Genomic DNA, 72,089 nt, shown 5'->3' on the forward strand with positions numbered 1-72,089 from the left:
TGTGTTTTAGGCTTTCCCCTTGGTGCCCAGGTAGGTGCACCCACACATGTGAGGTACTGTTTTCATCGGAACACCGGTGGGAACGCGGGACGGTAGGCCATGTGTTGTTGGCGGTGTGTTCCGATGGGTGAGCCGAGTGAAATGTGCGGAAAATGCGTTTTTCCCCCATTTTCCGGACTTTGTGGGGGTGTCTGGGTAATAAATTCTGCGCCGATTTGCACAAATCATACCTCTGCGGATTCCCATGGGTGTCCTCTTTTCGGAAATGCATGAGGTTCCCTGTTTTCCTTGATGGCTTGGACACCCCGAGGCCCATATCTGTATGGTGTGCCCGTCTGCAGAGATTATGAAATTCAGGTGTGAAAACAGACTTGGGGTTACTTGTTTTTTAGGCTTTCCCCTTGGCGCCCAGGTAGGTGCACCCACACACGTGAGGTACCGTTTTCATTGGGACACGTATGGGAATGCGGGACGGTAGGCCATGTGTTGTTGGCCGCGTGTTTCTATGGGTGAGCCAAGTGAGATGTGCGGAAAATGCTTTTTTTTCACCCATATTTCAGACTTTGTGGGGGTGTCTGGGTAATATATTCTGGGTCGATTTGCACAAATCATACCTCTATGGATTCCCATGGGTGTCCTTTTTTCGGAAATGCATGGGGTTTCCTTTTTCCTTGGTAGCTTAGACACCCGAGGCCCATATCTGTATGATGTGCCCGTCTGCAGAGAGTGTGAAATTCAGGTGTGAAAACAGACTTGGGGTTACTTGTGTTTTAGGCTTTCCCCTTGGTGCCCAGGTAGGTGCACCCATACATGTGAGGTACCGTTTTCATTGGGACACCTGTGGGAATGTGGGACGGTAGGCCATGTGTTGTTGGCCGTGTGTTTCGATGGGTGAGCCAAGTGAAATGTGTGGAAAATGCTTCTTTTCCCCCACATTTCAGACTTGGAGGGGGTGTCTGGGTAATAAATTCTCGGCCAATTTGCGCAAATCATACCTCTGCGAATTCCCATGGGTGTCCTCTTTTCAGAAATGCAAGTGGTTCCCTGTTTTCCTTACTGGCTTGGACACCCGAGGCCCATATCTGTATGATGTGTCCGTCTGCAGAGAGTGTGAAATTCAGGTGTGAAAACAGACTTGGGGTTACTTGTGTTTTAGGCTTTCCCCTTGGTGCCCAGGTAGGTGCACCCACACATGTGAGGTACCGTTTTCATTGGGGCACCTGTGGGAACGTGGGACGGTAGGCCATGTGTTGTTGATGGTGTGTTTCGATGGGTGAGGTGAGTGAGATGTGCGGAAAATGCTTTTTTTCCCCCCATATTTCAGATTTTTCGGGGATGTCTGGGTAATATATTCTGGGCCAATTTGCGCAAATCATACCTCTCTGGATTCCCAAGGGTGTCCTCTTTTCGGAAATGCATGGGGTGCCCTTTTTTCCTTGGTGGCTTGGGCACCCCGAGGCCCATATCTGTATGGTGTGCCCGTCTGCAGAGAGTGTGAAATTCAGGTGTGAAAACAGATTTGGGGTTACTTCTTTTTTAGGCTTTCCCCTTGGCGCCCAGGTAGGTGCACCCACACATGTGAGGTACCTTTTTCATCGGGACACGTATGGGAATGCGGGACGGTAGGCCATGTGCTGTTGGCCACGTGTTAATGGGTGAGCCAAGTGAAATGTGTGGAAAATGCTTTTTTTCCCCCACATTTCGGACTTTGCGGGGGTGTCTGGGTAATAAATTCCCAGCCAATTTGTGCAAATCATACCTCTGTGGATTCCCACGGGTGTCCTCTTTTCAGAAATGCATGGGTTCTCTGTTTTCCTTACTGGCTTGGACACCCGAGGCCCATAATTGTATCATGTGTCCGTCTGCAGAGAGTGTGAAATTCAGGTGTGAAAACAGACTTGGGGTCACTTGTGTTTTATGCTTTCCCCTTGGCACCCAGGTAGGTGCACCCACACATGTGAGGTACCATTTTCATTGGGACACCTGTGGGAACGCGGGACAATAGGCCATGTGTTGTTGGCCGCGTGTTTCTATGGGTGAGCCAAGTGAGATTTGCGGAAAATGCTTTTTTTTCACCCATATTTCAGACTTTGTGGGGGTGTCTGGGTAATATATTCTGGGACGATTTGCACAAATCATACCTCTATGGATTCCCATGGGTGTCCTTTTTTCGGAAATGCATGGGGTTTCCTTTTTCCTTGGTGGCTTAGACACCCGAGGCCCATATCTGTATGATGTGCCCGTCTGCAGAGAGTGTGAAATTCAGGTGTGAAAACAGACTTGGGGTTACTTGTGTTTTAGGCTTTCCCCTTGGTGCCCAGGTAGGTGCATCCACACATGTGAGGTACTGTTTTCATCGGAACACCGGTGGCAACGCGGGACGGTAGGCCATGTGTTGTTGGCGGTGTGTTCCGATGGGTGAGACGAGTGAAATGTGCAGAAAATGCCTTTTTTTCCCACATATTCCGGACTTTGTGGGGGTGTCTGGGTAACAAATTCTGCACCGATTTGCACAAATCATACCTCTGCGGATTCCCATGGGTGTCCTCTTTTCGGAAATGCATGGGGTTCCCTGTTTTCCTTGGTGGCTTGGACACCCCGAGGCCCATATCTGTATCGTGTGCCCGTCTGCAGAGATTGTGAAATTCAGGTGTGAAAACAGACTGGGGGTTACTTGTGTTTTACGCTTTCCCCTTGGCGCCCAGGTAGGTGCACCCCCACACACGTGAGGTACATTTTTCATTGGCACACCTGTGGGACTGTGGGATGGTAGGCCATGTGTTGTTGGCAGCGTGTTTCGATGTGTGAGCCAAGTGAAATGTGCGGAAAATGCAATTTTTCCCCACATTTCGGACTTTGCGGGGGTGTCTGGGTAATATATTCTGGGCCGATTTGAGCAAATCATACCTCTGCCTATTCCCACAGCTGTCCTCTTTTCGGAAATGCATGGGGATTTCCTGTTTCCATTGGTGGCTTGGACACCCGAGACCCATATCTGTATGATGTGCCCGTCTGCAGAGAGTGTGAAATTCAGGTGTGAAAACAGACTTGGGGTTACTTGTGTTCTAGGCTTTCCCCTTGGTGCCCAGGTAGGTGCACCCACACATGTGAGGTACCGTTTTCATTGGAACACCGGTGGGAACGCGGGACGGTAGGCCATGTGTTGTTGGCGGTGTGTTCCGATGGGTGAGCCGAGTGAAATGTGCGGAAAATGCGTGTTTCCCCCATATTCCGGACTTTGTAGGGGTGTCTGGGTAATAAATTCTGCGCCGATTTGCACAAATCATACCTCTGCGGATTCCCATGGGTGTCCTCTTTTCGGAAATGCCTGGGGTTCCCTGTTTTCCTTGGTGGCTTGGACACCCCGAGGCCCATATCTGTATGGTGTGCCCGTCTGCAGAGATTATGAAATTCAGGTGTGAAAACAGACTTGGGGTTACTTGTTTTTTAGGCTTTCCCCTTGGCGCCCAGGTAGGTGCGCCCACACACGTGAGGTACTGTGTTCATTGGGACACGTATGGGAATGCGGGACGGTAGGCCATGTGTTGTTGGCCGCGTGTTTCGATGGGTGAGCCAAGTGAAATGTGTGAAAAATGCTTTTTTCCCCCCACATTTCGGACTCTGCAAGGGAGTCTGGGTAATAAATTCTTGGCCGATTTGCGCAAATCATACCACTTTGGATTCCCATGGGTGTCCTCTTTTCGGAAATGCATGGGGTTCCCTGTTTTCCTTGGTGGCTTGGACACCCCGAGGCCCATATCTGTATGGTGTGCCCGTCTGCAGAGATTATGAAATTCAGGTGTGAAAACAGACTTGGGGTTACTTGTTTTTTAGGCTTTGCCCTTGGCGCCCAGGTAGGTGCACCCACACACGTGAGGTACTGTTTTCATTGGGACACGTATGGGAATGCGGGACGGTAGGCCATGTGTTGTTGGCCGCGTGTTTCGATGGGTGTGCCAATTGAAATGTGTGAAAAATGCTTTTTCCCCCCACATTTCGGACTCTGCGGGGGTGTCTGGGTAATAAATTCTTGGCCGATTTGCGCAAATCATAACTCTGTGGATTCCCATGGGTGTCCTCTTTTTGGAAATGCATGGGGTTCCCTGTTTTCCTTACTGGCTTGGACACCCGAGGCCCATATCTGTATGATGTGCCCGTCTGCAGAGAGTGTGAAATTCAGGTGTGAAAACAGACTTAGAGTTACTTGTGTTTTAGGCTTTCCCCTTGGCGCCCAGGTAGGTGCACCAACACATGTGAGGTACCGGTTTCATCGGGACACCTGTGGGAATGCGGGGCGGTAGGCCATGTGTTGTTGGCGGCTTGTTTCGATGGGTGAGCCAAGTGAAATGTGTGGAAAATGCTTTTTTTCCCACATTTCGGACTTTGCAGGGGTGTCTGGGTAATAAATCCTGGGCCGATTTGCATAAATCATACCTATGCGGATTCCCATGGGTGTCCTCATTTCGGAAATGCATGGGGTTCCCTTTTTTCCTTGGTGGCTTGGACACCCGAGGCCCATATCTGTATGATGTGTCCGTCAGCAGAGAGTGTTAAATTCAGGTGTGAAAACAGATTTGGGGTCACCTGTGTTTTAGGCTTTCCCCTTGGCGCCCAGGTAGGTGCACCCACACATGTGAGGTACCGTTTTCATTGGGACACCTGTGGGAACGTGGGACGGTAGGCCATGTGTTGTTGATGGAGTGTTTCGATGGGTGAGCTGAGTGAGATGTGTGGAAAATGCTTTTTTCCTCCCCATATTTCAGACTTTGCGGGGGTGTCTGGGTAATATATTCTGGGCCGATTTGCGCAAATCATACCTCTATGGATTCCCATGGGTGTCCTCTTTTTGGAAATGCATGGGGTCCCTTTTTTCCTTGGTGGCTTGGACACCCAAAGCCCATATCTCTATGATGTGCCCGTCTGCAGAGAGTGTGAAATTCAGGTGTGAAAACAGACTTGGGGCTACTTGTGTTTTAGGCTTTCCTTTTGGCGCCCAGGTAGGTGCACCCACACATGCGATGTACCGTTTTCATTGGTACACCTGTGGGAACATGGGACGGTAGGCCATGTGTTGTTGGCAGCGTGTTTCGAAGGGTGAGCCGAGTGAGATGTGCGGAAAATTCTTTTTTTTACCCATATTTCGGACTTTGCATGGGTGTCTGGGTAATATATTCTGGGCCGATTTGCGCAAATCATACCTCTGCGGATTCCCACGGGTGTCCTCTTTACGGAAATGCATGGGATTCCCTGTTTTCCTTGGTGGCTTGGACACCCTGAGGCCCATATCTGTATGATGTGCTCGTCTGCAGAGAGTGTGAAATTCAGGTTTGAAAACAGACTTGGGGTTTCTTGTGTTTTAGGCTTTCCCCTTGGTGCCCAGGTAGGTGCACCCACACGTGTGAGGTACCGTTTTCATCGGGACACGTGTGGGAATGCAGGACGGTAGGCCATGTGTTGTTGGCCGCGTATTTCGATGGTTGACCCAAGTGATATATGCGGAAAATACAATTTTTCCCCACAATTCGGAATTTGCGGGGGTGTCTTGGTAATATATTCTGGGCCGATTTACGCAAATCATACCTCTATGGATTCCCATGGGTGTCCTCTTTTCGGAAATGCATGGGGTTCCCATTTTCCTTTGCGGCTTTGACACCCGAGGCCCATATCTGTATGATGTGCCCGTCTGCAGACAGTGTGAAATTCAGGTGTGAAAACAGACCTGGGGTTACTTGTGTTTTAGGCTTTCCCCTTGGTGCCCAGGTAGGTGCACCCATACATGTGAGGTACCGTTTTCATTGGGACACCTGTGGGAATGTGGGACGGTAGGCCATGTGTTGTTGGCCGCGTGTTTCGATGGGTGAGCCAAGTGAAATGTTTGGAAAATGCTTCTTTTCCCCCACATTTCAGACTTTGCGGGGGTGTCTGGGTAATAAATTCTCGGCCAATTTGCGCAAATCATACCTCTGCAAATTCCCATGGGTATCCTCTTTCCGGAAATGCATGGGGTTCCCTGTTTTCCTTACTGACTTGGACACCCGAGGCCCATATCTGTATGATGTGTCCGTCTGCAGAGAGTGTGAAATTCAGGTGTGAAAACAGACTTGGGGTTACTTGTGTTTTAGGCTTTCCCCTTGGCGCCCAGGTAGGTGCACCCACACATGTGAGGTACCGTTGTCATTGGGACACCTGTGGGAACGTGGGACGGTAGGCCATGTGTTGTTGATGGTGTGTTTCGATGGGTGAGGTGAGTGAGATGTGTGGAAAATGCTTCCCCCCCCCACATTTCAGATTTTGCCGGGATGTCTGGGTAATATATTCTGGGCCGATTTGCGCAAATCATACCTCTCTGGATTCCCAAGGGTGTCCTCTTTTCGGACATGCATGGGGTTCCCTTATTTCCTTGGTGGCTTGGACACCCCGAGGCCCATATCTGTATGGTGTGCCCGTTCGAGAGAGTGTGAAATTCAGGTGTGAAAACAGATTTGGGGTTACTTCTTTTTTAGGCTTTCCCCTTGGCGCCCAGGTAGGTGCACCCACACATGTGAGGTACCGTTTTCATCGGGACACGTATGGGAATGCGGGACGGTAGGCCATGTGCTGTTGGCCGCGTGTTAATGGGTGAGCCAAGTGAAATGTGTGGAAAATGCTTTTTTTCCCCCACATTTCGGACTTTGCGGGGGTGTCTGGGTAATAAATTCTCGGCCAATTTGTGCAAATCATACCTCTGTGGATTCCCACGGGTGTCCTCTTTTCAGAAATGCATGGGTTCCCTGTTGTCCTTGGTGGCTTAGACACCCGAGGCCCATAATTGTATCATGTGTCCGTCTGCAGAGAGTGTGAAATTCAGGTGTGAAAACAGACTTGGGGTCACTTGTGTTTTAGGCTTTCCCCTTGGCACCCAGGTAGGTGCACCCACACATGTGAGGTACCATTTTCATTGGGACACCTGTGGGAACGCGGGACGGTAGGCCATGTGTTGTTGGCCGCGTGTTTCTATGGGTGAGCCAAGTGAGATGTGCGGAAAATGCTTTTTTTTCACCCATATTTCAGACTTTGTGGGGGTGTCTGGGTAATATATTCTGGGACGATTTGCACAAATCATACCTCTATGGATTCCCATGGGTGTCCTGTTTTCGGAAATGCATGGGGTTTCCTTTTTCCTTGGTGGCTTAGACACCCGAGGCCCATATCAGTATGATGTGCCCTTCTGCAGAGAATGTGAAATTCAGGTTTGAAAACAGACTTGGGGTTACTTGTGTTTTAGGCTTTCCCCTTGGCGCCCAGGTAGGTGCACCCACACATGTGAGGTACCGTTTTCATTGGGACACATGTGGGACTGTGGGATGGTAGGCCATGTGTTGTTGGCAGCGTGTTTCGATAAGTGAGCCAAGTGAAATGTGCGGAAAATGCAATTTTTCCCCACATTTCGGACTTTGCGGGGGTGTCTGGGTAATATATTCTGGGCTGATTTGAGCAAATCATACCTCTGCGGATTCCCACAGCTGTCCTCTTTTCGGAAATGCATGGGGATTTCCTGTTTCCATTGGTGGCTTGGACACCCGAGACCCATATCTGTATGATGTGCCCGTCTGCAGAGAGTGTGAAATTCAGGTGTGGAAACAGACTTGGGGTTACTTGTGTTTTAGGCTTTCCCCTTGGCGCCCAGGTAGGTGCACCCACACATGTGATGTACCGTTTTCATTGGGACACATGTGGGACTGTGGGATGGTAGGCCATATGTTGTTGGCAGCGTGTTTCGATGTGTGAGCCAAGTGAAATGTGCGGAAAATGCAATTTTTCCCTACATTTCGGACTTTGCGGGGGTGTCTGGGTAATATATTCTGGGCTGATTTGAGCAAATCATACCTCTGCGGATTCCCACAGCTGTCCTCTTTTCGGAAATGCATGGGGATTTCCTGTTTCCATTGGTGGCTTGGACACCCGAGACCCATATCTGTATGATGTGCTAGTCTGCAGAGAGTGTGAAATTCAGATGTGAAAACAGACTTGGTGTTACTTGTGTTTTAGGCTTTCCCCTTGGTGCCCAGGTAGGTGCACCCACACATGTGAGGTACCGTTTTCATTGGGACACATGTGGGACTGTGGGATGGTAGGCCATGTGTTGTTGGCAGCGTGTTTCGATGTGTGAGCCAAGTGAAATGTGCGGAAAATGCAATTTTTCCCCACATTTCGGACTTTGCGGGGGTGTCTGGGTAATATATTCTGGGCTGATTTGAGCAAATCATACCTCTGTGGATTCCCACAGCTGTCCTCTTTTCGGAAATGCATGGGGATTTCCTGTTTCCATTGGTGGCTTGGACACCCGAGACCCATATCTGTATGATGTGCCCGTCTGCAGAGAGTGTGAAATTCAGGTGTGAAAACAGACTTGGGTTTACTTGTGTTTTAGGCTTTCTCCTTGGTGCCCAAGTAGGTGCACCCACACATGCGAGGTACCGTTTTCATTGGTACACCTCTGGGAACGTGGGACGGTAGGCCATGTGTTGTTGGCCGCGTTTTTCAAAGTGTGAGCCAAGTGAGATGTGCGGAAAATGCTTTTTTTCCCCCACATTTCGGACTTTGCGGGGGTGTCTGGGTAATAAATGCTTGGCCGATTTGCGCAAATCATACCTCTGTGGATTCCCATGGTTGTCCTCTTTTCAGAAATGCATGGGGCTCCCTGTTTTCCTTACTGGCTTGGACACCCGAGGCCCATATCTGTATGATGTGTCCGTCTGCAGAGAGTGTGAAATTCAGGTGTGAAAACAGACTTGGGGTCACTTGTGTTTTAGGCTTTCTCCTTGGTGCCCAGGTAGGTGCACCCACACACGTGAGGTACCATTTTTATTGGGACACCTGAGGGAATGTGGGACGGTAGGCCATGTGTTGTTGATGGCGTGTTTTAATGGGTGAGCTGAGTGAGATGTGCGGAAAATGCTTTTTTCCCCCCATATTTCAGAATTTGCGGGGGTGTCTGGGTAATATATTCTCTGCCGATTTGCGCAAATCATACCTCTCTGGATTCCCATGGGTGTCCTCTTTTGGGAAATGCATGGGGTTCCCTTTTTTCCCTGGTGGCTTGGACACCCAAAGCCCATATCTGTATGATGTGCCCGTCTGCAGAGTGTGTGAAATTCAGGTGTGAAAACAGACTTGGGGTTACTTGTGTTTTAGGCTTTCCCCTTGGCGCCCAGGTAGGTGCACCCACAAACGTGAGGTACTGTTTTCATTGGGACACGTATGGGAATGCGGGATGGTAGGCATGTGTTGTTGGCCGCGTGTTTCGATGGGTGAGCCAAGTGAAATGTGTGGAAAATGCGTTTTTTCCCCCACATTTCGGACTTTGCAGGGGTGTCTGGGTAATAAATTATTGGCCGATTTGCGCAAATCATACCTCTGTGGATTCCCATGGGTGTCCTCTTTTCGGAAATGCATGGGGTTCCCTGTTTTCCTTACTGGCTTGGACACCCGAGGCCCATATCTGTATGATGTGTCCGTCTGCAGCGAGTGTGAAATTCAGGTGTGAAAACAGACTTGTAGCTACTTGTGTTTTAGTCTTTCCTTTTGGCACCCAGGTAGGTGCACCCACACATGCGAGGTACCGTTTTCATTGGTACACCTGTGGGAACGTGGGACGGTAGGCCATGTGTTGTTGGCAGCGTGTTTCGAAGGGTGAGACGAGTGAGATGTGCGGAAAATTCTTTTTTTTACCCATATTTCAGACTTTGCATGGGTGTCTGGGTAATATATTCTGGGCCGATTTGCGCAAATCATACCTCTGCGGATTCCCACGGGTGTCCTCTTTTCGGAAATGCATGGGATTCCCTGTTTTCCTTGGTGGCTTGGACACCCCGAGGCCCATATCTGTATGATGTGCCCGTCTGCAGAGAGTGTGAAATTCAGGGGTGAAAACAGACTTGGGGTTACTTGTGTTTTAGGCTTTCCCCTTGGCGCCCAGGTAGGTGCACCCATACATGTGAGGTACCGTTTTCATTGGGACACCTGTGGGAATGTGGGACGGTAGGCCATGTGTTGTTGGCCGCGTATTTCCATGTTTGAGCCAAGTGATATATGCGGAAAATACAATTTTTCCCCACATTTCGGAATTTGCGGGGGTGTCTGGGTAATATATTCGGGGCCGATTTGCGCAAATCATACCTCTGTGGATTCCCATGGGTGTCCTCTTTTCGGAAATGCATGGGGTTCCCTGTTTTCCTTGGTGGCTTGGACACCCCGAGGCCCATATCTTTATGGTGTGCCCGTCTGCAGAGATTATGAAATTCAGGTGTGAAAACAGACTTGGGGTTACTTGTTTTTTAGGCTTTCCCCTTGGCGCCCAGGTAGGTGCACCCACACACGTGAGGTACTGTTTTCATTGGGACACGTATGGGAATGCGGGACGGTAGGCCATGTGTTGTTGGCCGCGTGTTTCGATGGGTGAGCCAATTGAAATGTGTGAAAAATGCTTTTTCCCCCCACATTTCGGACTCTGCGGTGGTGTCTGGGTAATAAATTCTTGGCCGATTTGCGCAAATCATACCTCTGTGGATTCCCATGGGTGTCCTCTTTTTGGAAATGCATGGGGTTCCCTGTTTTCCTTACTGGCTTGGACACCTGAGGCCCATATCTGTATGATGTGCCCGTCTGCAGAGAGTGTGAAATTCAGGTGTGAAAACAGACTTGGAGTTACTTGTGTTTTAGGCTTTCCCCTTGGCGCCCAGGTAGGTGCACCAACACATGTGAGGTACCGGTTTCATCGGGACACCTGTGGGAATGCGGGGCGGTAGGCCATGTGTTGTTGGCGGCGTGTTTCGATGGGTGAGCCAAGTGAAATGTGTGGAAAATGTTTTTTTTCCCACATTTCGGACTTTGCAGGGGTGTCTGGGTAATAAATCCTGGGCCGATTTGCATAAATCATACCTATGCGGATTCCCATGGGTGTCCTCATTTCGGAAATGCATGGGGTTCCCTTTTTTCCTTGGTGGCTTGGACACCCGAGGCCCATATCTGTATGATGTGTCCGTCAGCAGAGAGTGTTAAATTCAGGTGTGAAAACAGATTTGGGGTCACCTGTGTTTTAGGCTTTCCCCTTGGCGCCCAGGTAGGTGCACCCACACATGTGAGGTACCGTTTTCATTGGGACACCTGTGGGAACGTGGGACGGTAGGCCATGTGTTGTTGATGGAGTGTTTCGATGGGTGAGCTGAGTGAGATGTGTGGAAAATGCTTTTTTCCTCCCCATATTTCAGACTTTGCGGGGGTGTCTGGGTAATATATTCTGGGCCGATTTGCGCAAATCATACCTCTATGGATTCCCATGGGTGTCCTCTTTTCGGAAATGCATGGGATTCCCTGTTTTCCTTGGTGGCTTGGACACCCCGAGGCCCATATCTGTATGATGTGCCCGTCTGCAGAGAGTGTGAAATTCAGGGGTGAAAACAGACTTGGGGTTACTTGTGTTTTAGGCTTTCCCCTTGGCGCCCAGGTAGGTGAACCCATACATGTGAGGTACCGTTTTCATTGGGACACCTGTGGGAATGTGGGACGGTAGGCCATGTGTTGTTGGCCGCGTATTTCCATGTTTGAGCCAAGTGATATATGCGGAAAATAGAATTTTTCCCCACATTTCGGAATTTGCGGGGGTGTCTGGGTAATATATTCGGGGCCGATTTGCGCAAATCATACCTCTGTGGATTCCCATGGGTGTCCTCTTTTCGGAAATGCATGGGGTTCCCTGTTTTCCTTGGTGGCTTGGACACCCCGAGGCCCATATCTGTATGGTGTGCCCGTCTGCAGAGATTATGAAATTCAGGTGTGAAAACAGACTTGGGGTTACTTGTTTTTTAGGCTTTCCCCTTGGCGCCCAGGTAGGTGCACCCACACACGTGAGGTACTGTTTTCATTGGGACACGTATGGGAATGCGGGACGGTAGGCCATGTGTTGTTGGCCGCGTGTTTCGATGGGTGAGCCAATTGAAATGTGTGAAAAATGCTTTTTCCCCCCACATTTCGGACTCTGCGGGGGTGTCTGGGTAATAAATTCTTGGCCGATTTGCGCAAATCATACCTCTGTGGATTCCCATGGGTGTCCTCTTTTTGGAAATGCATGGGGTTCCCTGTTTTCCTTACTGGCTTGGACACCTGAGGCCCATATCTGTATGATGTGCCCGTCTGCAGAGAGTGTGAAATTCAGGTGTGAAAACAGACTTGGAGTTACTTGTGTTTTAGGCTTTCCCCTTGGCGCCCAGGTAGGTGCACCAACACATGTGAGGTACCGGTTTCATCGGGACACCTGTGGGAATGCGGGGCGGTAGGCCATGTGTTCTTGGCGGCGTGTTTCGATGGGTGAGCCAAGTGAAATGTGTGGAAAATGCTTTTTTTCCCACATTTCGGACTTTGCAGGGGTGTCTGGGTAATAAATCCTGGGCCGATTTGCATAAATCATACCTATGCGGATTCCCATGGGTGTCCTCATTTCGGAAATGCATGGGGTTCCCTTTTTTCCTTGGTGGCTTGGACACCCGAGGCCCATATCTGTATGATGTGTCCGTCAGCAGAGAGTGTTAAATTCAGGTGTGAAAACAGATTTGGGGTCACCTGTGTTTTAGGCTTTCCCCTTGGCGCCCAGGTAGGTGCACCCACACATGTGAGGTACCGTTTTCATTGGGACACCTGTGGGAACGTGGGACGGTAGGCCATGTGTTGTTGATGGAGTGTTTCGATGGGTGAGCTGAGTGAGATGTGTGGAAAATGCTTTTTTCCTCCCCATATTTCAGACTTTGCGGGGGTGTCTGGGTAATATATTCTGGGCCGATTTGCGCAAATCATACCTCTCTGGATTCCCATGGGTGTCCTCTTTTCGGAAATGCATGGGGTCCCTTTTTTCCTTGGTGGCTTGGACACCCAAAGCCCATATCTCTATGATGTGCCCGTCTGCAGAGAGTGTGAAATTCAGGTGTGAAAACAGACTTGGGGCTACTTGTGTTTTAGGCTTTCCTTTTGGCGCCCAGGTAGGTGCACCCACACATGCGAGGTACCGTTTTCATTGGTACACCTGTGGGAACATGGGACGGTAGGCCATGTGTTGTTGGCAGCGTGTTTCGAAGGGTGAGCCGAGAGAGATGTGCGGAAAATTCTTTTTTTTACCCATATTTCGGACTTTGCATGGGTGTCTGGGTAATATATTCTGGGCCGATTTGCGCAAATCATACCTCTGCAGATTCCCACGGGTGTCCTCTTTACGGAAATGCATGGGATTCCCTGTTTTCCTTGGTGGCTTGGACACCCTGAAGCCCATATCTGTATGATGTGCTCGTCTGCAGAGAGTGTGAAATTCAGGTTTGAAAACAGACTTGGGGTTTCTTGTGTTTTAGGCTTTCCCCTTTGTGCCCAGGTAGGTGCACCCACACGTGTGAGGTACCGTTTTCATCGGGACACGTGTGGCAATGCAGGACGGTAGGCCATGTGTTGTTGGCCGCGTATTTCGATGGTTGACCCAAGTGATATATGCGGAAAATACAATTTTTCCCCACAATTCGGAATTTGCGGGGGTGTCTGGGTAATATATTCTGGGCCGATTTGCGCAAATCATACCTCTATGGATTCCCATGGGTGTCCTCTTTTCGGAAATGCATGGGGTTCCCATTTTCCTTTGCGGCTTTGACACCCGAGGCCCATATCTGTATGATGTGCCCGTCTGCAGACAGTGTGAAATTCATGTGTGAAAACAGACTTGGGGTTACTTGTGTTTTAGGCTTTCCCCTTGGTGCCCAGGTAGGTGCACCCATACATGTGAGGTACCGTTTTCATTGGGACACCTGTGGGAATGTGGGACGGTAGGCCATGTGTTGTTGGCCGCGTGTTTCGATGGGTGAGCCAAGTGAAATGTTTGGAAAATGCTTCTTTTCCCCCACATTTCAGACTTTGCGGGGGTGTCTGGGTAATAAATTCTCGGCCAATTTGCGCAAATCATACCTCTGCAAATTCCCATGGGTATCCTCTTTTCGGAAATGCATGGGGTTCCCTGTTTTCCTTACTGACTTGGACACCCGAGGCCCATATCTGTATGATGTGTCCGTCTGCAGAGAGTGTGAAATTCAGGTGTGAAAACAGACTTGGGGTTACTTGTGTTTTAGGCTTTCCCCTTGGCGCCCAGGTAGGTGCACCCACACATGTGAGGTACCGTTGTCATTGGGACACCTGTGGGAACGTGGGACGGTAGGCCATGTGTTGTTGATGGTGTGTTTCGATGGGTGAGGTGAGTGAGATGTGCGGAAAATGCTTCCCCCCCCCACATTTCAGATTTTGCCGGGATGTCTGGGTAATATATTCTGGGCCGATTTGCGCAAATCATACCTCTCTGGATTCCCAAGGGTGTCCTCTTTTCGGACATGCATGGGGTTCCCTTATTTCCTTGGTGGCTTGGACACCCCGAGGCCCATATCTGTATGGTGTGCCCGTTCGAGAGAGTGTGAAATTCAGGTGTGAAAACAGATTTGGGGTTACTTCTTTTTTAGGCTTTCCCCTTGGCGCCCAGGTAGGTGCACCCACACATGTGAGCTACCGTTTTCATCGGGACACGTATGGGAATGCGGGACGGTAGGCCATGTGCTGTTGGCCGCGTGTTAATGGGTGAGCCAAGTGAAATGTGTGGAAAATGCTTTTTTTCCCCCACATTTCGGACTTTGCGGGGGTGTCTGGGTAATAAATTCTCGGCCAATTTGTGCAAATCATACCTCTGTGGATTCCCACGGGTGTCCTCTTTTCAGAAATGCATGGGTTCCCTGGTGTCCTTGGTGGCTTGGACACCCGAGGCCCATAATTGTATCATGTGTCCGTCTGCAGAGAGTGTGAAATTCAGGTGTGAAAAAAGACTTGGGGTCACTTGTGTTTTAGGCTTTCCCCTTGGCACCCAGGTAGGTGCACCCACACATGTGAGGTACCATTTTCATTGGGACACCTGTGGGAACGCGGGACGGTAGGCCATGTGTTGTTGGCCGCGTGTTTCTATGGGTGAGCCAAGTGAGATGTGCGGAAAATGCTTTTTTTTCACCCATATTTCAGACTTTGTGGGGGTCTCTGGGTAATATATTCTGGGACGATTTGCACAAATCATACCTCTATGGATTCCCATGGGTGTCCTGTTTTCGGAAATGCATGGGGTTTCCTTTTTCCTTGGTGGCTTAGACACCCGAGGCCCATATCAGTATGATGTGCCCGTCTGCAGAGAATGTGAAATTCAGGTTTGAAAACAGACTTGGGGTTACTTGTGTTTTAGGCTTTCCCCTTGGCGCCCAGGTAGGTGCACCCACACATGTGAGGTACCGTTTTCATTGGGACACATGTGGGACTGTGGGATGGTAGGCCATGTGTTGTTGGCAGCGTGTTTCGATAAGTGAGCCAAGTGAAATGTGCGGAAAATGCAATTTTTCCCCACATTTCGGACTTTGCGGGGGTGTCTGGGTAATATATTCTGGGCTGATTTGAGCAAATCATACCTCTGCGGATTCCCACAGCTGTCCTCTTTTCGGAAATGCATGGGGATTTCCTGTTTCCATTGGTGGCTTGGACACCCGAGACCCATATCTGTATGATGTGCCCGTCTGCAGAGAGTGTGAAATTCAGGTGTGGAAACAGACTTGGGGTTACTTGTGTTTTAGGCTTTCCCCTTGGCGCCCAGGTAGGTGCACCCACACATGTGATGTACCGTTTTCATTGGGACACATGTGGGACTGTGGGATGGTAGGCCATATGTTGCTGGCAGCGTGTTTCGATGTGTGAGCCAAGTGAAATGTGCGGAAAATGCAATTTTTCCCCACATTTCGGACTTTGCGGGGGTGTCTGGGTAATATATTCTGGGCTGATTTGAGCAAATCATACCTCTGTGGATTCCCACAGCTGTCCTCTTTTCGGAAATGCATGGGGATTTCCTGTTTCCATTGGTGGCTTGGACACCCGAGACCCATATCTGTATGATGTGCCCGTCTGCAGAGAGTGTGAAATTCAGGTGTGAAAACAGACTTGGGTTTACTTCTGTTTTAGGCTTTCCCCTTGGTGCCCAAGTAGGTGCACCCACACATGTGAGGTACCGTTTTCATTGGTACACCTGTGGGAACGTGGGACGGTAGGCCATGTGTTGTTGGCCGCGTTTTTCAAAGTGTGAGCCAAGTGAGATGTGCGGAAAATGCTTTTTTTCCCCCACATTTCGGACTTTGCGGGGGTGTCTGGGTAATAAATTCTTGGCCGATTTGCGCAAATCATACCTCTGTGGATTCCCATCGTTGTCCTCTTTTAAGAAATGCATGGGGCTCCCTGTTTTCCTTACTGGCTTGGACACCCGAGGCCCATATCTGTATGATGTGTCCGTCTGCAGAGAGTGTGAAATTCAGGTGTGAAAACAGACTTGGGGTCACTTGTGTTTTAGGCTTTCTCCTTGGTGCCCAGGTAGATGCACCCACACACGTGAGGTACCATTTTTATTGGGACACCTGAGGGAATGTGGGACGGTAGGCCATGTGTTGTTGATGGCGTGTTTTAATGGGTGAGCTGAGTGAGATGTGCGGAAAATGCTTTTTTCCCCCCATATTTCAGAATTTGCGGGGGTGTCTGGGTAATATATTCTCTGCCGATTTGCGCAAATCATACCTCTCTGGATTCCCATGGGTGTCCTCTTTTGGGAAATGCATGGGGTTCCCTTTTTTCCCTGGTGGCTTGGACACCCAAAGCCCATATCTGTATGATGTGCCCGTCTGCAGAGTGTGTGAAATTCAGGTGGGAAAACAGACTTGGGGTTACTTGTGTTTTAGGCTTTCCCCTTGGCGCCCAGGTAGGTGCACCCACAAACGTGAGGTACTGTTTTCATTGGGACACGTATGGGAATGCGGAATGGTAGGCATGTGTTGTTGGCCGCGTGTTTCGATGGGTGAGCCAAGTGAAATGTGTGGAAAATGCGTTTTTTCCCCCACATTTCGGACTTTGCAGGGGTGTCTGGGTAATAAATTATTGGCCGATTTGCGCAAATCATACCTCTGTGGATTCCCATGGGTGTCCTCTTTTCGGAAATGCATGGGGTTCCCTGTTTTCCTTACTGGCTTGGACACCCGAGGCCCATATCTGTATGATGTGTCCGTCTGCAGCGAGTGTGAAATTCAGGTGTGAAAACAGACTTGTAGCTACTTGTGTTTTAGTCTTTCCTTTTGGCACCCAGGTAGGTGCACCCAAACATGCGAGGTACCGTTTTCATTGGTACACCTGTGGGAACGTGGGACGGTAGGCCATGTGTTGTTGGCAGCGTGTTTCGAAGGGTGAGACGAGTGAGATGTGCGGAAAATTCTTTTTTTTACCCATATTTCAGACTTTGCATGGGTGTCTGGGTAATATATTCTGGGCCGATTTGCGCAAATCATACCTCTGCGGATTCCCACGGGTGTCCTCTTTTCGGAAATGCATGGGATTCCCTGTTTTCCTTGGTGGCTTGGACACCCCGAGGCCCATATCTGTATGATGTGCCCGTCTGCAGAGAGTGTGAAATTCAGGGGTGAAAACAGACTTGGGGTTACTTGTGTTTTAGGCTTTCCCCTTGGCGCCCAGGTAGGTGCACCCATACATGTGAGGTACCGTTTTCATTGGGACACCTGTGGGAATGTGGGACGGTAGGCCATGTGTTGTTTGCCGCGTATTTCCATGTGTGAGCCAAGTGATATATGCGGAAAATACAATTTTTCCCCACATTTCGGAATTTGCGGGGGTGTCTGGGTTATATATTCGGGGCCGATTTGCGCAAATCATACCTCTATGGATTCCCATGGGTGTCCTTTTTTCAGAAATGCATGGGGTTCCCATTTTCCTTTGCGGCTTTGACACCCGAGGCCCATATCTGTGTGATGTGCCCGTCTTCAGACAGTGTGAAATTCAGGTGTGAAAACAGACTTGGGGTTACTTGTGTTTTAGGCTTTCCCCTTGATGCCCAGGTAGGTGCACCCACACATGTGAGGTACCGTTTTCATTGGGACACTTGTGGGAATGTGGGACGGTAGGCCATGTGTTGTTGGCCGCGTATTTCGATGGGTGAGCCAAGTGAAATGTGTGGAAAATGCTTCTTTTCCCCCACATTTCAGACTTTGCGTGGGTGTCTGGGTAATAAATTCTCGGCCAATTTGCGCAAATCATACCTCTGCGAATTCCTTTGGGTGTCCTCTTTTCGGAAATGCATGGGGTTCCCTGTTTTCCTTACTGGCTTGGACACCCGAGGCCCATATCTGTATGATGTGTCCGTCTGCAGAGAGTGTGAAATTCAGGTGTGAAAACAGACTTGGGGTTACTTGTGTTTTAGGCTTTCCCCTTGGCGCCCAGGTAGGTGCACCCACACATGTGAGGTACCGTTTTCATTGGGACACCTGTGGGAACGTGGGACGGTAGGCCATGTGTTGTTGATGGTGTGTTTCGATGGGTGAGGTGACTGAGATGTGCGGAAAATGCTTTTTTCCCCCCCATATTTCAGATTTTGCGGGGATGTCTGGGTAATATATTCTGGGCCGATTTGCGCAAATCATACCTCTCTGGATTCCCATGGGTGTCCTCTTTTCGGAAATGCATGGGGTTCCCTTTTTTCCTTGGTGGCTTGGACACCCCGAGGCCCATATCTGTATGGTGTGCCCGTTCGAGAGAGTGTGAAATTCAGGTGTGAAAACAGATTTGGGGTTACTTCTGTTTTAGGCTTTCCCCTTGGCGCCCAGGTAGGTGCACCCACACATGTGAGGTACCGTTTTCATCGGGACACGTATGGGAATGCGGGACGGTAGGCCATGTGCTGTTGGCCGCGTGTTAATGGGTGAGCCAAGTGAAATGTGTTGAAAATGCTTTTTTCCCCCACATTTCGGACTTTGCGGGGGTGTCTGGGTAATAAATTCTCGGCCAATTTGTGCAAATCATACCTCTGTGGATTCCCACGGGTGTCCTCTTTTCAGAAATGCATGGGTTCTCTGTTTTCCTTACTGGCTTGGACACCCGAGGCCCATAATTGTATCATGTGTCCGTCTGCAGAGAGTGTGAAATTCAGGTGTGAAAACAGACTTGGGGTCACTTGTGTTTTAGGCTTTCCCCTTGGCACCCAGGTAGGTGCACCCACACATGTTAGGTACCATTTTCATTGGAACACCTGTGGGAACGCGGGACGGTAGGCCATGTGTTGTTGGCCGCGTGTTTCTATGGGTGAGCCAAGTGAGATGTGCGGAAAATGCTTTTTTTTCACCCATATTTCAGACTTTGTGGGGGAGTCTGGGTAATATATTCTGGGACGATTTGCACAAATCATACCTCTATGGATTCCCATGGGTGTCCTGTTTTCGGAAATGCATGGGGTTTCCTTTTTCCTTGGTGGCTTAGACCCCCGAGGCCCATATCTGTATGATGTGCCCGTCTGCAGAGAGTGTGAAATTCAGGTGTGAAAACAGACTTGGAGTTACTTGTGTTTTAGGCTTACCCCTTGGCGCCCAGGTAGGTGCACCCACACATGTGAGGTACCGTTTTCATTGGGACACATGTGGGACTGTGGGATGGTAGGCCATGTGTTGTTGGTAGCGTGTTTCGATGTGTGAGCCAAGTGAAATGTGCGGAAAATGCAATTTTTCCCCACATTTCGGACTTTGCGGGGGTGTCTGGGTAATATATTCTGGGCTGATTTGAGCAAATCATACCTCTGCGGATTCCCACAGCTGTCCTCTTTTCGGAAATGCATGGGGATTTCCTGTTTCCATTGGTGGCTTGGACAACCGAGACCCATATCTGTATGATGTGCTAGTCTGCAGAGAGTGTGAAATTCAGGTGTGAAAACAGACTTGGGGTTACTTGTGTTTTAGGCTTTCCCCTTGGTGCCCAGGTAGGTGCACCCACACATGTGAGGTACCGTTTTCCTCGGAACACCGGTGGGAACGCGGGACGGTAGGCCATGTGTTGTTGGCGGTGTGTTCCGATGGGAGAGCCGAGTGAAATGTGCGGAAAATGCGTTTTTTTCCCCCATATTCCGGACTTTGTGGGGGTGTCTGGGTAATAAATTCTGCACCGATTTGCACAAATCAAACCTCTGCGGATTCCCATGGGTGTCCTCTTTTCGGAAATGCATGGGGTTCCCTGTTGTCCTTGGTGGCTTGGACACCCCGAGGCCCATATCTGTATGGTGTGCCCGTCTGCAGAGATTGTGAAATTCAGGTGTGAAAACAGACTGGGGGTTACTTGTGTTTTAGGCTTTCCCCTTGGCGCCCAGGTAGGTGCACCCACACATGTGAGGTACCGTTTTCATTGGGACACCTGTGGGACTGTGGGATGTAGGCCATGTGTTGTTGGCAGCGTGTTTCGATGTGTGAGCCAAGTGAAATGTGCGGAAAATGCAATTTTTCCCCACATTTCGGACTTTGCGGGGGGGTCTGGGTAATATATTCTGGGCCGATTTGAGCAAATCATACCTCTGCGGATTCCCACAGCTGTCCTCTTTTCGGAAATGCATGGGGATTTCCTGTTTCCATTGGTGGCTTGGACACCCGAGACCCATATCTGTATAATGTGCCCGTCTGCAGAGAGTGTGAAATTCAGGTGTGAAAACTGACTTGGGGTTACTTGTGTTTTAGGCTTTCCCCTTGGTGCCCAGGTAGGTGCACCCACCCATGTGAGGTACTGTTTTCATCATAACACAGGTAGGAACGCGGGACGGTAGGCCATGTGTTGTTGGCGGTGTGTTCCGATGGGTGAGCCGAGTGAAATGTGCGTAAAATGCGTTTTTTCCCCCATATTGCGGACTTTGTGGGGGTGTCTGGGTAATAAATTCTGCACCGATTGCACAAATCATACCTCTGCGGATTCCCATGGGTGACCTCTTTTTGGAAATGCATAGGGTTCCCTGTTTTCCTTGGTGGCTTGGACACCCCAAGGCCCATATTTGTATGGTGTGCCCGTCTGCAGAGATTGTGAAATTCAGGTGTGAAAACAGACTAGGGGTTACATGTGTTTTAGGCTTTCCCCTTGGCGCCCAGGTAGGTGCACCCACACATGTGAGGTACCGTTTTCATTGGGACACCTGTGGGACTGTGGGATGGTAGGCCATGTGTTGTTGGCAGCGTGTTTCGATGTGTGAGCCAAGTGAAATGTGCGGAAAATGCAATTTTTCCCCACATTTCAGACTTTGCGAGGGTGTCTGGGTAATATATTCTGGGCCGATTTGAGCAAATCATACCTCTGCGGATTCCCACAGCTGTCCTCTTTTTGGAAATGCATGGGGATTTCCTGGTTCCATTGGTGGCTTGGACACCCGAGACCCATATCTGTATGATGTGCCCGTCTGCAGAGAGTGTGAAATTCAGGTGTGAAAACAGACTTGGGGTTACTTGTGTTTTAGGCTTTCCCCTTGGTGCCCAGGTAGGTGCACCCACACATGTGAGGTACCGTTTTCATCGGAACACCGGTGGGAACGCGGGACGGTAGGCCATGTGTTATTGGCCGTGTGTTCCGATGGGTGAGCCGAGTGAAATGTGCGGAAAATGCGTTTTTCCCCCATATTCTGGACTTTGTGGGGGAGTCTGGGTAATAAATTCTGCGCCGATTTGCACAAATCATACCTCTGCGGATTCCGATCGGTGTCCTCTTAATGGAAATGCATGGGATTCCCTGTTTTCCTTGGTGGTTTGGACACCCCGAGGCCCATATCTGTATGGTGTGCCCGTCTGAAGAGATTATGAAATTCAGGTGTAAAAACAGACTTGGGGTTACTTGTTTTTTAGGCTTTCCCCTTGGCGCCCAGGTAGGTGCACCCACACACGTGAGGTACCGTTTTCATTGGGACACGTATGGGAATTCGGGACGGTAGGCCATGTGTTGTTGGCCGCGTGTTTCGATGGGTGAGCCAAGTGAAATGTGTGAAAAATGCTTTTTCCCCCCACATTTCTGACTATGCGGGGGTGTCTGGGTAATAAATTCTTGGCCGATTTGCGCAAATCATACCTCTGTGGATTCCCATGGGTGTCCTCTTTTCGGAAATGCATGTATTCCTTACTGGCTTGGACACCCGAGGCCCATATCTGTATGATGTGTCCGTCTGCAGAAAGTGTGAAATTCATGTGTGAAAACAGACTTGGGGTCACTTGTGTTTTAGGCTTTCCCCTTGGTGCCCAGGTAGGTGCACCCACACACCTGAGGTACCGTTTTCATTGGGACATCTGTGGGAATGTGGGACGGTAGGCCATGTGTTGTTGATGGCGTGTTTTGATGGGTGAGCTGAGTGAGATGTGCGGAAAATGCTTTTTTTCCCCACAGATTTCAGGCTTTGCGGGGGTGTCTGGGTAATATATTCTGGTCCGATGTGCGCAAATCATACCTCTCTGGATTCCCATGGGTGTCCTCTTTTCGGAAATGCATGGGGTTCCCTTTTCTCCCTGGTGGCTTGGACACCCAAAGCCCATATCTGTATGATGTGCCCGTCTGCATTTGAGTGTGAAATTCAGGTGTGAAAACAGACTTGGGGTTACTTGTGTTTTAGGCTTTCCCCTTGGCGCCCAGGTAGGTGCACCCACACATGTGAGGTACCATTTTCATTGGTACATCTGTGGGAACGTGGGACGGTAGGCCATGTGTTGTTGGCAGCATGTTTCGATGGGTGAGCCGAGTGAGATGTGCGGAAAATGCTTTTTTTTACCCATATTTCAGATTTTGCAAGTGTGTTTGGGTAATATATTCTGGGCCGATTAGTGCAAATCATACCTCTGCGGATTCCCACGGTTGTCCTCTTTTCGGAAATGCATGGGGTTCCCTGTTTTCCTTGGTGGCTTGGACACCCCGAGGCCCATATCTGTATGGTGTGCCCGTCTGAAGAGATTATGAAATTCAGGTGTGAAAACAGACATGGGGTTACTTGTGTTTTAGGCTTTCTCCTTGGTGCCCAGGTAGGTGCACCCACACATGTGAGGTACCGTTTTCATTGGAACACCGGTGGGAACGCGGGACGGTAGGCATGTGTTGTTAGCCGCGTGTTTCGATGGGTGAGCCAAGTGAAATGTGTGGAAAATGCTTTTTTTCCCCCACATTTCGGACTTTGCAGGGGTGTCTGGGTAATAAATTCTTGGCCGATTTGCACAAATCATACCTCTGTGGATTCCCCTGGGTGTCCTCTTTTCAGAAATGCATGGGTTTCCCTGTTTTCCTTACTGGCTTGGACACCCGAGGCCCATATCTGTATGATGTGTCCGTCTACAGAGAGTGTGAAATTCAGGTGTGAAAACAGACTCGGGGTCATTTGTGTTTTAGGCTTTCCCCTTGGCGCCCAGGTAGGTGCACCCACACATGTGAGGTACCGTTTTCATTGGGACACCTGTGGGAACGTGGGACGGTAGGCCAGGTATTGTTGACGGCGTGTTTCGATGGGTGAGCTGAGTGAGATGTGCGGAAAATGCTTTTTCCCCCCCATATTTCAGACTTTGCGGTGGTGTTTGGGTAATATAATCTGGGCCGATCTGCACAAATCATACCTCTATGGATTCCCATCGGTGTCCTCTTTTTGGAAATGGATAGGGTTCCCTTTTTTCCTTGGTGGCTTGGACACCCAAAGCCCATATCTCTATGATGTGCCCATCTGCAGAGAGTGTGAAATTCAGGTGTGAAAACAGACTTGGGGTTACTTGTGTTTTAGGCTTTCCCCTTGGCGCCCAGGTAGGTGCACCCACACACGTGAGGTACCGTTTTCATTGGGACACCTGTGGAAACGTGGGACGGTAGCCAGGTGTTGTTGGCAGCGTGTTTTGAAGGGTGAGCTGAGATAGATGTGCGGAAAATGCTTTTTTTCCCCCCATATTTCAGACTTTGCTGGGGTGTCTGGGTAATATATTCTGCACCGATTTGCACAAATCATACCTCTGCGGATTCCGATGGGTGTCCTCTTTTTGGAAATGCATGGGGTTCCCTGTTTTCCTTGGTGGCTTGGACACCCCGAGGCCCATATCTGTATGGTGTGCCCGTCTGAAGAGATTATGAAATTCAGGAGTGAAAACAGACTTGGGGTTACTTGTTTTTTAGGCTTTCCCCTTGGCGCCCAGGTAGGTGTACTCACACACGTGAGGTACCGTTTTCATTGGGACACGTATGGGAATGCGGGACGGTAGGCCATGTGTTGTTGGCCGCGTGTTTCGATGGTTGAGCCAAGTGAAATGTGTGAAAAATGTTTTTTTCCCCCCACATTTCTGACTATGCGGGGGTGTCTGGGTAATAAATTCTTGGCCGATTTGCGCAAATCATACCTCTGTGGATTCCCATGGGTGTCCTCTTTTCGGAAATGCATGGGGTTCCCTGTTTTCCTTACTGGCTTGGACACCCGAGGCCCATATCTGTATGATGTGTCCGTCTGCAGAGAGTGTGAAATTCAGGTGTGAAAAAAGACTTGGGGTTACTTGTGTTTTAGGCTTTCCCCTTGGAGCCCAGGTAGGTGCACCCACACATGTGAGGTACCGTTTTCATCGGGACACGTATGGGAATGCGGGACGGTAGGCCATGTGCTGTTGGCCGCGTGTTAATGGGTGAGCCAAGTGAGATGTGCGGAAAATGCTTTTTTTTACCCATATTTCAGATTTTGCAAGTGTGTTTGGGTAATAAATTCTCGGCCAATTTGTGCAAATCATACCTCTGTGGATTCCCACGGGTGTCCTCTTTTCAGAAATGCATGGGTTCCCTGTTGTCCTTGGTGGCTTGGACACCCGAGGCCCATAATTGTATCATGTGTCCGTCTGCAGAGAGTGTGAAATTCAGGTGTGAAAAAAGACTTGGGGTCACTTGTGTTTTAGGCTTTCCCCTTGGCACCCAGGTAGGTGCACCCACACATGTGAGGTACCATTTTCATTGGGACACCTGTGGGAACGCGGGACGGTAGGCCATGTGTTGTTGGCCGCGTGTTTCTGTGGGTGAGCCAAGTGAGATGTGCGGAAAATGCTTTTTTTTCACCCATATTTCAGACTTTATGGGGGTCTCTGGGTAATATATTCTGGGACGATTTGCACAAATCATACCTCTATGGATTCCCATGGGTGTCCTGTTTTCGGAAATGCATGGGGTTTCCTTTTTCCTTGGTGGCTTAGACACCCGAGGCCCATATCAGTATGATGTGCCCGTCTGCAGAGAATGTGAAATTCAGGTTTGAAAACAGACTTGGGGTTACTTGTGTTTTAGGCTTTCCCCTTGGCGCCCAGGTAGGTGCACCCACACATGTGAGGTACCGTTTTCATTGGGACACATGTGGGACTGTGGGATGGTAGGCCATGTGTTGTTGGCAGCGTGTTTCGATAAGTGAGCCAAGTGAAATGTGCGGAAAATGCAATTTTTCCCCACATTTCGGACTTTGCGGGGGTGTCTGGGTAATATATTCTGGGCTGATTTGAGCAAATCATACCTCTGTGGATTCCCACAGCTGTCCTCTTTTCGGAAATGCATGGGGATTTCCTGTTTCCATTGGTGGCTTGGACACCCGAGACCCATATCTGTATGATGTGCCCGTCTGCAGAGAGTGTGAAATTCAGGTGTGAAAACAGACTTGGGTTTACTTGTGTTTTAGGCTTTCCCCTTGGTGCCCAAGTAGGTGCACCCACACATGTGAGGTACTATTTTTATTGGGACACCTGAGGGAATGTGGGACGGTAGGCCATGTGTTGTTGATGGCGTGTTTTAATGGGTGAGCTGCGTGAGATGTGCGGAAAATGCTTTTTTCCCCCCATATTTCAGAATTTGCGGGGGTGTCTGGGTAATATATTCTCTGCCGATTTGCGCAAATCATACCTCTCTGGATTCCCATGGGTGTCCTCTTTTGGGAAATGCATGGGGTTCCCTTTTTTCCCTGGTGGCTTGGACACCCAAAGCCCATATCTGTATGATGTGCCCGTCTGCAGAGTGTGTGAAATTCAGGTGTGAAAACAGACTTGGGGTTACTTGTGTTTTAGGCTTTCCCCTTGGCGCCCAGGTAGGTGCACCCACAAACGTGAGGTACTGTTTTCATTGGGACACGTATGGGAATGCGGGATGGTAGGCATGTGTTGTTGGCCGCGTGTTTCGATGGGTGAGCCAAGTGAAATGTGTGGAAAATGCGTTTTTTCCCCCACATTTCGGACTTTGCAAGGGTGTCTGGGTAATAAATTATTGGCCGATTTGCGCAAATCATACCTCTGTGGATTCCCATGGGTGTCCTCTTTTCGGAAATGCATGGGGTTCCCTGTTTTCCTTACTGGCTTTGACACCCGAGGCCCATATCTGTATGATGTGTCCGTCTGCAGCGAGTGTGAAATTCAGGTGTGAAAACAGACTTGTAGCTACTTGTGTTTTAGTCTTTCCTTTTGGCACCCAGGTAGGTGCACCCAAACATGCGAGGTACCGTTTTCATTGGTACACCTTGGGAACGTGGGACGGTAGGCCATGTGTTGTTGGCAGCGTGTTTCGAAGGGTGAGACGAGTGAGATGTGCGGAAAATTCTTTTTTTTACCCATATTTCAGACTTTGCATGGGTGTCTGGGTAATATATTCTGGGCCGATTTGCGCAAATCATACCTCTGCGGATTCCCACGGGTGTCCTCTTTTCGGAAATGCATGGGATTCCCCTGTTTTCCTTGGTGGCTTGGACACCCCGAGGCCCATATCTGTATGATGTGCCCGTCTGCAGAGAGTGTGAAATTCAGGGGTGAAAACAGACTTGGGGTTACTTGTGTTTTAGGCTTTCCCCTTGGCGCCCAGGTAGGTGCACCCATACATGTGAGGTACCGTTTTCATTGGGACACCTGTGGGAATGTGGGACGGTAGGCCATGTGTTGTTTGCCGCGTATTTCCATGTGTGAGCCAAGTGATATATGCGGAAAATACAATTTTTCCCCACATTTCGGAATTTGCGGGGGTGTCTGGGTAATATATTCGGGGCCGATTTGCGCAAATCATACCTCTATGGATTCCCATGGGTGTCCTTTTTTCAGAAATGCATGGGGTTCCCATTTTCCTTTGCGGCTTTGACACCCGAGGCCCATATCTGTGTGATGTGCCCGTCTTCAGACAGTGTGAAATTCAGGTGTGAAAACAGACTTGGGGTTACTTGTGTTTTAGGCTTTCCCCTTCATGCCCAGGTAGGTGCACCCACACATGTGAGGTACCGTTTTCATTGGGACACTTGTGGGAATGTGGGACGGTAGGCCATGTGTTGTTGGCCGCGTATTTCGATGGGTGTCTGGGTAATAAATTCTCGGCCAATTTGCGCAAATCATACCTCTGCGAATTCCTTTGGGTGTCCTCTTTTCGGAAATGCATGGGGTTCCCTGTTTTCCTTACTGGCTTGGACACCCGAGGCCCATATCTGTATGATGTGTCCGTCTGCAGAGAGTGTGAAATTCAGGTGTGAAAACAGACTTGGGTTTACTTGTGTTTTAGGCTTTCCCCTTGGCGCCCAGGTAGGTGCACCCACACATGTGAGGTACCGTTTTCATTGGGACACCTGTGGGAACGTGGGACGGTAGGCCATGTGTTGTTGATGGTGTGTTTCGATGGGTGAGGTGAGTGAGATGTGCGGAAAATGCTTTTTTCCCCCCCATATTTCAGATTTTGCGGGGATGTCTGGTTAATATATTCTGGGCCGATTTGCGCAAATCATACCTCTCTGGATTCCCAAGGGTGTCCTCTTTTCGGAAATGCATGGGGTTCCCTTTTTTCCTTGGTGGCTTGGACACCCCGAGGCCCATATCTGTATGGTGTGCCCGTTCGAGAGAGTGTGAAATTCAGGTGTGAAAACAGATTTGGGGTTACTTCTGTTTTAGGCTTTCCCCTTGGCGCCCAGGTAGGTGCACCCACACATGTGAGGTACCGTTTTCATCGGGACACGTATGGGAATGCGGGACGGTAGGCCATGTGCTGTTGGCCGCGTGTTAATGGGTGAGCCAAGTGAAATGTGTTGAAAATGCTTTTTTTCCCCCACATTTCGGACTTTGCGGGGGTGTCTGGGTAATAAATTCTCGGCCAATTTGTGCAAATCATACCTCTGTGGATTCCCACGGGTGTCCTCTTTTCAGAAATGCATGGGTTCTCTGTTTTCCTTACTGGCTTGGACACCCGAGGCCCATAATTGTATCATGTGTCCGTCTGCAGAGAGTGTGAAATTCAGGTGTGAAAACAGACTTGGGGTCACTTGTGTTTTAGGCTTTCCCCTTGGCACCCAGGTAGGTGCACCCACACATGTGAGGTACCATTTTCATTGGGACACCTGTGGGAACGCGGGACGGTAGGCCATGTGTTGTTGGCCGCGTGTTTCTATGGGTGAGCCAAGTGAGATGTGCGGAAAATGCTTTTTTTTCACCCATATTTCAGACTTTGTGGGGGAGTCTGGGTAATATATTCTGGGACAATTTGCACAAATCATACCTCTATGGATTCCCATGGGTGTCCTGTTTTCGGAAATGCATGGGGTTTCCTTTTTCCTTGGTGGCTTAGACCCCCGAGGCCCATATCTGTATGATGTGCCCGTCTGCAGAGAGTGTGAAATTCAGGTGTGAAAACAGACTTGGAGTTACTTGTGTTTTAGGCTTTCCCCTTGGCGCCCAGGTAGGTGCACCCACACATGTGAGGTACCGTTTTCATTGGGACACATGTGGGACTGTGGGATGGTAGGCCATGTGTTGTTGGTAGCGTGTTTCGATGTGTGAGCCAAGTGAAATGTGCGGAAAATGCAATTTTTCCCCACATTTTGAACTTTGCGGGGGTGTCTGGGTGATATATTCTGGGCTGATTTGAGCAAATCATACCTCTGCGGATTCCCACAGCTGTCCTCTTTTTGGAAATGCATGGGGATTTCCTGTTTCCATTGGTGGCTTGGACAACCGAGACCCATATCTGTATGATGTGCTAGTCTGCAGAGAGTGTGAAATTCAGGTGTGAAAACAGACTTGGGGTTACTTGTGTTTTAGGCTTTCCCCTTGGTGCCCAGGTAGGTGCACCCACACATGTGAGGTACCGTTTTCCTCGGAACACCGGTGGGAACGCGGGACGGTAGGCCATGTGTTGTTGGCGGTGTGTTCCGATGGGAGAGCCGAGTGAAATGTGCGGAAAATGCAATTTTTCCCCACATTTCGGACTTTGCGGGGGTGTCTGGGTAATATATTCTGGGCCGATTTGAGCAAATCATACCTCTGCGGATTCCCACAGCTGTCCTCTTTTCGGAAATGCATGGGGATTTCCTGTTTCCATTGGTGGCTTGGACACCCGAGACCCATATCTGTATAATGTGCCCGTCTGCAGAGTGTGAAATTCAGGTGTGAAAACAGACTTGGGGTTACTTGTGTTTTAGGCTTTCCCCTTGGTGCCCAGGTAGGTGCACCCACCCATGTGAGGTACTGTTTTCATCGTAACACAGGTAGGAACGCGGGACGGTAGGCCATGTGTTGTTGGCGGTGTGTTCCGATGGGTGAGCCGAGTGAAATGTGCGTAAAATGCGTTTTTTTCCCCCATATTCCGGACTTTGTGGGGGTGTCTGGGTAATAAATTCTGCACCGATTGCACAAATCATACCTCTGCGGATTCCCATGGGTGACCTCTTTTTGGAAATGCATAGGGTTCCCTGTTTTCCTTGGTGGCTTGGACACCCCAAGGCCCATATTTGTATGGTGTGCCCGTCTGCAGAGATTGTGAAATTCAGGTGTGAAAACAGACTAGGGGTTACATGTGTTTTAGGCTTTCCCCTTGGCGCCCAGGTAGGTGCACCCACACATGTGAGGTACCGTTTTCATTGGGACACCTGTGGGACTGTGGGATGGTAGGCCATGTGTTGTTGGCAGCGTGTTTCGATGTGTGAGCCAAGTGAAATGTGCGGAAAATGCAATTTTTCCCCACATTTCAGACTTTGCGAGGGTGTCTGGGTAATATATTCTGGGCCGATTTGAGCAAATCATACCTCTGCGGATTCCCACAGCTGTCCTCTTTTTGGAAATGCATGGGGATTTCCTGGTTCCATTGGTGGCTTGGACACCCGAGACCCATATCTGTATGATGTGCCCGTCTGCAGAGAGTGTGAAATTCAGGTGTGAAAACAGACTTGGGGTTACTTGTGTTTTAGGCTTTCCCCTTGGTGCCCAGGTAGGTGCACCCACACATGTGAGGTACCGTTTTCATCGGAACACCGGTGGGAACGCGGGACGGTAGGCCATGTGTTGTTGGCCGTGTGTTCCGATGGGTGAGCCGAGTGAAATGTGCGGAAAATGCGTTTTTCCCCCATATTTTGGACTTTGTGGGGGAGTCTGGGTAATAAATTCTGCGCCGATTTGCACAAATCATACCTCTGCGGATTCCGATCGGTGTCCTCTTTTTGGAAATGCATGGGATTCCCTGTTTTCCTTGGTGGTTTGGACACCCCGAGGCCCATATCTGTATGGTGTGCCCGTCTGAAGAGATTATGAAATTCAGGTGTAAAAACAGACTTGGGGTTACTTGTTTTTTAGGCTTTCCCCTTGGCGCCCAGGTAGGTGCACCCACACACGTGAGGTACCGTTTTCATTGGGACACGTATGGGAATGCGGGACGGTAGGCCATGTGTTGTTGGCCGCGTGTTTCGATGGGTGAGCCAAGTGAAATGTGTGAAAAATGCTTTTTTCCCCCCACATTTCTGACTATGCGGGGGTGTCTGGGTAATAAATTCTTGGCCGATTTGCGCAAATCATACCTCTGTGGATTCCCATGGGTGTCCTCTTTTCGGAAATGCATGTTTTCCTTACTGGCTTGGACACCCGAGGCCCATATCTGTATGATGTGTCCGTCTGCAGAAAGTGTGAAATTCATGTGTGAAAACAGACTTGGGGTCACTTGTGTTTTAGGCTTTCCCCTTGGTGCCCAGGTAGGTGCACCCACACACCTGAGGTACCGTTTTCATTGGGACATCTGTGGGAATGTGGGACGGTAGGCCATGTGTTGTTGATGGCGTGTTTTGATGGGTGAGCTGAGTGAGATGTGCGGAAAATGCTTTTTTTCCCCACAGATTTCAGGCTTTGCGGGGGTGTCTGGGTAATATATTCTGGTCCGATGTGCGCAAATCATACCTCTCTGGATTCCCATGGGTGTCCTCTTTTCGGAAATGCATGGGGTTCCCTTTTCTCCCTGGTGGCTTGGACACCCAAAGCCCATATCTGTATGATGTGCCCGTCTGCATTGAGTGTGAAATTCAGGTGTGAAAACAGACTTGGGGTTACTTGTGTTTTAGGCTTTCCCCTTGGCGCCCAGGTAGGTGCACCCACACATGTGAGGTACCGTTTTCATTGGTACATCTGTGGGAACGTGGGACGGTAGGCCATGTGTTGTTGGCAGCATGTTTCGATGGGTGAGCCGAGTGAGATGTGCGGAAAATGCTTTTTTTTACCCATATTTCAGATTTTGCAAGTGTGTTTGGGTAATATATTCTGGGCCGATTAGTGCAAATCATACCTCTGCGGATTACCACGGTTGTCCTCTTTTCGGAAATGCATGGGGTTCCCTGTTTTCCTTGGTGGCTTGGACACCCCGAGGCCCATATCTGTATGGTGTGCCCGTCTGAAGAGATTATGAAATTCAGGTGTGAAAACAGACTTGGGGTTACTTGTTTTTTAGGCTTTCCCCTTGGCGCCCAGGTAGGTGCACCCACACACGTGAGGTACCGTTTTCATTGGGACACGTATGGGAATGCGGGACGGTAGGCCATGTGCTGTTGGCTGCGTGTTTCGATGGGTGAGCCAAGTGAAATGTGTGAAAAATGCTTTTTTCCCCCCACATTTCTGACTATGCGGGGGTGTCTGGGTAATAAATTCTTGGCCGATTTGCGCAAATCATACCTCTGTGGATTCCCATGGGTGTCCTCTTTTCGGAAATGCATGTTTTCCTTACTGGCTTGGACACCCGAGGCCCATATCTGTATGATGTGTCCGTCTGCAGAGAGTGTGAAATTCATGTGTGAAAACAGACTTGGGGTCACTTGTGTTTTAGGCTTTCCCCTTGGTGCCCAGGTAGGTGCACCCACACACCTGAGGTACCGTTTTCATTGGGACATCTGTGGGAATGTGGGACGGTAGGCCATGTGTTGTTGATGGTGTGTTTTGATGGGTGAGCTGAGTGAGATGTGCGGGAAATGCTTTTTTTCCCCACAGATTTCAGGCTTTGCGGGGGTGTCTGGGTAATATATTCTGGTCCGATGTGCGCAAATCATACCTCTCTGGATTCCCATGGGTGTCCTCTTTTCGGAAATGCATGGGGTTCCCTTTTCTCCATGGTGGCTTGGACACCCAAAGCCCATATCTGTATGATGTGCCCGTCTGCATTGAGTGTGAAATTCAGGTGTGAAAACAGACTTGGGGTTACTTGTGTTTTAGGCTTTCCCCTTGGCGCCCAGGTAGGTGCACCCACACATGTGAGGTACCGTTTTCATTGGTACATCTGTGGGAACGTGGGACGGTAGGCCATGTGTTGTTGGCAGCGTGTTTCGATGGGTGAGCCGAGTGAGATGTGCGGAAAATGCTTTTTTTTACCCATATTTCAGATTTTGCAAGGGTGTTTGGGTAATATATTCTGGGCCGATTATTGCAAATCATACCTCTGCGGATTCCCACGGTTGTCCTCTTTTCGGAAATGCATGGGGTTCCCTGTATTCCTTGGTGGCTTGGACACCCCGAGGCCCATATCTGTATGGTGTGTCCGTCTGCAGAGGGTGTGAAATTCAGGTGTGAAAACAGACTTGGGGTTACTTGTGTTTTAGGCTTTCCCCTTGGAGCCCAGGTAGGTGCACCCACACACGTGAGGTACCGTTTCCATTGAGACACGTATGGGAATGCGGGATGGTAGGCATGTGTTGTTGGCCGCGTGTTTCGATGGGTGAGCCAAGTGAAATGTGTGGAAAATGCTTTTTTTCCCCCACATTTCGGACTTTGCGGGGGTGTCTGGGTAATAAATTCTTGGCCGATTTGCACAAATCATACCTCTGTAGATTCCCCTCGGTGTCCTCTTTTCGGAAATGCATGGGGTTTCCTGTTTTCCTTACTGGCTTGGACACCCGAGGCCCATATCTGTATGATGTGTCCGTCTGCAGAGAGTGTGAAATTCAGGTGTGAAAACAGACTCGGGGTCACTTGTGTTTTAGGCTTTCCCCTTGGCGCCCAGGTAGGTGCACCCACACACGTGAGGTACCGTTTTCATTGGGACACCTGTGGGAACGTGGGACGGTAGGCCAGGTATTGTTGACGGCGTGTTTCGATGGGTGAGCTGAGTGAGATGTGCGGAAAATGCTTTCCCCCCCCCATATTTTGGACTTTGCGGTGGTGTCTGGGTAATATAATCCGGGCCGATCTGCACAAATCATACCTCTATGGATTCCCATGGGTGTCCTCTTTTTGGAAATGGATGGGGTTCCCTTTTTTCCTTGGTGGCTTGGACACCCAAAGCCCATATCTGTATGATCTGCCCGTCTGCAGAGAGTGTGAAATTCAGGTGTGAAAACAGACTTGGGGTCACTTGTTTTTTAGGCTTTCCCCTTGGCGCCCAGGTAGGTGCACCCACACATGTGAGGTACCGTTTTCATTGGGACACCTGTGGGAACATGGGGCGGTAGGCCATGTGTTGTTGATGGAGTGTTTCGATGGGTGAGCTGAGTGAGATGTGTGGAAAATGCTTCCCCCCCCCCATATTCCAGACTTTGCGGGGGTGTCTGAGTAATATATTCTGGGCCGATTTGCGCAAATCATAACTCTCTGGATTCCCATGGGTGTTCTCTTTTCGGAAATGCATGGGGTTCCCTTTTTTCCTTGGTGGCTTGGACACCCAAAGCCCATATCTCTATGATGTGCCCATCTGCAGAGAGTGTGAAATTCAGGTGTGAAAACAGACTTGGGGTTACTTGTGTTTTAGGCTTTTCCCTTGGCGCCCAGGTAGGTGCACCCACACACGTGAGGTACCGTTTTCATTGGGACACCTATGGAAACGTGGGACGGTAGGCAATGTGTTGTTGGCGGCGTGTTTCGACGGGTGAGCCGAGTGAGATTTACGGAAAATGCTTTTTTTCCCCCACATTTCGGACTTTGCGGGGGTGTCTGGGTAATAAATTCTGGGCCGATTTGCTCAAATCATACCTCTGCGGATTCCCATGGGTGTCCTCTTTTTGGAAACGCATGGGGTTCCCTGTTTTCCTTACTGGCTTGGACACCTGGGGCCCATATCTGTATGATGTGTCCGTCTGCAGAGAGTGTGAAATTCAGGTGTGAAAACAGACTTGGAATCACTTGTGTTTTAGGCTTTCCGTTGGCGCCCATGTAGGTGCACCCACACATGTGAGGTACCGTTTTCATTGGGACACCGGTGGGAACGTGGGACGGTAGGTCATGTGTTGTTGACGGCGTGTTTCGATGGGTGAGCTGAGTGATATGTGCGGAAAATGCTTTTTATCCCCCCATATTTCAGACTTTGCGGGCGTGTCTGGGTAATATATATTCTGGGCCGATTTGCGCAAATCATACCTCTGTGGATTCCCATGGGTGTCCTCTTTTCGGAAATGCATGGGGTTCCCTTTTTTCCTTGGTGGATTGGACACCCAAAGCCCATATCTGTATGATGTGCCCGTCTGCAGAGAGTGTGAAATTCAGGTGTGAAAACAGACATGGGGTTACTTGTGTTTTAGGCTTTCTCCTTGGTGCCCAGGTAGGTGCACCCACACATGTGAGGTACCGTTTTCATTGGAACACCGGTGGGAACGCGGGACGGTAGGCCATGTGTTGTTGGCGGTGTGTTCCGATGGGTGAGCCAAGTGAAATGTGCGGAAAATGCAATTTTTCCCCAAATTTCAGACTTTGCGAGGGTGTCTGGGTAATATATTCTGGGCCGATTTGAGCAAATCATACCTCTGAGGATTCCCACAGCTGTCCTCTTTTCGGAAATGCATGGGGATTTCCTGTTTCCATTGGTGGCTTGGACACCCGAGACCCATATCTGTATGATGTGCCCGTCTGCAGAGAGTGTGAAATTCAGGTGTGAAAGCAGACTTGGGGTTACTTGTGTTTTAGGCTTTCCCCTTGGTGCCCAGGTAGGTGCACCCACCCATGTGAGGTACTGTTTTCATCGGAACACCGGTGGGAACGCGGGACGGTAGGCCATGTGTTGTTGGCGGTGTGTTCCGATGGGTGAGCTGAGTGAAATGTGCGGAAAATGCGTTTTTTTCCCCCATATTCCGGACTTTGTGGGGGTGTCTGGGTAATAAATTCTGCACCGATTTGCATAAATCATACCTCTGCGGATTCCCATGGGTGTCCTCTTTTCGGAAATGCATGGGGTTCCCTATTTTCCTTGGTGGCTTGGACACCCCAAGGCCCATATTTGTATGGTGTGCCCGTCTGCAGAGATTGTGAAATTCAGGTGTGAAAACAGACTGGGGGTTACTTGTGTTTTAGGCTTTCCCCTTGGCGCCCAGGTAGGTGCACCCACACATGTGAGGTACCGTTTTCATTGGGACACCTGTGGGACTGTGGGATGGTAAGCCATGTGTTGTTGGCAGCGTGTTTCGATGTGTGAGCCAAGTGAAATGTGCGGAAAATGCAATTTTTCCCCAAATTTCAGACTTTGCGAGGGTGTCTGGGTAATATATTCTGGGCCGATTTGAGCAAATCATACCTCTGCGGATTCCCACAGCTGTCCTCTTTTCGGAAATGCATGGGGATTTCCTGTTTCCATTGGTGGCTTGGACACCCGAGACCCATATCTGTATGATGTGCCCGTCTGCAGAGAGTGTGAAATTCAGGTGTGAAAACAGACTTGGGGTTACTTGTGTTTTAGGCTTTCCCCTTGGTGCCCAGGTAGGTGCACCCACACATGTGAGGTACCGTTTTCATCGGAACACCGGTGGAAACGCGGGACGGTAGGCCATGTGTTGTTGGCGGTGTGTTCCGATGGGTGAGCCGAGTGAAATGTGCGGAAAATGCGTTTTTCCCCCATATTCTGGACTATTGTGGGGGTGTCTGGGTAATAAATTCTGCGCCGATTTGCACACATCATACCTCTGAGGATTCCGATGGGTGTCCTCTTTTTGGAAATGCATGGGGTTCCCTGTTTTCCTTGGTGGCTTGGACACCCCGAGGCCCATATCTGTATGGTGTGCCCGTCTGAAGAGATTATGAAATTCAGGTGTGAAAACAGACTTGGGGTTACTTGTTTTTTAGGCTTTCCCCTTGGCTCCCAGGTAGGTGCACCCACACACGTGAGGTACCGTTTTCATTGGGACACGTATGGGAATGCGGGACGGTAGGCCATGTGTTGTTGGCCGCGTGTTTCGATGGGTGAGCCAAGTGAAATGTGTGAAAAATGTTTTTTTCCCCCCACATTTCTGACTATGCGGGGGTGTCTGGGTAATAAATTCTTGGCCGATTTGCGCAAATCATACCTCTGTGGATTCCCATGGGTGTCCTCTTTTCGGAAATGCATGGGGTTCCCTGTTTTACTTACTGGCTTGGACACCCGAGGCCCATATCTATATGATGTGTCCGTCTGCAGAGAGTGTGAAATTCATGTGTGAAAACAGACTTGGGGTCACTTGTGTTTTAGGCTTTCCCCTTGGTGCCCAGGTAGGTGCACCCACACACGTGAGGTACCGTTTTCATTGGGACATCTGTGGGAATGTGGGACGGTAGGCCATGTGTTGTTGATGGCGTGTTTTGATGGGTGAGCTGAGTGAGATGTGCGGAATATGCTTTTTTTCCCCACAGATTTCAGGCTTTGCGGGGGTGTTTGGGTAATATATTCTGGGCCGATTAGTGCAAATCATACCTCTGCGGATTCCCACGGTTGTCCTCTTTTCGGAAATGCAAGGGGTTCCCTGTTTTCCTTGGTGGCTTGGACACCCCGAGGCCCATATCTGTATGGTGTGTCCGTCTGCAGAGAGTGTGAAATTCAGATGTGAAAAAAGACTTGGGGTTACTTGTGTTTTAGGCTTTCCCCTTGGAGCCCAGGTAGGTGCACCCACACACGTGAGGTACCGTTTTCATTGAGACACGTATGGGAATGCGGGACGGTAGGCATGTGTTGTTAGCCGCGTGTTTCGATGGGTGAGCCAAGTGAAATGTGTGGAAAATGCTTTTTTTCCCCCACATTTCGGACTTTGCAGGGGTGTCTGGGTAATAAATTCTTGGCCGATTTGCACAAATCATACCTCTGTGGATTCCCCTGGGTGTCCTCTTTTCAGAAATGCATGGGTTTCCCTGTTTTCCTTACTGGCTTGGACACTCGAGGCCCATATCTGTATGATGTGTCCGTCTACAGAGAGTGTGAAATTCAGGTGTGAAAACAGACTCGGGGTCACTTGTGTTTTAGGCTTTCCCCTTGGCGCCCAGGTAGGTGCACCCACACATGTGAGGTACCGTTTTCATTGGGACACCTGTGGGAACGTGGGACGGTAGGCCAGGTATTGTTGACGGCGTGTTTCGATGGGTGAGCTGAGTGAGATGTGCGGAAAATGCTTTTTCCCCCCCATATTTCAGACTTTGCGGTGGTGTTTGGGTAATATAATCTGGGCCGATCTGCACAAATCATACCTTTATGGATTCCCATCGGTGTCCTCTTTTTGGAAATGGATAGGGTTCCCTTTTTTCCTTGGTGGCTTGGACACCCAAAGCCCATATCTCTATGATGTGCCCATCTGCAGAGAGTGTGAAATTCAGGTGTGAAAACAGACTTGGGGTTACTTGTGTTTTAGGCTTTCCCCTTGGCGCCCAGGTAGGTGCACCCACACACGTGAGGTACCGTTTTCATTGGGACACCTGTGGAAACGTGGGACGGTAGCCAGGTGTTGTTGGCAGCGTGTTTTGAAGGGTGAGCTGAGATAGATGTGCGGAAAATGCTTTTTTTCCCCCCATATTTCAGACTTTGCGGGGGTGTCTGGGTAATATATTCTGCACCGATTTGCACAAATCATACCTCTGCGGATTCCGATGGGTGTCCTCTTTTTGGAAATGCATGGGGTTCCCTGTTTTCCTAGGTGGCTTGGACACCCCGAGGCCCATATCTGTATGGTGTGCCCGTCTGAAGAGATTATGAAATTCAGGAGTGAAAACAGACTTGGGGTTACTTGTTTTTTAGGCTTTCCCCTTGGCGCCCAGGTAGGTGTACTCACACACGTGAGGTACCGTTTTCATTGGGACACGTATGGGAATGCGGGACGGTAGGCCATGTGTTGTTGGCCGCGTGTTTCGATGGTTGAGCCAAGTGAAATGTGTGAAAAATGTTTTTTTCCCCCCACATTTCTGACTATGCGGGGGTGTCTGGGTAATAAATTCTTGGCCGATTTGCGCAAATCATACCTCTGTGGATTCCCATGGGTGTCCTCTTTTCGGAAATGCATGGGGTTCCCTGTTTTCCTTACTGGCTTGGACACCCGAGGCCCATATCTGTATGATGTGTCCGTCTGCAGAGAGTGTGAAATTCATGTGTGAAAACAGACTTGGGGTCACTTGTGTTTTAGGCTTTCCCCTTGGTGCCCAGGTAGGTGCACCCACACACGTGAGGTACCGTTTTCATTGGGACATCTGTGGGAATGTGGGACGGTAGGCCATGTGTTGTTGATGGCGTGTTTTGATGGGTGAGCTGAGTGAGATGTGCGGAATATGCTTTTTTTCCCCACAGATTTCAGGCTTTGCGGGGGTGTTTGGGTAATATATTCTGGGCCGATTAGTGCAAATCATACCTCTGCGGATTCCCACGGTTGTCCTCTTTTCGGAAATGCAAGGGGTTCCCTGTTTTCCTTGGTGGCTTGGACACCCCGAGGCCCATATCTGTATGGTGTGTCCGTCTGCAGAGAGTGTGAAATTCAGATGTGAAAACAGACTTGGGGTTACTTGTGTTTTAGGCTTTCCCCTTGGAGCCCAGGTAGGTGCACCCACACACGTGAGGTACCGTTTTCATTGAGACACGTATGGGAATGCGGGACGGTAGGCATGTGTTGTTAGCCACGTGTTTCGATGGGTGAGCCAAGTGAAATATGTGGAAAATGCTTTTTTTCCCCCACATTTCGGACTTTGCAGGGGTGTCTGGGTAATAAATTCTTGGCCGATTTGCACAAATCATACCTCTGTGGATTCCCCTGGGTGTCCTCTTTTCAGAAATGCATGGGTTTCCCTGTTTTCCTTACTGGCTTGGACACCCGAGGCCCATATCTGTATGATGTGTCCGTCTGCAGAGAGTGTGAAATTCAGGTGTGAAAACAGACTCGGGGTCACTTGTGTTTTAGGCTTTCCCCTTGGCGCCCAGGTAGGTGCACCCACACACGTGAGGTACCGTTTTCATTGGGACACCTCTGGGAACGTGGGACGGTAGGCCAGGTATTGTTGACGGCGTGTTTCGATGGGTGAGCTGAGTGAGATGTGCGGAAAATGCTTTTTTCCCCCCCATATTTCAGACTTTGCGGTGGTGTTTGGGTAATATAATCTGGGCCGATCTGCACAAATCATACCTCTATGGATTCCCATGGGTGTCCTCTTTTTGGAAATGGATGGGGTTCCCTTTTTTCCTTGGTGGCTTGGACACCCAAAGCCCATATCTCTATGATGTGCCCATCTGCAGAGAGTGTGAAATTCAGGTGTGAAAACAGACTTGGGGTTACTTGTGTTTTAGGCTTTCCCCTTGGCGCCCAGGTAGGTGCACCCACACACGTGAGGTACCGTTTTCATTGGGACACCTGTGGAAACGTGGGACGGTAGCCAGGTGTTGTTGGCAGCGTGTTTTGAAGGGTGAGCTGAGTGAGATGTGCGGAAAATGCTTTTTTTCCCCCCATATTTCAGACTTTGCGGGGGTGTCTGGGTAATATATTCTGTGCCGATTTGCGCAAATCATACCTCTATGGATTCCCACGGGTGTCCTCTTTTCAGAAATGCATGGGGTTCCCTGTTTTCCTTAGTGGCTTGGACACCCCGAGGCCCATATCTGTATGGTGTGCCTGTCTGCAGAGAGTGTGAAATTCAGGTGTGAAAACATACTTGGGGTTACTTGTGTTTTAGTCTTTCCCCTTGGCGCCCAGGTAGGTGCACCCGCACATGTGAGGTACCGTTTTCATTGGTACACCTGTGGGAACTTGGGACGGTAGGCCATGTGTTGTTGACGGCGTGTTTCGATGGGTGAGCTGAGTGAGATGTCCGGAAAATGCTTTTTTCCCCTCATATTTCAGACTTTGCGGGGGTGTCTGGGTAATATATTCTGGGCCGATTTGCGCAAATCATACCTCTATGGATTCCCATGGGTGTCCTCTTTTGGGAAATGCATGGGGTTCCCTTTTTTCCTTGGTGGCTTGGACACCCAAAGCCCATATCTGTATGATGTGCACGTCTGCAGAGTGTGTGAAATTCAGGTGTGAAAACAGACTTGGGGTTACTTGTGTTTTAGGCTTTCCCCTTGGCGCCCAGGTAGGTGCACCCACAAACGTGAGGTACCGTTTTCATTGGGACACGTATGGGAATGCGGGATGGTAGGCATGTGTTGTTGGCCGCGTGTTTCGATGGGTGAGCCAAGTGAAATGTGTGGAAAATGCGTTTTTTCCCCCACATTTCGGACTTTGCAGGGGTGTCTGGGTAATAAATTATTGGCCGATTTGCGCAAATCATACCTCTGTGGATTCCCATGGGTGTCCTCTTTCCGGAAATGCATGGGGTTCCCTGTTTTCCTTACTGGCTTGGACACCCGAGGCCCATATCTGTATGATGTGTCCGTCTGCAGCGAGTGTGAAATTCAGGTGTGAAAACAGACTTGTAGCTACTTGTGTTTAAGTCTTTCCTTTTGGCACCCAGGTAGGTGCACCCACACATGCGAGGTACCGTTTTCATTGGTACACCTGTGGGAACGTGGGACGGTAGGCCATGTGTTGTTGGCTGCGTGTTTCGAAGGGTGAGACGAGTGAGATGGGCGGAAAATTCTTTTTTTTACCCATATTTCAGACTTTGCATGGGTGTCTGGGTAATATATTCTGGGCCGATTTGCGCAAATCATACCTCTGCGGATTCCCACGGGTGTCCTCTTTTCGGAAATGCATGGGATTCCCTGTTTTCCTTGGTGGCTTGGACACCCCAAGGCCCATATCTGTATGATGTGCCCGTCTGCAGAGAGTGTGAAATTCAGGGTTGAAAACAGACTTGGGGTTACTTGTGTTTTAGGCTTTCCCCTTGGCGCCCAGATAGGTGCACCCATACATGTGAGGTACCGTTTTCATTGGGACACCTGTGGGAATGTGGGACGGTAGGCCATGTGTTGTTGGCCGCGTATTTCCATGTGTGAGCCAAGTGATATATGCGGAAAATACAATTTTTCCCCACATTTCGGAATTTGCGGGGGTGTCTGGGTAATATATTCGGGGCCGATTTGCGCAAATCATACCTCTATGGATTCCCATGGGTGTCCTTTTTACGGAAATGCATGGGGTTCCCATTTTCCTTTGCGGCTTTGACACCCGAGGCCCATATCTGTGTGATGTGCCCGTCTTCAGACAGTGTGAAATTCAGGTGTGAAAACAGACTTGGGGTTACTTGTGTTTTAGGCTTTCCCCTTCATGCCCAGGTAGGTGCACCCACACATGTGAGGTACCGTTTTCATTGGGACACTTGTGGGAATGTGGGACGGTAGGCTATGTGTTGTTGGCCGCGTATTTCGATGGGTGAGCCAAGTGAAATGTGTGGAAAATGCTTCTTTTCCCCCACATTTCAGACTTTGCGTGGGTGTCTGGGTAATAAATTCTCGGCCAATTTGCGCAAATCATACCTCTGCGAATTCCTTTGGGTGTCCTCTTTTCGGAAATGCATGGGGTTCCCTGTTTTCCTTACTGGCTTGGACACCCGAGGCCCATATCTGTATGATGTGTCCGTCTGCAGAGAGTGTGAAATTCAGGTGTGAAAACAGACTTGGGGTTACTTGTGTTTTAGGCTTTCCCCTTGGCGCCCAGGTAGGCGCACCCACACATGTGAGGTACCGTTTTCATTGGGACACCTGTGGGAACGTGGGACGGAAGGCCATGTGTTGTTGATGGTGTGTTTCGATGGGTGAGGTGAGTGAGATGTGCGGAAAATGCTTTTTTCCCCCCCATATTTCAGATTTTGCGGGGATGTCTGGGTAATATATTCTGGGCCGATTTGCGCAAATCATACCTCTCTGGATTCCCAAGGGTGTCCTCTTTTCGGAAATGCATGGGGTTCCCTTTTTTCCTTGGTGGCTTGGACACCCCGAGGCCCATATCTGTATGGTGTGCCCGTTCGAGAGAGTGTGAAATTCAGGTGTGAAAACAGATTTGGGGTTACTTCTGTTTTAGGCTTTCCCCTTGGCGCCCAGGTAGGTGCACCCACACATGTGAGGTACCGTTTTCATCGGGACACGTATGGGAATGCGGGACGGTAGGCCATGTGCTGTTGGCCGCGTGTTAATGGGTGAGCCAAGTGAAATGTGTTGAAAATGCTTTTTTTCCCCCACATTTCGGACTTTGCGGGGGTGTCTGGGTAATAAATTCTCGGCCAATTTGTGCAAATCATACCTCTGTGGATTCCCTCGGGTGTCCTCTTTTCAGAAATGCATGGGTTCTCTGTTTTCCTTACTGGCTTGGACACCCGAGGCCCATAATTGTATCATGTGTCCGTCTGCAGAGAGTGTGAAATTCAGGTGTGAAAACAGACTTGGGGTCACTTGTGTTTTAGGCTTTCCCCTTGGCACCCAGGTAGGTGCACCCACACATGTGAGGTACCATTTTCATTGGGACACCTGTGGGAACGCGGGACGGTAGGCCATGTGTTGTTGGCCGCGTGTTTCTATGGGTGAGCCAAGTGAGATGTGCGGAAAATTCTTTTTTTTCACCCATATTTCAGACTTTGTGGGGGAGTCTGGGTAATATATTCTGGGACGATTTGCACAAATCATACCTCTATGGATTCCCATGGGTGTCCTCTTTTCGGAAATGCATGGGGTTCCCTGTTGTCCTTGGTGGCTTGGACACCCCGAGGCCCATATCTGTATGGTGTGCCCGTCTGCAGAGATTGTGAAATTCAGGTGTGAAAACAGACTGGGGGTTACTTGTGTTTTAGGCTTTCCCCTTGGCGCCCAGGTAGGTGCACCCACACATGTGAGGTACCGTTTTCATTGGGACACCTGTGGGACTGTGGGATGTAGGCCATGTGTTGTTGGCAGCGTGTTTCGATGTGTGAGCCAAGTGAAATGTGCGGAAAATGCAATTTTTCCCCACATTTCGAACTTTGCGGGGGTGTCTGGGTAATATATTCTGGGCCGATTTGAGCAAATCATACCTCTGCGGATTCCCACAGCTGTCCTCTTTTCGGAAATGCATGGGGATTTCCTGTTTCCATTGGTGGCTTGGACACCCGAGACCCATATCTGTATGATGTGCCCGTCTGCAGAGAGAGTGAAATTCAGGTGTGAAAACAGACTTGGGGTTACTTGTGTTTTAGGCTTTCCCCTTGGTGCCCAGGTAGGTGCACCCACCCATGTGAGGTACTGTTTTCATCGTAACACCGGTGGGAACGCGGGACGGTAGGCCATGTGTTGTTGGCGGTGTGTTCCGATGAGTGAGCCGAGTGAAATGTGCGTAAAATGCGTTTTTTTCCCCCATATTCCGGACTTTGTGGGGGTGTCTGGGTAATAAATTCTGCACCGATTGCACAAATCATACATCTGCGGATTCCCATGGGTGACCTCTTTTTGGAAATGCATAGGGTTCCCTGTTTTCCTTGGTGGCTTGGACACCCCAAGGCCCATATTTGTATGGTGTGTCCGTCTGCAGAGATTGTGAAATTCAGGTGTGAAAACAGACTAGGGGTTACATGTGTTTTAGGCTTTCCTCTTGGCGCCCAGGTAGGTGCACCCACACATGTGAGGTACCGTTTTCATTGGGACACCTGTGGGACTGTGGGATGGTAGGCCATGTGTTGTTGGCAGCGTGTTTCGATGTGTGAGCCAAGTGAAATGTGCGGAAAATGCAATTTTTCCCCACATTTCAGACTTTGCGAGGGTGTCTGGGTAATATATTCTGGGCCGATTTGAGCAAATCATACCTCTGCGGATTCCCACAGCTGTCCTCTTTTTGGAAATGCATGGGGATTTCCTGGTTCCATTGGTGGCTTGGACACCCCGAGGCCCATATCTGTATGGTGTGCCCGTCTGAAGAGATTATGAAATTCAGGTGTGAAAACAGACTTGGGGTTACTTGTTTTTTAGGCTTTCCCCTTGGCTCCCAGGTAGGTGCACCCACACACGTGAGGTACCGTTTTCATTGGGACACGTATGGGAATGCGGGACGGTAGGCCATGTGTTGTTGGCCGCGTGTTTCGATGGGTGAGCCAAGTGAAATGTGTGAAAAATGCTTTTTTCCCCCCACATTTCTGACTATGCGGGGGTGTCTGGGTAATAAATTCTTGGCCGATTTGCGCAAATCATACCTCTGTGGATTCCCATGGGTGTCCTCTTTTCGGAAATGCATGTTTTCCTTACTGGCTTGGACACCCGAGGCCCATATCTGTATGATGTGTCCGTCTGCAGAGAGTGTGAAATTCATGTGTGAAAACAGACTTGGGGTCACTTGTGTTTTAGGCTTTCCCCTTGGTGCCCAGGTAGGTGCACCCACACACCTGAGGTACCGTTTTCATTGGGACATCTGTGGGAATGTGGGACGGTAGGCCATGTGTTGTTGATGGCGTGTTTTGATGGGTGAGCTGAGTGAGATGTGCGGAAAATGCTTTTTTTCCCCACAGATTTCAGGCTTTGCGGGGGTGTCTGGGTAATATATTCTGGTCCGATGTGCGCAAATCATACCTCTCTGGATTCCCATGGGTGTCCTCTTTTCGGAAATGCATGGGGTTCCCTTTTCTCCCTGGTGGCTTGGACACCCAAAGCCCATATCTGTATGATGTGCCCGTCTGCATTGAGTGTGAAATTCAGGTGTGAAAACAGACTTGGGGTTACTTGTGTTTTAGGCTTTCCCCTTGGCGCCCAGGTAGGTGCACCCACACATGTGAGGTACCGTTTTCATTGGTACATCTGTGGGAACGTGGGACGGTAGGCCATGTGTTGTTGGCAGCATGTTTCGATGGGTGAGCCGAGTGAGATGTGCGGAAAATGCTTTTTTTTACCCATATTTCAGATTTTGCAAGGGTGTTTGGGTGATATATTCTGGGCCGATTAGTGCAAATCATACCTCTGCGGATTCCCACGGTTGTCCTCTTTTCGGAAATGCATGGGGTTCCCTGTTTTCCTTGGTGGCTTGGACACCCCGAGGCCCATATCTGTATGGTGTGCCCGTCTGAAGAGATTATGAAATTCAGGTGTGAAAACAGACTTGGGGTTACTTGTTTTTTAGGCTTTCCCCTTGGCGCCCAGGTAGGTGCACCCACACACGTGAGGTACCGTTTTCATTGGGACACGTATGGGAATGCGGGACGGTAGGCCATGTGTTGTTGGCCGCGTGTTTCGATGGGTGAGCCAAGTGAAATGTGTGAAAAATGCTTTTTTCCCCCCACATTTCTGACTATGCGGGGGTGTCTGGGTAATAAATTCTTGGCCGATTTGCGCAAATCATACCTCTGTGGATTCCCATGGGTGTCCTCTTTTCGGAAATGCATGTTTTCCTTACTGGCTTGGACACCCGAGGCCCATATCTGTATGATGTGTCCGTCTGCAGAGAGTGTGAAATTCATGTGTGAAAACAGACTTGGGGTCACTTGTGTTTTAGGCTTTCCCCTTAGTGCCCAGGTAGGTGCACCCACACACCTGAGGTACCGTTTTCATTGGGACATCTGTGGGAATGTGGGACGGTAGGCCATGTGTTGTTGATGGTGTGTTTTGATGGGTGAGCTGAGTGAGATGTGCGGGAAATGCTTTTTTCCCCCACAGATTTCAGGCTTTGCGGGGGTGTCTGGGTAATATATTCTGGTCCGATGTGCGCAAATCATACCTCTCTGGATTCCCATGGGTGTCCTCTTTTCGGAAATGCATGGGGTTCCCTTTTCTCCATGGTGGCTTGGACACCCAAAGCCCATATCTGTATGATGTGCCCGTCTGCATTGAGTGTGAAATTCAGGTGTGAAAACAGACTTGGGGTTACTTGTGTTTTAGGCTTTCCCCTTGGCGCCCAGGTAGGTTCACCCACACATGTGAGGTACCGTTTTCATTGGTACATCTGTGGGAACGTGGGACGGTAGGCCATGTGTTGTTGGCAGCGTGTTTCGATGGGTGAGCCGAGTGAGATGTGCGGAAAATGCTTTTTTTTACCCATATTTCAGATTTTGCAAGGGTGTTTGGGTAATATATTCTGGGCCGATTAGTGCAAATCATACCTCTGCGGATTCCCACAGTTGTCCTCTTTTCGGAAATGCATGGGGTTCCCTGTTTTCCTTGGTGGCTTGGACACCCCGAGGCCCACATCTGTATGGTGTGTCCGTCTGCAGAGAGTGTGAAATTCAGGTGTGAAAACAGACTTGGGGTTACTTGTGTTTTAGGCTTTCCCCTTGGAGCCCAGGTAGGTGCACCCACACACGTGAGGTACCGTTTCCATTGAGACACGTATGGGAATGCGGGACGGTAGGCATGTGTTGTTGGCCGCGTGTTTCGATGGGTGAGCCAAGTGAAATGTGTGGAAAATGCTTTTTTTCCCCCACATTTCGGACTTTGCGGGGGTGTCTGGGTAATAAAATGCTTGGCCGATTTGCACAAATCGTACCTCTGTAGATTCCCCTGGGTGTCCTCTTTTCGGAAATGCATGGGGTTTCCTGTTTTCCTTACTGGCTTGGACACCCGAGGCCCATATCTGTATGATGTGTCCGTCTGCAGAGAGTGTGAAATTCAGGTGTGAAAACAGACTCGGGGTCACTTGTGTTTTAGGCTTTCCCCTTGGCGCCCAGGTAGGTGCACCCACACACGTGAGGTACCGTTTTCATTGGGACACCTGTGGGAACGTGGGACGGTAGGCCAGGTATTGTTGACGGCTTGTTTCGATGGGTGAGCTGAGTGAGATGTGCGGAAAATGCTTTTTTCCCCCCCATATTTTGGACTTTGCGGTGGTGTCTGGGTAATATAATCTGGGCCGATCTGCACAAATCATACCTCTATGGATTCCCATGGGTGTCCTCTTTTTGGATGGATGGGGTTCCCTTTTTTCCTTGGTGGCTTGGACACCAAAGCCCATATCTGTATGATCTGCCCGTCTGCAGAGAGTGTGAAATTCAGGTGTGAAAACAGACTTGGGGTCACTTGTTTTTTAGGCTTTCCCCTTGGCGCCCAGGTAGGTGCACCCACACATGTGAGGTACCGTTTTCATTGGGACACCTGTGGGAACATGGGGCGGTAGGCCATGTGTTGTTGATGGAGTGTTTCGATGGGTGAGCTGAGTGAGATGTGTGGAAAATGCTTCCCCCCCCCATATTCCAGACTTTGCGGGGGTGTCTGAGTAATATATTCTGGGCCGATTTGCGCAAATCATACCTCTCTGGATTCCCATGGGTGTTCTCTTTTCGGAAATGCATGGGGTTCCCTTTTTTCCTTGGTGGCTTGGACACCCAAAGCCCATATCTCTATGATGTGCCCATCTGCAGAGAGTGTGAAATTCAGGTGTGAAAACAGACTTGGGTTACTTGTGTTTTAGGCTTTTCCCTTGGCGCCCAGGTAGGTGCACCCACACACGTGAGGTACCGTTTTCATTGGGACACCTATGGAAACGTGGGACGGTAGGCAATGTGTTGTTGGCGGCGTGTTTCGACGGGTGAGCCGAGTGAGATTTACGGAAAATGCTTTTTTCCCCCACATTTCGGACTTTGCGGGGGTGTCTGGGTAATAAATTCTGGGCCGATTTGCTCAAATCATACCTCTGCGGATTCCCATGGGTGTCCTCTTTTTGGAAACGCATGGGGTTCCCTGTTTTCCTTACTGGCTTGGACACCTGAGGCCCATATCTGTATGATGTGTCCGTCTGCAGAGAGTGTGAAATTCAGGTGTGAAAACAGACTTGGAATCACTTGTGTTTTAGGCTTTCCGTTGGCGCCCATGTAGGTGCACCCACACATGTGAGGTACCGTTTTCATTGGGACACCGGTGGGAACGTGGGACGGTAGGTCATGTGTTGTTGACGGCGTGTTTCGATGGGTGAGCTGAGTGATATGTGCGGAAAATGCTTTTTATCCCCCCATATTTCAGACTTTGCGGGCGTGTCTGGGTAATATATATTCTGGGCCGATTTGCGCAAATCATACCTCTGTGGATTCCCATGGGTGTCCTCTTTTCGGAAATGCATGGGGTTCCCTTTTTTCCTTGGTGGATTGGACACCCAAAGCCCATATCTGTATGATGTGCCCGTCTGCAGAGAGTGTGAAATTCAGGTGTGAAAACAGACTTGGGGTTACTTGTGTTTTAGGCTTTCTCCTTGGTGCCCAGGTAGGTGCACCCACACATGTGAGGTACCGTTTTCATTGGGACACCTGTGGGACTGTGGGATGGTAGGCCATGTGTTGTTGGCAGCGTGTTTCGATGTGTGAGCCAAGTGAAATGTGCGGAAAATGCAATTTTTCCCCACATTTCGGACTTTGCGGGGGTGTCTGGGTAATATATTCTGGGCCGATTTGAGCAAATCATACCTCTGAGGATTCCCACAGCTGTCCTCTTTTCGGAAATGCATGGGGATTTCCTGTTTCCATTGGTGGCTTGGACACCCGAGACCCATATCTGTATGATGTGCCCGTCTGCAGAGAGTGTGAAATTCAGGTGTGAAAGCAGACTTGGGGTTACTTGTGTTTTAGGCTTTCCCCTTGGTGCCCAGGTAGGTGCACCCACCCATGTGAGGTACTGTTTTCATCGGAACACCGGTGGGAACGCGGGACGGTAGGCCATGTGTTGTTGGCGGTGTGTTCCGATGGGTGAGCTGAGTGAAATGTCCGGAAATGCGTTTTTTTCCCCCATATTCCGGACTTTGTGGGGGTGTCTGGGTAATAAATTCTGCACCGATTTGCACAAATCATACCTCTGCGGATTCCCATGGGTGTCCTCTTTTCGGAAATGCATGGGGTTCCCTATTTTCCTTGGTGGCTTGGACACCCCAAGGCCCATATTTGTATGGTGTGCCCGTCTGCAGAGATTGTGAAATTCAGGTGTGAAAACAGACTGGGGGTTACTTGTGTTTTAGGCTTTCCCCTTGGCGCCCAGGTAGGTGCACCCACACATGTGAGGTACCGTTTTCATTGGGACACCTGTGGGACTGTGGGATGGTAGGCCATGTGTTGTTGGCAGCGTGTTTCGATGTGTGAGCCAAGTGAAATGTGCGGAAAATGCAATTTTTCCCCAAATTTCAGACTTTGCGAGGGTGTCTGGGTAATATATTCTGGGCCGATTTGAGCAAATCATACCTCTGCCGATTCCCACAGCTGTCCTCTTTTCGGAAATGCATGGGGATTTCCTGTTTCCATTGGTGGCTTGGACACCCGAGACCCATATCTGTATGATGTGTCCGTCTGCAGAGAGTGTGAAATTCAGGTGTGAAAACAGACTTGGGGTTACTTGTGTTTTAGGCTTTCCCCTTGGTGCCCAGGTAGGTGCACCCACACATGTGAGGTACCGTTTTCATCGGAACACCGGTGGGAACGCGGGACGGTAGGCCATGTGTTGTTGGCGGTGTGTTCCGATGGGTGAGCCGAGTGAAATGTGCGGAAAATGCGTTTTTCCCCCATATTCTGGACTATTGTGGGGGTGTCTGGGTAATAAATTCTGCGCCGATTTGCACACATCATACCTCTGAGGATTCCGATGGGTGTCCTCTTTTTGGAAATGCATGGGGTTCCCTGTTTTCCTTGGTGGCTTGGACACCCCAAGGCCCATATCTGTATGGTGTGCCCGTCTGAAGAGATTATGAAATTCAGGTGTGAAAACAGACTTGGGGTTACTTGTTTTTTAGGCTTTCCCCTTGGCTCCCAGGTAGGTGCACCCACACACGTGAGGTACCGTTTTCATTGGGACACGTATGGGAATGCGGGACGGTAGGCCATGTGTTGTTGGCCGCGTGTTTCGATGGGTGAGCCAAGTGAAATGTGTGAAAAATGTTTTTTTCCCCCCACATTTCTGACTATGCGGGGGTGTCTGGGTAATAAATTCTTGGCCGATTTGCGCAAATCATACCTCTGTGGATTCCCATGGGTGTCCTCTTTTCGGAAATGCATGGGGTTCCCTGTTTTCCTTACTGGCTTGGACACCCGAGGCCCATATCTGTATGATGTGTCCGTCTGCAGAGAGTGTGAAATTCATGTGTGAAAACAGACTTGGGGTCACTTGTGTTTTAGGCTTTCCCCTTGGTGCCCAGGAAGGTGCACCCACACACGTGACGTACCGTTTTCATTGGGACATCTGTGGGAATGTGGGACGGTAGGCCATGTGTTGTTGATGGCGTGTTTTGATGGGTGAGCTGAATGAGATGTGCGGAATATGCTTTTTTTCCCCACAGATTTCAGGATTTGCGGGGGTGTTTGGGTAATATATTCTGGGCCGATTAGTGCAAATCATACCTCTGCGGATTCCCACGGTTGTCCTCTTTTCGGAAATGCAAGGGGTTACCTGTTTTCCTTGGTGGCTTGGACACCCCGAGGCCCATATCTGTATGGTGTGTCCGTCTGCAGAGAGTGTGAAATTCAGATGTGAAAAAAGACTTGGGGTTACTTGTGTTTTAGGCTTTCCCCTTGGAGCCCAGGTAGGTGCACCCACACACGTGAGGTACCGTTTTCATTGAGACACGTATGGGAATGCGGGACGGTAGGCATGTGTTGTTAGCCGCGTGTTTCGATGGGTGAGCCAAGTGAAATGTGTGGAAAATGCTTTTTTTCCCCACATTTCGGACTTTGCAGGGGTGTCTGGGTAATAAATTCTTGGCCGATTTGCACAAATCATACCTCTGTGGATTCCCCTGGGTGTCCTCTTTTCAGAAATGCATGGGTTTCCCTGTTTTCCTTACTGGCTTGGACACCCGAGGCCCATATCTGTATGATGTGTCCGTCTACAGAGAGTGTGAAATTCAGGTGTGAAAACAGACTCGGGGTCACTTGTGTTTTAGGCTTTCAATTTGGCGCCCAGGTAGGTGCACCCACACATGTGAGGTACCGTTTTCATTGGGACACCTGTGGGAACGTGGGACGGTAGGCCAGGTATTGTTGACGGCGTGTTTCGATGGGTGAGCTGAGTGAGATGTGCGGAAAATGCTTTTCCCCCCCATATTTCAGACTTTGCGGTGGTGATTGGGTAATATAATCTGGGCCGATCTGCACAAATCATACCTCTATGGATTCCCATCGGTGTCCTCTTTTTGGAAATGGATAGGGTTCCCTTTTTTCCTTGGTGGCTTGGACACCCAAAGCCCATATCTCTATGATGTGCCCATCTGCAGAGAGTGTGAAATTCAGGTGTGAAAACAGACTTGGGGTTACTTGTGTTTTAGGCTTTCCCCTTGGCGCCCAGGTAGGTGCACCCACACATGTGAGGTACCGTTTTCATTGGGACACCTGTGGAAACGTGGGACGGTAGCCAGGTGTTGTTGGCAGCGTGTTTTGAAGGGTGAGCTGAGATAGATGTGCGGAAAATGCTTTTTTTCCCCCCATATTTCAGACTTTGCGGGGGTGTCTGGGTAATATATTCTGCACCGATTTGCACAAATCATACCTCTGCGGATTCCGATGGGTGTCCTCTTTTTGGAAATGCATGGGGTTCCCTGTTTTCCTTGGTGGCTTGGACACCCCGAGGCCCATATCTGTATGGTGTGCCCGTCTGAAGAGATTATGAAATTCAGGTGTGAAAACAGACTTGGGGTTACTTGTTTTTTAGGCTTTCCCCTTGGCGCCCAGGTAGGTGTACTCACACACGTGAGGTACCGTTTTCATTGGGACACGTATGGGAATGCGGGACGGTAGGCCATGTGTTGTTGGCCGCGTGTTTCGATGGTTGAGCCAAGTGAAATGTGTGAAAAATGTTTTTTTCCCCCCACATTTCTGACTATGCGGGGGTGTCTGGGTAATAAATTCTTGGCCGATTTGCGCAAATCATACCTCTGTGAATTCCCATGGGTGTCCTCTTTTCGGAAATGCATGGGGTTCCCTGTTTTCCTTACTGGCTTGGACACCCAAGGCCCATATCTGTATGATGTGTCCGTCTGCAGAGAGTGTGAAATTCATGTGTGAAAACAGACTTGGGGTCACTTGTGTTTTAGGCTTTCCCCTTGGTGCCCAGGTAGGTGCACCCACACACGTGAGGTACCGTTTTCATTGGGACATCTGTGGGAATGTGGGACGGTAGGCCATGTGTTGTTGATGGCGTGTTTTGATGGGTGAGCTGAGTGAGATGTGCGGAATATGCTTTTTTTCCCCACAGATTTCAGGCTTTGCGGGGGTGTTTGGGTAATATATTTTGGGCCGATTAGTGCAAATCATACCTCTGCGGATTCCCACGGTTGTCCTCTTTTCGGAAATGCAAGGGGTTCCCTGTTTTCCTTGGTGGCTTGGACACCCCGAGGCCCATATCTGTATGGTGTGTCCGTCTGCAGAGAGTGTGAAATTCAGATGTGAAAACAGACTTGGGGTTACTTGTGTTTTAGGCTTTCCCCTTGGAGCCCAGGTAGGTGCACCCACACACGTGAGGTACCGTTTTCATTGAGACACGTATGGGAATGCGGGACGGTAGGCATGTGTTGTTAGCCGCGTGTTTCGATGGGTGAGCCAAGTGAAATGTGTGGAAAATGCTTTTTTCCCCCCACATTTCGGACTTTGCAGGGGTGTCTGGGTAATAAATTCTTGGCCGATTTGCACAAATCATACCTCTGTGGATTCCCCTGGGTGTCCTCTTTTCAGAAATGCATGGGTTTCCCTGTTTTCCTTACTGGCTTGGACACCCGAGGCCCATATCTGTATGATGTGTCCGTCTGCAGAGAGTGTGAAATTCAGGTGTGAAAACAGACTCGGGGTCACTTGTGTTTTAGGCTTTCCCCTTGGTGCCCAGGTAGGTGCACCCACACACGTGAGGTACCGTTTTCATTGGGACACCTCTGGGAACGTGGGACGGTAGGCCAGGTATTGTTGACGGCGTGTTTCGATGGGTGAGCTGAGTGAGATGTGCGGAAAATGCTTTTTCCCCCCCCATATTTCAGACTTTGCGGTGGTGTTTGGGTAATATAATCTGGGCCGATCTGCACAAATCATACCTCTATGGATTCCCATGGTTGTCCTCTTTTTGGAAATGGATGGGGTTCCCTTTTTTCCTTGGTGGCTTGGACACCCAAAGCCCATATCTCTATGATGTGCCCATCTGCAGAGAGTGTGAAATTCAGGTGTGAAAACAGACCCTGGGGTTACTTGTGTTTTAGGCTTTCCCCTTGGCGCCCAGGTAGGTGCACCCACACACGTGAGGTACCGTTTTCATTGGGACACCTGTGGAAACGTGGGACGGTAGCCAGGCGTTGTTGGCAGCGTGTTTTGAAGGGTGAGCTGAGTGAGATGTGCGGAAAATGCTTTTTTCCCCCCATATTTCAGACTTTGCGGGGGTGTCTGGGTAATATATTCTGTGCCGATTTGCGCAAATCATACCTCTATGGATTCCCACGGGTGTCCTCTTTTCAGAAATGCATCGGGTTCCCTGTTTTCCTTAGTGGTTTGGACACCCCGAGGCCCATATCTGTATGGTGTGCCTGTCTGCAGAGAGTGTGAAATTCAGGTGTGAAAACATACTTGGGGTTACTTGTGTTTTAGTCTTTCCCCTTGGCGCCCAGGTAGGTGCACCCGCACATGTGAGGTACCGTTTTCATTGGTACACCTGTGGGAACTAGGGACGGTAGGCCATGTGTTGTTGACGGCGTGTTTCGATGGGTGAGCTGAGTGAGATGTCCGGAAAATGCTTTTTTCCCCTCATATTTCAGACTTTGCGGGGGTGTCTGGGTAATATATTCTGGGCCGATTTGCGCAAATCATACCTCTATGGATTCCCATGGGTGTCCTATTTTCGGAAATGCATGGGGTTCTGTTTTTCCTTGGTGGCTTGGACACCCAAAGCCCATATCTGTATGATGTACCCGTCTGCGAGAGTGCGAAATTCAGGTGTGAACACAAACCTGGGGTTACTTGTGTTTTAAGCTTTCCCCCTGGCGCCCAGGTAGGCGCACCCACACATGTGAGGTGACGTTTTCATTGGTACACCTGTGGGAACTTGGGACGGTAGGCCATGTGTTGTTGACGGCGTGTTTCGATGGGTGAGCTGAGTGAGATGTCCGGAAAATGCTTTTTTCCCCTCATATTTCAGACTTTGCGGGGGTGTCTGGGTAATATATTCTGGGCCGATTTGCGCAAATCATACCTCTATGGATTCCCATGGGTGTCCTCTTTTCGGAAATGCATGGGGTTCTGTTTTTCCTTGGTGGCTTGGACACCCAAAGCCCATATCTGTATGATGTACCCGTCTGCAGAGAGTGCGAAATTCAGGTGTGAACACAAACCTGGGGTTACTTGTGTTTTAAGCTTTCCCCCTGGCGCCCAGGTAGGCGCACCCACACATGTGAGGTGACGTTTTCATTGGTACACCTGTGGGAACGTGGGACGGTAGGCAATGTGTTGTTGGCGGCGTGTTTCGATGGGTGAGCCGAGTGAGATTTACGGAAAATGCTTTTTCCCCCCACATTTCGGACTTTGCGGGGGTGTCTGGGTAATAAATTCTGGGCCGATTTGCTCAAATCATACCTCTGCGGATTCCCATGGGTGTCCTCTTTTCGGAAATGCATGGGGTTCCCTGTTTTCCTTACTGGCTTGGACACCTGAGGCCCATATCTGTATGATGTGTCCGTCTGCAGAGAGTGTGAAATTCAGGTGTGAAAACAGACTTGGAATCACTTGTGTTTTAGGCTTTCCGTTGGCGCCCAGGTAGGTGCACCCACACATGTGAGGTACCGTTTTCATTGGGACACCGGTGGGAATGTGGGACGGTAGGTCATGTGTTGTTGACGGCGTGTTTCGATGGGTGAGCTGAGTGATATGTGAGGAAAATGCTTTTTATCCCCCCATATTTCAGACTTTGCGGGCGTGTCTGGGTAATATATATTCTGGGCCGATTTGCGCAAATCATACCTCTGTGGATTCCCATGGGTGTCCTCTTTTCGGAAATGCATGGGGTTCCCTGTTTTCCTTACTGGCTTGGACACCCGTGGCACATAACTGTATGATGTGCCCGTCTGCAGAGAGTGTGAAATTCAGATGTGAAAACAGACCTGGAGTTATTTGTGTTTTAGGCTTTCCCCTTGGCGCCCAGGTAGGTGCACCCACACATGAGAGGTACCGTTTTCATTGGGACACCTGTGGGAACGTGGGACAGTGGGCCATGTGTTGTTGGCGGCGTGTTTCGATGGGTGAGCCAAGTGAGATGTGCGGAAAATGCTTTTTTCCCCACAATTTCAGACTTTGCGGGGGTGTCTGGGTAATAAATTCTGCATCGATTTGTGCAAATCATACCTCTGCAGATTCCCACAGGTGTCCTCTTTTTGGAAATGCATGGGGTTCCCTGTTTTCATTAGTTGCCTGGACACCCGAGGCCCATATCTGTATGATGTGCCCGTCTGCAGAGAGTGTGAAATTCAGGTGTGAAAACAGACTTGGACTTACTTGTGTTTTAGGCTTTCCCCTTGGCGCCCAGGTAGGTGCACCAACACATGTGAGGTACCGGTTTCATCGGGACACCTGTGGGAATGCGGGGCGGTAGGCCATGTGTTGTTGGCGGCGTGTTTCGATGGGTGAGCCTAGTTAAATCTGCAGAAAATGCGTTTTTTTCCCACATTTCGGACTTTGCAGGGGTGTCTGGGTAATAAATTCTGCGCCGATTTGCATAAATCATACCTATGCGGATTCCCACGGGTGTCCTCATTTCGGAAATGCATGGGGTTCCCTATTTTCCTTAGTTGCCTGGACACCCGAGGCCCATATCTGTATGATGTGCCCATCTGCAGAGAGTGTGAAATTCAGGTGTGAAAACAAACTTGGAGTTACTTGTGTTTTAGGCTTTCCCCTTGGCGCCCAGGTAGGTACACAAACACATGTGAGGTACCGGTTTCATCGGGACACCTGTGGGAACGCGGGACGGTACGCCATGTGTTGTTGGTGGTGTGTTTTGATGGGTGAGCCTAGTTAAATCTGTGGAAAATGCGTTTTTTTCCCACATTTCAGAATTTGCGGGGGTGTCTGGGTAATAAATTCTGGGCCGATTTGCGCAAATCATACCTCTGCGGATTCCCATGGATGTCCTCCTTTTGGAAATGCATGCGGTTCCCTGTTTTCCTTACTGGCTTGGACACCTGAGGCCCATATCTGTATGATGTGTCCGTCTGCAGAGAGTGTGAAAATCAGATGTGAAAACAGACTTGGAATCACATGTGTTTTAGGCTTTCCCCTTGGCGCCCAGGTAAGTGCACCCACACATGTGAGGTACCGTTTTCATTGGGACACCTGTGGGAACGTGGGACAGTAGGCCATGTGTTGTTGACGGCGTGTTTCGATGGGTGAGCTGAGTGATATGTGCGGAAAATGCTTTTTTCCCCCCCATATTTCAGACTTTGCGTGCGTGTCTGGGTGATATATTCTGGGCCGATTTGCGCAAATCATACCTCTGTGGATTCCCATGGGTGTCCTCTTTTTGGAAATGCATGGGGTTCCCTTTTTTCCTTGGTGGCTTGGACACCCAAAGCCCATATCTGTATGATGTGCCTGTCTGCAGAGAGTGTGAAATTCAGGTGTGAAAACAGACTTGGGGTTACTTGTGTTTTAGGCTTTCCCCTTGGCGCCCAGGTAGGTGCACCCACACATGTGAGGTACCGTTTTCATTGGGACACCTGTGGGAACGTGTGACGGTAGGCCATGTGTTGTTGGCGGCGTGTTTCGATGGGTGAGCCGAGTGAGATGTGCGGAAAATGCTTTTTTTTAACCCATATTTCAGAATTTGCAGGGATGTCTGGGTAAAATATTCTGGGCCGATTTGCTCAAATCATACCTCTGCGATTTCCCACCGGTGTCCTCTTTTCGGAAATGCATGGGGTTCCCTGTTTTCCTTGGTGGCTTGGACACCCCGAGGCCCATATCTGTGTGGTGTGCCCATCTGCAGAGGGTGTGAAATTCAGGTGTGAAAACAGACTTGGGGTTACTTGTGTTTTAGGCTTTCCCCTTGGCACCCAGGTAGGTGCACCCACACATGTGAGGTACCGTTTTCATTGGGACACATGTGGGAACGCGGGACAGTAGGCCATCTGTTGTTGGCCACATGTTTCGATGGGTGAGCGAGTGAAATGTGTGGAAAATGCTTTTTTCCCCCACATTTCAGACTTTGCGGGGGTGTCTGGGTAATAAATTCTGTGCCGATTTGCACAAATCATACCTCTGTGGATTCCCACGGGTGTCATCTTTTTGGAAATGCATGGGGTTCCCTGTTTTCCTTACTGGCTTGGACACCTGTGGCACATAACTGTATGATGTGCCCGTCTGCAGAGAGTCTGAAATTCAGATGTGAAAACAGACCTGGAGTTATTTGTGTTTTAGGCTTTCCCCTTGGCGCCCAGGTAGGTGCACCCACACATGAGAGGTACCGTTTTCATTGGGACACCTGTGGGAACGTGGGACGGTAGGCCATGTGTTGTTGGAGGCGTGTTTCGATGGGTGAGCCAAGTGAGATATGCGGAAAATGCTTTTTTCCCCCCAATTTCAGACTTTGCGGGGGTGTCTGGGTAATAAATTCTGCATCGATTTGCGCAAATCATACCTCTGCAGATTCCCACCGGTGTCCTCTTTTCGGAAATGCATGGGGTTCCCTGTTTTCATTAGTTGCCTGGACACCCGAGGCCCATATCTGTATGATGTGCCCGTCTGCAGAGAGTGTGAAATTCAGGTGTGAAAACAGACTTGGAGTTACTTGTGTTTTAGGCTTTCCCCTTGGCGCCCAGGTAGGTGCACCAACACATGTGAGGTACCGGTTACATCGGGACACCTGTGGGAATGCGGGGCGGTAGGCCATGTGTTGTTGGCGGCGTGTTTCGATGGGTGAGCCTTGTTAAATCTGCAGAAAATGCGTTTTTTTCCCACATTTCGGACTTTGCATGGGTGTCTGGGTAATAAATCCTGGGCCGATTTGCATAAATCATACCTCTGCGGATTCCCATGGTTGTCCTCTTTTCGGAAAGGCATGGGGTTCCCTGTTTTCCTTACTGGCTTGGACACCTGAGGCCCATATCTGTATGATGTGTCCGTCTGCAGAGAGTGTGAAAATCAGATTTGAAAACAGACTTGGAATCACTTGTGTTTTAGGCTTTCCCCTTGGCGCCCAGGTAGGTGCACCCACACATGTGAGGTACCGTTTTCATTGGGACACCTGTGGGAACGTGGGACGGTAGGCCATGTGTTGTTGACGGCGTGTTTCGATGGGTGAGCTGAGTGATATGTGCGGAAAATGCTTTTTTTCCCCTCATATTTCAGACTTTGCGTGCGTGTCTGGGTATTATATTCTGGGCCGATTTGCGCAAATCATACCTCTGTGGATTCCCATGGGTGTCCTCTTTTCGGAAATGCATGAGGTTCCCATTTTTCCTTGGTGGCTTGGACACCCAAAGCCCATATCTGTATGATGTGCCTGTCTGCAGAGAGTGTGAAATTCAGGTGTGAAAACAGACTTGGGGTTACTTGTGGTTTAGGCTTTCCCCTTGGCGCCCAGGTAGGTGCACCCACACATGTGAGGTACAGTTTTCATTGGGACACCTGTGGGAACGTGGGACGGTAGGCCATGTGTTGTTGGCAGCGTGTTTCGATGGGTGAGCCGAGTGAGATGTGCGGAAAATGCTTTTTTTTACCCATATTTCAGAATTTGCAGGGATGTCTGGGTAATATATTCTGGTCCGATTTGCGCAAATCATACCTCTGCGGTTTCCCATCGGTGTCCTCTTTTCGAAAATGCATGGGGTTCCCTGTTTTCCTTGGTGGCTTGGACACCCCGAGGCCCATATCTGTGTGGTGTGCCCATCTGCAGAGAGTGTGAAATTCAGGTGTGAAAACAGACTTGGGGTTACTTGTGTTTTAGGCTTTCCCCTTGGCACCCAGGTAGGTGCACCCACACATGTGAGGTACCGTTTTCATTGGGACACATGTGGGAACGCGGGACAGTAGGCCATCTGTTGTTGGCCACGTGTTTCGATGGGTGAGCCAAGTGAGATGTGCGGAAAATGCTTTTTTCCCCCCAATTTCAGACTTTGCGGGGGTGTCTGGGTAATAAATTCTGCATCGATTTGTGCAAATCATACCTCTGCAGATTCCCACAGGTGTCCTCTTTTCGGAAATGCATGGGGTTCCCTGTTTTCATTAGTTGCCTGGACACCCGAGGCCCATATCTGTATGATGTGCCCGTCTGCAGAGAGTGTGAAATTCAGGTGTGAAAACAGACTTGGAGTTACTTGTGTTTTAAGCTTTCCCGTTGGCGCCCAGGTAGGTGCACCAACACATGTGAGGTACCGGTTTCATCGGGACACCTGTGGGAATGCGGGGCGGTAGGCCATGTGTTGTTGGCGGCGTGTTTCGATGGGTGAGCCTAGTTAAATCTGCAGAAAATGTGTTTTTTTCCCACATTTCAGACTTTGCAGGGGTATCTGGGTAATAAATTCTGGGCCGATTTGCATAAATCATACCTCTGCGGATTCCCACGGGTGTCCTCATTTCGGAAATGCATGGGGTTCCCTATTTTCCTTAGTTGCCTGGATACCCGAGGCCCATATCTGTATGATGTGCCCGTCTGCAGAGAGTGTGAAATTCAGGTGTGAAAACAGACCTGGAGTTACTTGTGTTTTAGGCTTTCCCCTTGGCGCCCAGGTAGGTACACCAACACATGTGAGGTATCGGTTTCATCGGGACACCTGTGGGAACGCGGGACGGTACGCCATGTGTTGTTGCTGGCGTGTTTCGATGGGTGAGCTAGTTAAATCTGCGGAAAATGCGTTTTTTTCCCACATTTCGGACTTTGCAGGGGTGTCTTGGTAATACATTCTGTGCCGATTTGCACAAATCATATCTCTGTGGATTCCCACGGGTGTCCTCTTTTCGGAAATCCATGGGGTTCCCTTTTTTCCTTGGTGGCTTGGACACCCGAGGCCCATATCTGTATGATGTGCCCGTCTGCAGAGAGTGTGAAATTCAGGTATGAAAACAGACTTGGGGTTACTTGTGTTTTAGGCTTTCCCCTTGGCACCCAGGTAGGTGCACCCACACATGTGAGGTACCGTTTTCATTGGGACACCTGTGGGAACGTGGGACGGTAGGCCACGTGTTGTTGGCGGCGTGTTTCGATGGGTGAACCGAGTGAGATGTGCGGAAAAAGCTTTCCCCCCCCCATATTTCAGACTTTGGGGGGGTGTCTGGTAATATATTCTGGGCCGTTATTAGCTCCTTCCCCATTCCCATTGAGCCCTATGGGGGCTCAAATGGGAATGGGGAATGGTATTTGGAATGGGGACTTACTGGGTCCTCCAGGGTTGGAATGACCCGGTAAGTCCCCTTACCGCCTACCCAGACCCGGTATGCGGTAAGGGAGTAGCCATGCCGCTCATAGCACCATGGCTACCCCCTTACCGCATTCCTGGTCCGGGTTCCTGAAATAGGGACTTACCGGGTCATTCCAACCTTGGAGGACCCGGTAAGTCCCCATTCCGGGAACCATTCCCCATTCCCATTGAGCCCCCATAGGGCTCAATGGGAATGGGGATGGAGCTAATAACGGTACCGTTATTAGCTCTGAAGTCCCTTAACGGGTCCCTTCCATAACGCCTGGTAAAACCAGGCATTAAGGAAGGCACCCGCTAAGGGACCTCGGAATAGGGTGGTAAGGGATTACCTGCACTGGTGTCCTTACCAGTGCCGGTAATCCCTTACCACCTACCTCGTAATGAGGCCCAAGGATTCACAAGGTTCTGAGACACGGAAAGGAAGGATACTAAAACCAATGGAGTATTCTCTGGTCCAGAGACAAATTAGAAGCTTTAATCGGTTCCATAAACAAGAAGGGTTATAATAGGGAAGCGTATTGTATTCGTTTTTGTATTTTTTGGGAATAAGGGAAACCAATGGAAGAAGTTAAAACATAATAAGACAATCACACATCCAAATGGGATTAGTAAAACAAGGGGGAAAAGGTCTATTTATTGATTTTTTAAGCATGTTGGGGTAATACCAAAGAGAAATTACTATTAAAAAGGAAAGCTGACAAATGGAGCCTAACAAACGTGCACATAGACAAAAGAAGACAGAGACCCATAAATGCATTGGCAAAAAAGATCACCAAACCCGGCTAGAAATCACAGAAATTCCACTAAACCAAGGGATGGCCTTTCCCCATACATTCCTGCTCTTATACCTTAACAAAACCAGCAAAGATAAAGGGAAAGTGATCTTGTCCTTTGATAGAGCCCCTGAACCCCCGAGCACAATGAATCCAGCTGGGACACTCTGTGAATCTGATTGTCTGGGCAAACAGAACCCTGCCCACTCAAACTCAAGGGGTGGGCTTGGCATCCGCTATTGACTGCTGGTGAGTCTAGCAGGAACATTGAGATCAAAGGTCTGAGTCCTGTTCGAGCCACAAGTTAGACTAGGTGGATTTCCCTGAACAGTGTTTACATCATTGTTTTTTTATTGAGTTCTCTTCATTTCATTTTTTGATTGATTTTATCAGGGGCAACATCACAGTTGTCGTCCAGATCATGTTATCTTTCTCCGCTACTCACTTGCCGGTGTTTTGGAATTTTATTACCACTCCAGCTCCGGTTCCCAACCTTGTTTGCAGTTGCGCTTCTAGCACAAACACATAACTCCTTGCACATTGCATGCCCTACGAAAAAAAATGTGAAATTACGTCTTATTCTGCTGTTTTTCTGCTGCTTTTCGTTGTCAACTCCATTATATTGGGAAAATGTTTTTGCTGACAATGAATTTCCATTGAAATATCTTTTTACCACCAATTTCCTCACAGGGGCTTTACGAGTGACTCGGTCAATGTTAGGTGGGGTCCTATGGTTTGCAAAACATGGTTGATAGCGAGTCCTGATGCCTCTGGTCCCCATTTTAGGGCACACAATCGTCATTTTGAAACCAGTCCTTGGTCACTCTGGCCATGAAGGAACTAACATTGCATGTAAGCAGCATATCGAGAGTGCCGCTGTGCCCTCACTTTTGTATCCCCAAATTAACAGTGTATGCTTCGACTTTTCCACATTACAACTGCACATAATGACACAACAAGTAATGTAGTGCCCAGCCATGGCTCCTCTCGTAGCAAGATGGCAGTGGATGTGGGTGGGTCATATGGACTGGTGGGCTTTGAAGCACTAACAAGAGGAAGCAGATAGTGCCCTCTGTCCCATCCACATGTTTGATTCTAACGAAGAGAGACCCCATGGCGCCCTCTAGCTTCTCCTGCTGTTACTATTCTGTCCTGACCCGCGGCACTAGTGGTGCACTCTCTTTGGGATTATGGGGTTTGCCAGGTGCCAGTGGTGGATCCCTGAGGTGTGCCTACCCGCCTTACACTCCTTCAGGGTTGTGTAATAACCCTCACCTCCACCAGCCTGGGTAATTGTGAGCGTGTTCCGCTAGTACTCACGAAATAGCTCCTTCAGAAGTCCCAGCAGTAAATTGTCAATACTCACTTTTTTTAGTTTTGCTTCTGATTCGGTTGATGAGCAGGCGAGGGGTACACATGGCATACAGGGAAGAGGCGAGGTGTCACTGTGCAGGTCTAACTACTAGTGTACCAGAGGCCAGGGGCATAGGAGACACTCAAAATCTGTGGGGGACAGAGGATACCTTTGGGTCTTTGCTACAGGCATATAGGGCTAAGTGCTGAAGCGTTAAAACCCCTATAAACAAATGTGTTGTTAGAATTATGTTAAGGAAGAACACCAGAAAATGACAGTTTTAAAAACACAGATACACTTCAAATAAATTGTAGATTTCTCTTTTATGTTACAAAATGTAAAGATGATTGTAATTTTTATCAAAACAGAAATAAAGTATGCGTGCACTGCTAAAACAAATGTTCAAACATTTGTAATCTAACAGGGATTTTAAGGAAACAAAGTTCTCTTAATCACTTTGAAGGTCTCAATGTAGTTGTAGTGAGGGGGATTTGATATTGTTATATTGTTCAACTGATGTGTTGCACTTGAAGATGTTTTTATAGAGGGTCACATTAATTGATAATTTTTCTTGCAAAAAAAGGTAAACATTAATATTTGAATGAGGTTCCTCCAAATGAATTAGTACAGTTCAGAGACATGTTTCTCCACTGCTGGATTCCTGTAACCTTGGGCACAGGAGGGAGAAGTATATGTTTGTCTGAAAACTCAATTTTAGATTCAACAATCAAATAATTCAGATGCATTTTCTAAAAATAATGTACCTTTGGAGCTATTGCTACACAAACTACTTTGAAGCCTTAGATCACTGACAATACATTGGTGGAGAAAGCCACACTGCCGGTGTCCTATTGCACTAAGGTGGCATAGTTTAGTTGGAAGGAACCCACACAGTGGGCATCATTACGAGGTGGGCAGTAAGGGATTACCGGCACCGGTAAGGGCACTGGTACCGGCAATCCCTTACCACCCTACTACGAGTTCCCTTTGCGGGTCCTTGCTTAACGCCTGTTTTTTCGGGGCTAATAATGGTACCGCAATTTGCCGTTATTAGCGCATTCCCCATTCCCATTGAGCCCTATGGGGGCTCAAATGGGAATGGGGAATGGCCCTGGTGAATGGGGAATTACTGGTCCCGGCAACCTTGGAATGGACCGGTAATTGCTCCATTCACCAGGGCGGAGTCGGAACGAGTTTGGAGGCAGCCAAGGCGCTAATAGCACCATGGCTACCTCCAACCTCGTAATGAGGCCCAGTGTGATTTCTGTTGCCACTTCTGGGGGAAGTTCAGAGCACTAACATGACTCTATTGATGCAAGCTCACACAGAATTCTGGCAATAACACAGGGTGTCATGGCCACAGGCCCAACAATGCAGAAACCACGCCATCTGGTGATGGGGCGAGGGGTAACATATCTCCTTCTTGTCCCTTTGGGACGTTTAGACACAGGGGGCCTGGCTGGACTATGTCCTGGCACCTTTGGTGCCAGGCTCATGAATGAACACAAGGTGAAATGTTTATTTAATGCAGGAGTGCTTTCTTTATATTCACTGGAATTCTCCACTTGCGCACTGTTCGAACGTGTCTATTTACAAACTGGAAGACACGTGCAGAATCCAAGAGAGGCAGGAAGTGGAGAGTAAAACGCATGTCTAGAATCTGGGTGGGGCAGGGTGTGGCAGGCAGGCCAGAACTAATAGGCGGGCCAAGAATTAGACTATATAAACCCACCTATTCCTCAGACAGGTGCTTTGCGTTACTTTGCAACTCCGTGCAACGTGACGCTCAAAGCCGCCTGACCCAGCTAACTTACCTCGTGGCAATCTGCAATGGCTGCAACCTTACCTGGACTCTGGTTCTCATTAGCCTGGCAGCATCCCATCTTCTGGGCGAATTCTGAATCCAATGCCGCAGCATCCGCACTCCTGCTCCCGAATCCGAAGGCCTGAAACGAGAAAGAAGATAAGACAAGGTTAGAATAATTAAGAACACCAGACCCAGGGTCATGCCTCACCTAAAATCATACGCGCACCCATAGACATTGCTTACCAGCTGCCAGACCTTCGCTGCTCCGCTCCTCCATACTGCTGGCTCCATTTCCATCACCGCAGCTAACGGCAGAACCGCTACAAAACCTGCAAAGGGAAAGAGAGCAGAGAAAGAGACATTACAGGCAGAACAGTCTTTAAGTTAAGAACAATCTTTACCAATTCAATTGTAAAAGTCAGAAGACAAGCAGGCAAGTGGAAACAAGGGAAACACTTACCAGCTGGAGAAGTGGAAGAGTCACAGCTGGCCTGGACTTCCACAGTGCGGGATAAGTGAAGGACCTCGGTCCCCTTCGGCAAGCGCCCCTGCCATAAGCAGCAGGACGGAGAGCTCATCATTATCATTCAGCAGGTGAGACTCCCAGAATAGCACAACTCCACGGGAGCCACATCAAGGGAGAAGAGGTCGGGAGAAGGGATTAGAACCACAGCCTGCATATCCTCATGATCCCACTTTGTATTCACGCAGGAACTGCGCTGCTCATCACTGCAGTTTGCATTTAGGCGCAGAGGAGAAGTTTCATCCCTGGGAGGGCTGCGACCGTGTTCCAACGCCTCCGCAGAGACCAGGTGAGCGTAACACATGGTGAGTGAGAGGAGATCAAGGCAGACCCATGCTCACTCCATTCACATGTATACACCCTTGACGTTGTCACCAACAATCACAGGCAGCATTAAAAGTGTGGTTTGTGCTGATCTGCTTATTGATAGAAATCTCACCCATCCATAAACAATAAGCCAAACCACAAAATAGGTTGCGTTTCACAATATATATTTTGTTTTCATACATATGTACTAAATCATTTACAAGCTTATAAAGAAACTGAAGTCAGATATACAATTATATAAAATACATTCAATATGGCAAATAGAGTAAACATGAAATTCCATCTAGATCAATCAGCCCAGCTCCTTGACTGATGTTTGTCTTCTCCTTCACCATCTCTCTTTGGAAGAATAGCCACATAGTAAAAAGAGCCAGTCAGTGAGGATCATGAACACATTTTTTGTTACATTCAGTATGCATGACACATTATTTTGCTATTGCTTTTATTTCATCAAGGTCCTTGTTATATTTATGCATTGCACACAGGAACACAAGTCAGTATTTTCTGAGACATTGTTGAATGTAGCAAGGGTGTCAGTCATTACAACACACTGGAGCTTCTATCAGCCTCACAGGACAAACCCTGAACACTTAAGAGGATACACAGTGGCTTCACCTTTGCAAAGAAAGCTCTTTCAATGGGAAGGACCCTTCCAAAGAATTACTACTAGTTGTTAGACTTAAGAATACTTGTTGATGTTGGATAATGTTGTTAATTGTTCAGACAGAAGGAAATGTTTGATTTCTGGGTATTTAACAATCATTTCAGAGCCTCGCACTGGTTGGTGGATGAGTTGAATGGAACAGAATGGAAGGTGGGGGGTGGGGGAGAGTGAAAGAAGGCAGTGGACAGGAGGAGAGTTATTAAAAAAATAGAGTGAGAGTTGTGGTAAAAGAAGAGGATCTGAAAGGGCAAGCATTTGAGAGAGGGAGTCGAGTCCCAGATACTAGGGTCGGGAAGGTAGCTCAGGGATTACACATTGTTTTGGAAGGAAGACAATGCAGAGCAGCACAGGTTCGAAATCCCTGACCTGTGCTTAGAGGCTGGACTCCGACATGAAGCGCGATATAAGAACCCAATTTTTTATAATGAGCACAATAAAGGTTGTCACATCCAATTACTCAAGCGTCTATTACCGTGCCTGCTGTAACACTTTAAACACCACTTAGAACAAGTATTGATGAAGCCAACAGTTTTGGCTCATCATTAAGCCTTTCATAGGCATCGTCATCATAACTCGGCACTAATGCAAATTATTAGCTGTTTCCTTCATGAGCCCAGAGAGTAGCACAATTTGTCAGGTAAAGTCATAACGTACTCTGGTACTCACACCATGTATCATATCTTGCTACCCTAAACCACGTAATCAAATCCAAAGCCCTGGCACTCACCATTTCAAGGTGTTCTTAGTGAAATGCAAGGCATGTATACCATTGCCTTCAATCAACCAGGTTCCTGCACCATTACAATTCAATACCCAGATACTCACACATTTGTCAAGGTTTGGACAATTGGTATAAATGTGCCAATCTCCTTGATTCCAAGTAGGAGGCAGTGCAAGGTTCCCTGATGCCTAGATAGCATAGCAGTGAAAGAGTCCATGGCACCCAAATTGGACATCAATGTCAATTTCCATTATTCCCCCTTTGCACAGAAAGGCCAGATACCAATATGCCAAGGTATCAAAAGCCAAGGCAGATTCAAATGTAACAAGTTAGGACAGCGAGGCCAAATTCCATTATTTGTATTTATCACACTAAAGCAAGATACCGTTATGACCACCAGCACAGCATGGCCAGACCTCAGTATGGCTGTTAACCCTCAAAGACTTATGCTGTGGGTGTGTGTGTGGTGCAGTGGGATGAATATGTGTTGTGCCGGGGCAGAGTTAGCTACAGAGAGGTATGTGTGGAGTGCACTGTTGGAACATTGTGTGTGTGTGTGTGTGTGCATAGAGTCTTGGGGGTGAATGGTGTTTGTGGAGTACTCGGGCAGTGTGTGTATGTAATGCTGGGCTGGTGGTGTGTGCATGCCGGTTAGTGCTGAGGCCATGTTGAAGCAGTGTTGTGTGTGCAATCAATAATGGGGCAGTTTGTGTGTGCAGTGTTGGGGCAGTATGTGTGTGCATTGCTGGGGCAGTGTGTGTACAGTGCTGGCATTAGTGTGTCTTTGTACACTACAATGAAGTGTTGGGGACAATGTGTGTGGTGGTGTGGTTTATTTGTGTGCACAGTACAATACTGTTGGCAAAGTGTGAGCATGTGTGCCGTGAAATAGCCTGTATGTGAGTGCTGGAGACAGTGTGTCAGTGTGTGCAGAGCAGTTGGGGGGCTGTAAGACTGCATGCAGTTTGGGGATGGTGTGAGTGCAGGGCAGGGGGAAGTGTGTGAAGAGCTGGGTTGAGGTGGTGCACATTCATACATTGTGTGGATGATAAGAATGCAGAGCAGTGTTGAGGCTGTGTGCATGTGCGCAGTGCAGTGGATGGTGTGAGTGTAGAACAGTGTGGGTTTGCAATGGGGTGGGTGTATGAACTGTGCTTGACAGTGGACTGTGCAGTGCAGTGGGGCGGTGTGTATGCACAGTGCTAGGTGTTGCAGGTGTGCCGTTTAGTAGAGTTAATGAGCAGTGGGGGCGATGTGGGTGTGCAGGACAGTGGGTTGGTGTATAGATAATGCTGGCAAGGTTTGTGTGTGTGTGTACGTGGCTAGGGGTTTGTGTTAGCTGTTGTTGGTGTTTGTGAATGTGCATTGCTACAATCTCCCTGGTCAGTTCTGGCAAGTTTGTTGCCAACGCACACTTGTGCAAATGTTGTACCTGCTTCATGCTTTATAATTCATGGAGGTCCATAATAGTAAACACATCTCAGAGGAAATTCCCTTTCAATTTACCTAATAAATCGAAATGAAATGCCTTTCTCACACTTTTTTAAAGAGGTTTTGCTTTGCCAACTTTTAGCCACAAATAAAAATACAAGTATGTATGTCAAAAAAAGACATTGTTATTATCACTTCTTGACACAATCATACAGCTTCCTAACACTCTTGTAATCAACAAATGTTTCTAAGACCCACTCAATAGCACTCATTTGATCACTTTCGGTAGGGTGAAAGTCTGAGTTGAATGATGGGATGGGATGCAGCTGGTGTATCATCCCACTAAGCTATTTTACCACATACATCATGTCAATGTAGTAAATGTCCAACAAAATTGCATGCACATTTACTGTGCGTATTTACATGTGTTTATGAGCAAAGTAGCAAAGCTGGATTCTGAACACTTTCATTTATACCAAAGCAAGCAGCTTCAATGTTGTAGTCTGCATCGCTGAGGCTGCTTACTTTGGTGTAAACGAATGAACACTTTCATTTACACAGGTGTATATGAACACTTTCATATACACCAAAGTAAGCAGCTTCAACGTTGAAGCTGTTTACTTTGGTGTATAGGAAAATGTTCATATACACCTGTGTTCTCGGCAGCATTTTTGTAAAATAACGATTCTGCCGTTATTTTACAAAAATGCTGCCGAGATTGGATTGCGCCCGTTACAGCTCAAACAGGCGCAATCCAGATGGTGCACTATGAGGAACCCAGGCCCACTTGAGAATAATGGTGGAGCCTGGGCGTCCTCATTTGTCGCAGTGAATCGTGCTCTTTAGTACTTCACTGCACCAGGTTCTGAATTGGGCCCTAAATGTCCCCTGAAAAGCTATTATTTGCTCTTTGGCAGCAGGATGCTAAAGATGGGATATTCTGAATAAAGGACAATGAGGTGCTAAGAACATTCCTAGAGACTGCCAGAACGAGGTGATGGTCTGCAATGTGCGTGCTGCACACATTTAATGTCCCAAATTAGAGGGTTTTGTTTCTATTTCATAACACTTCCAACCCGGGTCACCTGCTCCCGGCCCTCAAAGCTCCATGGCACATTTCAACTGAAAAAATGCAAAGGCTCTGAAGCCATCCCTGCTCTGGGGTGAGTGGCTAAGTCAGCAGGCAGCAGCTCCCCTCCAGGGGCAAGAAAGTAGGTCCAATAGGAAATGGGAACAGGAAGTAACGTTTCCAGAGCTAGGGACTGAAAATCTCCTTTAGGTACGGGTTGGGAAACTGCAGCTCAGCCAAGACTCCTCTTGTTCTTGTGGTGAAAGCATCTTTTATCTGTTTTTCATTCTATACATAGGTTGTGATTTGCAGAGCAAATGTTGCCCTCCCAACCAAAATGGATAGGAAAAGTCACCCCTCTTGTAAAAAATATGTCTTCTGGTAACAATTGTCACATTTTCTCTCCGTGGTAAACTCTGAAATATCAGTTTTGCAAGAGATTTCTAGTAAGGCCCTCAGCATGAACTGCTAATAAAGCACGCTCTTTCTCAATGTGTGACATTTTTGTGTCCTGCTGGTACAAAAGCACAGGTCTGCTATCCAATCCATGATTTACAAAATATAACCAGTATGTATGTAACAGTTTAACAGGAGGGCAATATGCACCTAGCTAAATCTAAATAAAGCAATTTAACAGTAAATGGGGGTAGGCCAATCTAAAATTATTTGGCACTACAAAGAGGCCCCACCTGTGCTTTCATCACAGGCCAGTGGATGTGGTAGGGGCGAGGAGGGGTAACATGGCTTGTATTTGCTTTTAATACATTACAAAATTACAGCCATTCTATTTGAATATTAATATCTTTTAAACTCTGAATTAAAGTAAAATATATTTCCTAGTGACTATATGGGCTTAACATTCCAAAAATGTGTTCACTACCTTTGAAAAGATGCTCTGCAGAATGCCTTTGATTTCTCAAATTTGCCCTCCAACCTCTGACAGGATGGTTAGAGAGGGTGCACAGCATCCAGCTATGCGCCCACTCACCCCCCACTCCACAGAACAGTGACCTTACTGGACAATTCAAAGGAAGGAAAGCATGGTCTGCTTACATTTCTAACACTTGGGAAAAGAAGGACAGGTTTCCAAACAGAAGTCAGTGCTTCCCAATTGGAAAAATAAACAGCCTTTCTTTTCACTTGCTCCAGATTCTGTGGGGGGATAAATCATATTGCATTCCCCTGCTTCAAAAAAGTGGGCAGGATTTAACCCCCACCCCCCAACCATTTCCTACACCTATGCCAGAGGTATTGTTAAATTGTTGTTAGAGGAGAATCAAAGGATAATTTTTCCATCATCAATGGGGTGCAGAATGTGTGAGTTTGGTTACCATGTTATTTACTGTATTCATCATGCTAATTTTCTCATCTAGCAAGCATGGGCAGACCCTCCTGACCAGAACCACTGCCTACCCCATTATTGCTTAATGCAGATGATGGGGCCATTAAAGCCTTATCTGAAAATCCATCAGCTCAACACATTTATATCCGTGAGGACCAATGTAGCCTGAAGGGACTCTCTATGAACTAAGCAAAAAACAAAATGGTGGCCCTTGTTACCAGGAAGTCCTTGCTGCATAAGCTAATAGTCAGCTTTGTTGATAAGTTGGGGGGCACACTTTGCAGATAGTAGTAGAGGGGTACTAAAGGTCACTCATACCTAACGTCCCTAAACTAAGGAGCATTGTGTATTGAAATTCAATAGAATCTTTGAAGGGATGTCTAAAGCGGCATCCTTGGAAACATAAAGGGCAGGCCTATCTAGATCACAGCTCCCACATAGGACAACTTCTAATGTGGACACACCCTATTTCTAATAGTAAGCCATGTTTGCAGAACCACAGCACCACACAAAGAGAGATGGAGCAACAGTGTGCAGGAGCCGGATGCTGTATGTAGGGAATTGTTAATTTACACAACGCAGACACAGCTGAGGAACATAGAAGAGTGTTGCACAGTGGTCTCGTCCTGCATACTGAATCTCTCCTACATACTATCTGAGAATACAAAATGGCAGACAGCCAGTACACGTGCTTCTGTTGCTGTTACAAAGGGAGTGGGACAGGCATATCAAGCAGGAAGGGAACCGACTAAGCACAGGGAATCACAAATCTTTGCTCTCACACCTGAATTGCTTGCACCATACACCGATAGGAATAACATGATCCTTTGAGGCAGACTATGATACCATGGTGGCTGTTTGAGGAAGGAGTAGGCTATGTTTTGGGGGTGATTTGATCAGAGGAGGGGAGCAGAGAGAGGCGGTGCTGGGAGACAGGAGAGGAGGAAGGTAGGAAGAGAGAGTTAAGAGAAGTCAGTGGTGTGTCCAGAGAGTGGTCTGGGGTAGCACGTGCTACAACTGGAATCTGATTGGCCACACCAGGTGCTACCCCATTATTCTAAACTATGATCATTATGTGTGTGTGTGTGTGTGTGCACTCATACTTCATGCCACCTATGCACAAGTAAGCGCCTCGCTTGGATCGTCCCGGTCAAAAGAGTCTGAGCACGCCACTGGGAGTCAGGAATAGGAAGACAAGCAGAAGAGAACTATTCGATGATGGAAAAAAGAAGGGCAGGAGAAAGGAGGATGCAGGCAAGAGTAAAGCAGAAGAGGATACAATGAACTTCAGGTGCTTTATTACAGACGAAGCAGAGGGTGAGAAGAGAGCAGGGGGGGAAAGGTGGAACATGAAGTGCTGGAGGAAAGGCAAGGAAGGTGTGAGTGGAAAGGAAAGGAGGAAAAGGAGGACATTCTGGTGAAAGAGGAAAGAGGAGGAGGAGGGTGCGAGGATAGCATCTGAGGAGAGAATGAAACCTGGTCATTATTTACAGAACACACGCACAGC

This window comes from Ambystoma mexicanum, chromosome 2q (assembly GCF_040938575.1).
Source record: "Ambystoma mexicanum isolate Mex_15411 chromosome 2q, UKY_AmexF1_1, whole genome shotgun sequence".
NCBI lineage: Eukaryota > Metazoa > Chordata > Amphibia > Caudata > Ambystomatidae > Ambystoma > Ambystoma mexicanum.